General features: G+C 34.7%; 2 protein-coding genes and 1 long non-coding RNA gene across 5 annotated transcripts; 1 reads left to right on the top strand and 2 right to left on the bottom strand.

The window, feature by feature from the left end:
* The first annotated feature begins 24,295 nt into the window (after nt 1-24,295).
* On the top strand, nt 24,296-39,421 carry LOC107850760 (co-chaperone protein p23-1). 2 transcript variants are annotated; one of them, XM_047401872.1, is made up of 6 exons: nt 24,296-24,434; nt 32,916-33,102; nt 33,192-33,351; nt 38,903-38,940; nt 39,032-39,083; nt 39,194-39,421. In XM_047401872.1, exons 1-6 carry the CDS (start codon nt 24,403-24,405, stop codon nt 39,298-39,300), a joined length of 576 nt encoding a protein of 191 aa, XP_047257828.1. In that variant the 5' UTR covers nt 24,296-24,402; the 3' UTR covers nt 39,301-39,421. The 2 variants fall into 2 exon arrangements, with proteins under 2 accessions (XP_047257828.1, XP_016550989.1); XM_016695503.2 differs by having other exon boundaries at nt 24,297-24,434; nt 38,900-38,940.
* LOC107850761 lies at nt 32,802-46,142 on the bottom strand. 2 transcript variants are annotated; one of them, XR_007048702.1, is made up of 2 exons: nt 44,900-45,866; nt 32,802-33,145 (listed from the first exon to the last, which is right to left on the bottom strand). It is a non-coding gene; the product is annotated as an uncharacterized LOC107850761 (long non-coding RNA). The 2 variants fall into 2 exon arrangements; XR_001668708.2 differs by lacking the exon at nt 32,802-33,145 and adding an exon at nt 37,032-38,031 and having other exon boundaries at nt 44,900-46,142.
* A 710-nt stretch (nt 46,143-46,852) lies between these two features.
* On the bottom strand, nt 46,853-56,455 carry LOC107851428 (probable F-actin-capping protein subunit beta). Its single transcript, XM_016696430.2, has 8 exons — nt 56,118-56,455; nt 52,557-52,627; nt 51,290-51,403; nt 49,607-49,689; nt 49,451-49,524; nt 49,227-49,346; nt 47,674-47,769; nt 46,853-47,180 (listed from the first exon to the last, which is right to left on the bottom strand). The coding sequence occupies exons 1-8, from the start codon at nt 56,244-56,246 to the stop codon at nt 47,097-47,099; spliced, it is 771 nt and encodes a 256-aa protein (XP_016551916.1). The 5' UTR covers nt 56,247-56,455; the 3' UTR covers nt 46,853-47,096.
* Between the last annotated feature and the right edge of the window lie 15,634 nt (nt 56,456-72,089).

Here is a 72,089-nt window from a genome sequence, read left to right as displayed (position 1 = left end):
TTATCTGTATCCTTAATCAAACTAATATATGTCAAATGGGTCACCTCAATCCAATGATCTACCTTTAGAATAAGCAGCACTCTGGATGCATCACACAACTGCTGTATTAAAGAAAAAAAAGATAAGGTGGTGTCTTACTAAATTCTCTGATATAGATTCAATCCGAATCCATCTAGCAAAATTAAAGTTCTTCCCAAAAACCAAGTTGGTAATCAAAGATGCTTTGTCCCAAGTAAGTATATTTTCCATAGATTTCAAACTCAACCTATTTCATACCACAAACCACCCAAATATCTCTACAAAGTGTAGTGATACTTTCTTTATCTCACCTTTTCACTCAACCCATGGGGAACCCTAGAAATTTTTGAGTTTCTACACTCACTGCCTAGACTATGACTCTCCTAATGAGTTGTAAGGTATCTATACCGATCATAGGACCCTAGCCGTAGGGTGACCATTGAAGATTCTCTTTGTTTCTATCTTGGCTATGAGTTGTGCCTAACGAGTTGTATGGAATCTCTATGAGTCGTAGTGTGCTTTTCATAACAAAACCAATGTGATGGCCCAAGTTTCTACTCAGGGTACGATTAGGTCCCTATGAGTAGTATGGTTTGTACATGAGTCATAGTGTATGACTCGTAAGGTAACCAGTAAAGGGTCCCTGAGCTACTGCCTTGACTATAACTCATGGTGACGATTCGTGTTGTGTCTATACGAGTCGTATAGTGACCCGTAATCACTGGTGACAATTTTTTAGCTTTTAATTAAGGGCACTTTGTATATTTCCCCTCTTTCCCAATCATGACCCATGACTTAAATACTACTTTCGGGTATCATTATTACTCCAAAATAAATTAAAATAACTTCTTAAACTCTCTCAAATCCCCAAGGTCAAGAATACTTAGGGTTTCCAAAAGTTGGTCAATTAGGATTCTGAAGGGTGATTTCTCTCTATAGTTGTGATACTTTCAGGCATTTTACTCTTTCCCAAATCTTATTTATGAAAGTCATATGTTTTAAATGGTTTATTTGTATGGATTTGAATGTGTGTTTTGATATGTGCTAAGGATTTTGGAATGGTTGATTGTTGAATTGTTTTTCCATGGTTTTATGAGTTTTTCATGCTTTGAATTAAATGGTTTGAACTAATGGGGGTGTGGGTGTGGGAATTGGAATGGGGGTCGAGGTATTCCCCAAAACTGATGTTTTGGACTTGGAAATTGGTTTTGAATAATTGTGTTCCCTCAACCCACTTGTGTAAATGGCTTTGAATTATGGAATTATCACTTGGTTTGACTTACTCACTTGTATTATTACATTGCATAAATGGTTAAATATTGAACATAGATTTCAAAAGCCTTGTTGGCTATGTTTTGATTTAATGAACAAAGGGGGTTGAGGCATTCCCCCAATTTGATTTGATAAACTAAGGTAGGTTGAGGCATTCCTCCAATTTGAGTTATTGAACAAAAGGGAGTCAAGGCCCCAAAGTTAATGGAAATGTAATGGCATAATTATGAGCTTGCAAGCTAAATGGTATGATGCATGGTAAACAACTCAGCTTTAAAGTAAGGTGTGTTTTTAGGTTGCTTATCAAGTGTAAAATAAAGAATATAGGATTCTTGTTCCTCATCTTCACAGTCTTCCACTATTTTAGATGATTCCACAGACAAGATATCATCTAAACATAATGTAGAAAAGTGTTTTGGATGACTGACCTCGATATCCATCTTTTCTATCCTTTCTCTTCCCTCGTTAAGTGCCCTAATGTCTTAACCTATGTCACATATGGTATCATTCATTGTATCTATTTTATCCAACATTAGTTCAACCATAGCTTCAATGTCACTCTTTCCAGTACTGCGTTCTTCCTTTTCTTGACCATAAGACTTGTCATACTCATAAGAACAACTAGAACTTAGGTTAGTGCAATAGGGGGCGGGGAAATTTAAGAAATCACTCCAATGTCTATCTTGACCACCACATAAAGAACAATTATAATCCCGGTAAGATGGAGATAGTGCACCCATCTCTCTCCGAGGATCATATCTACAATTATGCCAAAAGTGGGGTCCATCACAATATGGACATGGATCATCCAAATAAGATTTCCAACCATCAAACTCACATTCATTCCATGATGACATAGTAAGAAATAAGCAAAAATAAATAGAATCTACCTAACACACAAAACAAAGTAAATCACAAACAAATATTTACAAGTTTGAATTCAAGCAAGTAATCTAAAATTCCAAACTAACTCAATACACCAAATTGTTCCCCGGCAACGGCGCCAGTTTTGACTACGCTCAAATGACACTCTTGAATGGGTGTAAGCGATCATCGTCAATATATTTACCCAACTTCGGAGTCGGGGTCGAATCCACAGAGAACAATGTGAGTGGCGATTAAACTAGTTCGAAACTATAGCTACAAGTTAAATTCAAATGCATAATAAGAAAAGGACAAAATAAGGGTTTTTATCAATCAAACAAATTTTAACGTTTCAACTTATTTTAGAACTCAAAACTTAGATTTCAATATTTCGAATCAATGATATAGAGAAACTAGGGTTGTGATCACTATGACTATTAATCTCCATTGAATAATAACTGTTCATGATTCTCGTGATAGGTGGGAACAATAGATTATCCATGCCGATGATACTATCTAACTTATGTCTCAACCTCACCAGACAATTTATTATCTAATTCTCTCAAACTTAGATAACATATCTATTTCCAACCAGATGTTATCTCAGGTAGATTGATCCAGTTACGGCATCAATCATTAAATAGAACGTTGGTAGCTTTCGAGCCCCTGTTGATAATTCACGACCTCTAGTCTATTTCTCCATTAGAATCAAATAAAACCTAAGGCATAACCTAATGTTTGCTACCAATAGATTCAAGTTAAAACAACAGAATTTCAAGACGTTCCCACAATCACTCAAACCCTAATCCAACTATTAAATCAATGAAATAATAATCATAGATCCCACAATCCTAGTTATGGGTTTTAGTTGCTCATAAGATAGAAAGAGATAACAAAGATTAAATTCATAACTTAAAGCAAGTGAACTTACAAAAGATGAAATTCATAACACATGAGAGTTCTTATTTCAAAAACAGATGACACTTATGCAAACACACTCTCTTTTCAAGATTTTAACACGTAGTGGTCACTTCTTTCATTAATCATATGCAGTTTTTTCATTAGGACACAAGAGGTAAGAAATACCACTTTCAAAAGTACAAAACACCAATGCATAATAGTTAAAGGGGAATTAAAAACCCAATAATTTATCATCATTCATAAATTAGTCCAAAACATTAGTCACACATAAATCTCATGATAAAAAAGGGGACTTATAATTCGTGCTCTTAAACCCAATTCACAATTCATAACATGTTAAGACCATAAATTTCATCATGGGGAAAGGGCATTTCACAAATCGCACTCATAAAATACTTCTCAAAACTCATGACATATATGCACATGATTACAACTCAAGTTTATGGAAAAAATCCATGATAAATGAACACTTTCATCAAAATGGGTAACGATGCATGTTCTTTAATCGATTTCCAAAAACCTTTACATGTACATAATTATATATTTTTAAAACTTATTAAGACGCTAAACTTACACCCATGATATTTAGGATAGTCCCACATACATTGATAACAATGAAAACATAGAGTAATTTGACCCATGGAGATTAAAATCCTCATACCCTAGGTAGTTTCTCCCTTTTTCCTTAAGGAATGATGTTTAAGGATTTAGAGAGGTGAAATATTGATGTTATGTTGTGAAAATGGATGGAAATAGATTAATATAGTGTTTAGGGGCCATTTACAAGAAAAAGAACTTTAATACCCCTCCTCCCAAGTAAACAAAACCATAACTTGCCCGAGTTTAAAGCATCGGCGCATCGCAGAGGGAAATTTCCTCAAAAAGCTCCGCGCCGCACCATACTGCTATCGTGGACCCTCACTGGTTCCTCACGAAAATGCTCATAACTTTTTGCTTGGTATCATATTAAGGAGAAATTGGCGGTGTTGGAAAGAGGACGCGTTTATATACAATTTGATAGGTCTTGAGCTCTAAAATTATACCTATATCAAAAGTTATACACATTAAAATTTGATCCTTGTAGAATGAAATTTCATGAATTTGGTCGATAATGAAAGTTCTTAACTCCACTCCACTATAAGCGTTTACTACGAACACTATTCCCTTAAAGAGAACTCTTCATGCTAGAAAAATAATCATGACACTTATTATTATATAGCTATGATTAGATTCAAGACAGTTTGAATTCTAGCCCAAAAAAATACGGGGTGTTACATTATCTCCCCCCTTGAAATCATTCGTCCTCGAATAATGGATAGGAATATTTTGAAGCTTTAGAAGTTGGAACAAAGTATGTAACTTTCCATTAAGAACTCACTCTCAACAAAACACATATAGGAATCAAAAGAAAAAAGGATTAATGGCATCACCAAGTAAATTATGTAAGCACGAATCATGTGACAACGAGACCAAGGTCGTACAATAGGTAAAAAACCCAAAACCCCTCACCCCAAGTCAGAAAATAAAATCAATCAAAATTTTACCTAGGTTCACATCATCGCAGTGACTACCTTCCACGTCATAGGGCTATTGCAGATGCTTACTACCCCCGTGACCCAAAACTACCCCAAACCCCGTCAGAAAATTTCAAAACTCTTCTGGGTTACCCTTTTTACATCCCCAAACATAGTTTGAGTCAAATATCAATGGTTCAAGCACGAAAAGGTCAAAAATAAAATTATGGTAACTTTGAGGGTCTTATACTAATAGCCCTTAAATATCATAATGCTTCTCTATTATGACGTCAGCTATAATACCACACTTCACCATTTCAAACTTACAATTTCTCAATAAAACACATTGCTACAGGAGTCGAAGTCTAGCTATACCTTGCTTCCATGTTTAAGCGTAACCCAAAGTTAAAAGACACTAACTTAAGCTACGGGGCTCTATACCTTACATCCATCCATAAATACTACTCCATCCTATCATTGTCGTCAAACAACATCATGCCTTAACCAAGTTTAACCCTATCTTTACTACATCTACTCTATGGATCTCCCTACTAAACTAGTGATTTCAATCCCTCTCACAAAGAATTTCACCACGTATCCCCCTTCCTAAATATTTTACATAACGAAAGTTCATCTTTCTCTTCCCTCTTCACCTATAATCTTAGCTCGAGTAACCACACCAAAACTTTCACAATCAAGAACATTTATTCCCTTATCTAAAGCATTACTAAGCTTCTATAACCACTATCATACTATCATAAGGAGGTTCATTAAGGGACTAGAGCACAAGCACCAAGAATAGAAGTAACACTATTTAATTATAACTTATATATATCGGTTTACTTAAGATGGGGCATGAGATTCTAGATATGATGCAATAGGCACGAAGTACTTCATTTATCAAATGTCTAGATCATAAATAGAGAGTCGTTCGAGCATAAACATTTATCGCGTGAGTTCTTAGGACTGGGCACCATGAGAAACATGTGAGCATATATCATGAGTTGTATTGCATAAAGGCAGAATTTATGTAGTCAACAATTGAGACAAGGATTTCACTTGAAGCTATTGTTTTTCGTGTAAAGAACTGAAAAAGGCCATAAGTTTGCATAAAGTTTATCACTTTGGCTGATCTTGACATAAAATAAATTGGTAATATATAGAAAGCATAGTTCCTTGAACTAAGCATGATATGAGACATGGATCTGTGGGTCATGGGAATTATAATATAGAGCTTGAATACTTAAAAGCTTAGATTTCTGAGGGGCATTACCTCTTCTAGTTTGGAGGTTGAAACATAGACATGAATTTCATATATAATTAGGACCTTAGGCATAGGCATGACTTAAATACATAAGACATTATTTGAATGACCTTTTAAATTGAAGTAGGAGGAGCTTTCCTGAATAGGAATAGATTTATCATGACCTTTCCCTGGAAATTGACACCACGAGAAAATTTGGGAGCTACCTTAATCCATATCTCCCCTTAGATCAAAGTCACAATCCTAGACTTGAGGACATATCCTCTCATTAAATCTACAAGCACAACACTCAACACAATAGGGGTATCACCATACACATAAATGATAAACATTCCCTGATAAACTATACTCTGAAGGCATTGCTTTAAGGAATGTTACTCTTAACTTTCGCTAGCCTCTATAGCCATCACCCCACCACTCACACTCTCATGAGCATACACGTCCACACTGTTTATCACATAACAATCCATTCTCCACTACTTAACATACTAGTATTAAACCTTTAATCACATACCCTTACAACTTAACAAAGTTTTATGAGAAAAAACTAGACCAAGAGCTCATATCATCTCATCTATCTATATTTCCCCCAATACAGCTCTAAAGAACACCATATAGTAGCTCTCTAGGCTTCTCCATACTAAGAAATTCAAGAACATGGACTAGGTAAATATAACACTTATACACATGAAACCTTATCTAACCACATGCTACCTGGGGTTCAACTTATTCTTATAAACCTAACGATCTAATCCACCTAATGACTCAGCCGTAATTCATCATTTTAACTCTAGTCCTCATGTATTTATATCACAATTATCCACTCACAATTTTTGCCATAAGTTATCAACTTAGGTCTTTTTCACACACTATATCAAGCCTACTAATTTATTCCTACAAAACATGCATTATTAATCTTAAGCTACTATTTTTACCACCTCAATCCACATTTAAAGTTCAAACCTATAGTCTAGCACCAATCATGTACCACCAATGAAGCATCCAACATAATATACTAATCCTTCAAATAGAAGAAATCAAACTAATTCTCTTATTACACTTGACTACGGCCTACATGGTCATCCTCTCCATAACATTACTGTCACGCCTTAGAATCTACTACACACCTCCTCATATGTTGTACTAGTTTACCATCACTACCAGAAAAAAAGAGTTACGGGAGATTTCATCATATAATAAGGGTAATCGATCTTAATCTTATAACATAACCCATTATGATCTTATTAGCATATTCTAGCTTCTCACATCATACCTACTTACCTATGCATACATCAAAACTACCTTCAAACTTCCATAAACACCAATGAGTCTACTCATAACTTATTGGCTAATCTACCCATTTCCGTTCACAGGCTATAAATGATTTCTGTAACCACCATAACTATACATTTTAAGCTCCTCCCCTATTTTAAATAAATAATAATCATAGCCAACCACTCTCTCTATAGACTACCACACCATCTACAAATCTTGCTACAATATTGGTCGATCAACATAAAAGGGCATATCACCCTTCAATCAAAGGTTATGTAACTAAAACTAACTTCTTTATGCAAAAGCTACCCTCACTCTAACTTCTAAACTTATGGCTTTATGTCACTAAATTCTGGACCATCCTACTACCAATAGGTTATGACACCTTAACATACACCACTACTCGAGTGGAAATACTATTCTAACATTCTACTATACATCTCTACTCTTAAGCAAGACATCTGCAATAAGGATTTTAAAATAGATTGAATACATTTCATACCTCAGGCTCAAATTCATGATGGATATAGATAGGGGTATAAACATGAATCAACACACTTTGAAGCACTAACAGACTTCTCTCAAGTCCTTGTACTATTTCATAACATTATAGATAGCTCGATCAAAAAGGACCACGTCATTAGAAATATAAACTCTTGAACTTGTATCACCTCGACAATGAGGCATGAACCATAAAATTAGAGAAAGGAAGAAATTTGTATAACTTTTGTATGGACAAAACTATAGCATGAACTACAGTATGAAAGAATGGGAAAACATCTCCTAAATGCCCGGTAGCCTCTTGATCATAAGTATGGTGCACAATACAACCATAAGCAAGAATCTACTAGAAACAATTTTATAGATATCCTGGGACCATGAACTATGCTCTGATACCAAGCTTGTCATAACCCGAGCCAAATCCCTGGCAGCGATGGGCACCCCGAAACATAAAGTCCTGAGAGACCCCTTAGCATACTATCATAAGCGTAATCCATACATAAATCAAAGTGTGAAAGATATAATAAAATTCAGGGATACTTATAATACAATCTGTGTCAACAAAATATGATAATACAATACTTAAGTTCCATCTACAAAGCCTCTACTGAATACTAACTATCTAGGCTGATACAAGGCATGCAGTTGGACCATGAACTGAATTAGATAAACATATGAACAACATGCCTTCCAAAAAATGATTGGCTCACCAACTCTATCATTATCCCAAAACCTATACTATGAGGGGGTCAATACTTGAAGAGTATTGATATGCAAAACAACCCAAAAAATAACGTGTATTTCATGTAACATAATTGAGAGCAATGTAAAAATAATTTACCATAATGTATTGTCATGGCCCGAGACTACCCCTAGTCGTAACACAGTGCTTGGAACCACAAGTGATCTTAAGCTAACCCATGAACTGGCTTGATACTTGAGCAACTTACTTAGAATATTTTAAAAAAATGAATTTGTTGTGCGGAAACATAATCATAAGGAAATCTGAATAAGCATAATACTAATAGAGTTTACAATCTGATAAAACTGAAGAAAAAATTGAAATTTACATTTCATGACTCTGTTTGACTATCTATGAAGCCTCTACTATACTGACTATAGGTAGCTGAGATATGCCTCCAACTACCACTAATCAATACACATGAATAATTAAAATAAGGTACATGAACTACAACTAACTGCTGTCCCCAAAATAGGAGAACGCATCACCTGCTGGCTAGAAGCTGCAACAGGTCTGAAACTGTTTGATGGAAACTATCACAAAATCATGCACATCTGAATTAAAATATAAATCGACATAACTCGAAGATCAGAATATACAACTATACTGAGCATGAATGCATGAACATATAATATCTGAGAATGCAAGACCAAGCATAAACCTATTTTTTAGATAATCTATAATTTGAAAAAGTAAAAGCTGTAAAATTGATTAACAGAAAATCTGTACACTTGGTCAAGAAAACCTAAACTCAAATATACTAATTACAATACTGAGACTATGGGAGGTATATGTAACTGTCATGTCCTAATCTGAGCTAATTGGGGTCCAACCTGTAATCCCAGTTGGAAGGTTGTTTGTACCTTGCCACGGGTACTAACACTAGATGTGTGGATCCACTAATCTGATGTCACGAAGGACAAGGGAGTCAGTCCTAAACTGGCGAGTGACTCCTACGAGAGTGTCAGTCTTAAATTAGAAGTTGACATCTCATAATCATATGCTGGGTACATAGTTCTAGAACTTAGGGATTGCTACTAAGGACCCAATCCTAATTGGAGGGTGAGCCCCCATACCTAGGTTCGCTCGTGCTAAATCCTACTCCCAACTAAACTAACACTGAAATCATGAACCGGTGCATGCACTGAAGACTGATATACTCAAACATGGTGTTTTAAAAATTGACAGTGTATACATAATCTGAATTAACCATGAACTTGTAAACTAAGGTATTTAACTTGAAATAACACTGGTGGGTTTGTTATAAAAATGATAATCTGAGTATGGGGATAAAATCATGGTCCGATTGACTTGTTACCTGAAAATCTGAAATCGTGTAAATCACATAGTTATCGAGTGTTCATAACCCACTAGCATTGAATGATCATAAAATACAATATTAAAGCTTAAATCTTTAGGATTGAATCATAGTACAAATACTCAAAAAGTAGACATTTCATCAAACATGTGAGAATCATGAACTTGAACATGGGAATGTCTTAAAACATGGGAAAACGGCATGGTTACATGACTAAGTTCATAATTTGACATTATAACATGAAATGCACATGAATATGACATGGATATTGAATCTTGAAACATGAGATAACCTAAATTTTTATGGAATCATACGTGAACATAAATTGAGTTCAAAATACTAAGGAAGAACATGAATTTAACTCATCTTGAACATAATAAACTTCACAATAGAGGAAAAACTCATACTTTATTCAAAAAGGGGTTTTTGGGCTCAATGGGTGAAAGGACCCATTGATGAACATCCACATACCTCAATAGATGGTTTCTTGAAGATTTCTTGAGGGTTTCTTGAACTTGGAAGCTTGAATTCTTGATTTCTTGAGAAAGAGGCTTGGATTTTGTTCTTGGGAGAGAAAGAGGGTTTTTGAATCGTGACTTGAATGCTTGGGGTTAAGGGAGTGGAATTTACGTGTTTAAATACCCCTTATATCGATTGATTAAGAATGGTTTAGGGGTGTGAAAAAACTTCAACACCCTTGATTTAAGTCAAAACGAAGCACTTTTGGCATTATGCAATCACCATGCGACTCACAAAAATAGCCTAAGACAAGGTGGGCGACCCATGGCCATTGCACAACCCCAAGTGGGCGACGCATAGCCATCACACACCCTTTCCAGTGGCCTTTTACAATTGACATGCGACACACAACCTTTTCAGGGCCATAGCTTTTCACTCGGGTATCTGATTAAGGCAAAATTGGTGTCATTAGAAATATAATTCAATTATCTAACACTTGGTTGGTCTTGAGATGCAAAATTCCACATATGTAAAAAGTTAAACACGTTCAAAGATGACCCTTGTAGAACCAAATACCAAGATTTGGCTAAATCAAAGGCTCTTAGTTCAACTTTGCTCTAAGTGATTCAAATAAATATTTTTCTCCTCGATAGAACTTTACACACTAGGATAATGATCATGGCATATATATTCAACTATAAATCATGGGATTAGAGTTTACACACGTAGGAACGACGGTTTGATTTCTAGCTCATAAATGTGGGGTGTAACATTATCTTTCCCTTGGAATCATTCGTCCTCGAATGATGGGTAGTAACTTATTGAGGTTTTATAAGTAGGGAATGATGAAAACATAAAATGTCTGGTAATGAAGGATATAGCTGAGCTAAAACTTTATAACTTTATCATGAAACTGATTTCTGAGCTGACTTGACTATATTGACCGTAAGGAGCTGACTAATGCTGAGAGTTTAGAACTCACTTGAAATGTTCATGATACAATCATACATATAGAACTACGATGTGATAAATAATGCAATGTAATAATGAATAATGAGATAACGAGACCAAGGTCGTACAAGGGATATTACATTGTCTGAGCTGGAATACTTTGAAAACTGAGATCATTCACTAAACACTTATAAACTGTCATGACTAAATAGCTGAATCTGAAACATAATGCTTGGACTGAACTAAATTCACAACTTGAATGGATGTGAATGAATTACCTCATGGACTAGCCATATTCATGAAACATTGGATAGTAAAACTAGGTGGGAGGATGGAAAACCATACGAACTTGTCTGTCTGGTTGCTAAGCTAAGTTGCTGGCTATACGGACTAAATTATACTAGAAGCTTATACTCAACTGGAATATTCTAAAAAGATATCTGAGTAAGGATTCTTAATGTGGTTATAATCCTGTAACATAGGATATAGGCCTATGAACATAATCTAGGATAGAATTGCTATGCCTAAGACAATGCAACTGCTACTTTCAATCTTAGACATGCTCCCCAAATACTCCCTCATTTATACGTTCCCCTTCAATAATGCACTTTACTTGAGGTTACTTATAATCTTCACATGGTACTGAAAACTCTATCTACTAAAGTCTGAGCTGAAGTAAATTATCTTGCTATGTTCAAGCCTACTCGAATCTACAAAGTGCACACATAACACTGTAATACAAGTCTGAATCATGAATTCAATATCCCATGTGCTTTCACAATGTCACATCTCAGGAATAATTCTTATTACTACATCAACAACTACACTCAACCTTTTACTAGGAATTTACTAATGCACAATACACCCATCTACTTATATACCAACATGACATTTAAGCCTATCATGATGACCACATACGAACTTCTAGGCAAACAACCCATAAAAAAATCTTTCTCATATTCTCTAAACCTCTATCAATAACAACTTTCTTGCACTTTTCTTAAGAAAACACACACAAAATTTCAACTAACCATGACAAATATCAAAACTCTGCCTCAATCATCCTTCACACTTATAACCTGAGATACAACCAGCATGCAACAATCTTTCCCCAATATGAGACATGTTCTCTCTCCCATCCAAACAATTACTCATCGCGAATATCAATTCACAAGGAGAGGTCACTGAAAGATTAGAATATGAAAACCTGAAGCATGAAAGAATACCATACGTAACTTGGAAACTTAATTGAGGCCTAAGGAATAGAGTATCAAAAGCATGAATTTATTAAAGAGATCAAAACTGAGGACATACATGATATGATCTGAATTTTACTGATCATTAAGTGTATAGCATGAGTACCTGGAACTGAACATACTGTAAAGCATAGGTACATGAGTCATGAGCTGTATGACCTTAGTTCGGAGTTCATAATGGAATATGATTCGCACTACTGAGTGAACTGGGAACTCCTCATACTAGGAACTGAAAGCATACATGATTCTATAGAAAGTGCATAAATATAAGCTATGATCATGGAGCTGACATATAAGGCATGAGTAGAAGTAGTGATAACAGAAGTAAAAATACTGAAATAAAAATGGGACGGGTATCTTCCTCTCTTACTGATGTTCTATAATACACTGACATCACTACTAGAATCTGAGAGCCTGAAATTGGTTACTTGTTCTATCATCTCCCAATTAGCTTTAAGCTATCATTCTAAGTCTATAGACCCCTTTAATAAAATCTAAACTGAACTGCAACTACTTTACTCTAGAGTCTAAGATATAACAATACACATAAAGAAGAAACTCATCTTGAAAGACTATACCTGAAAATGTAAAACTCGTTGCTAGTACTTCCTTCAGTGATAGAACTCTCAACTTTCTATAGACTCAATAGTCATCATACAATAACTTAAACACTTACTACTTAGAATCTTTAGTAGTATCACCATACCCTGAGTTCACACCATCTAGAATTTCAACTTTTCTTTCTATTATATCAATCATCCAAAATTCAAACTTAGATTCTAACACTTAACATGGATATTCCCAAACTTCTAATGAACCATAATAACTTCCTTCACAGCCTACTAATATCACATCTCTAAAATTATGTTTTTCCCTAAACCATGAGAATTACTATTACACTAAATATCCGACATCAACAACCTATAGCCCATAACTTAACTGGTAAGAACATCATATACTACACTACTAGCCTCATTCACTTTTATCAATTCAAGGGTACTATTTAAACACACACACTTTAAACTTAGAAATAATACAATCCCATATCGCCTTGGGTACACCTTTAGATCATACCTTCATAATCATACTTAATTTTGAATCAATAAACTTAAATCCTTGCATACACTATTTCAAGCCTACTGATTCACCTTTCATGCAACTAGCCCCATTGATACATAATCTACTAAATCCAAATAAACACTATCCCCAATTTACTACTGTTAAATATCTAGGTTCATGTTTCTAACTCTAGATCATAGGATTCTAAGAAGGGATCTGAGGGCACATATGACCTTGGCTCAATGCACGATTTTTTATGTCATGAATGAAAGCTTTCATACTATGGAAAATAAAGGCACCGATGGGATACTTTTTGAGACAACATGTAATTCCATAACTCATTATGAAGACTATCTGAGAAAAACTCTATCTGTGAGGGTTTAAGCTTTGCTATTTCTGTTACCTCAAAGATAAGGCAGAGTTGACATAAATTTAGTAACGTAAGAATCTATGTAAGTTTCTTAGAGAATACTTCTACGGCACGATCTAAGATATGAAAGAAGGGAAGTATTTCTTAAATGCCCTGTAGCCTCTCAAAGAAAAGTACAGACGTCTTCGTACCATTTCACAAGACTACTAGACACAGCTTCATAGACACCCTAGTACACTTAAACCTTGTGCTCTAATACCAAGTTTGTCATGACCTGAGACTACCACCTATTTGTAATGCGGTGCTTGGAACCACAAGTGATCCCAAGCTAACCCATGAACTGGCTTGATATTTGAGCAACTAATTTAGAATATTTTAAATAGCTAAATTTGTTGTGCAGAAACATAATCATAAGAAAATCTGAATAAGCATAATACTAATAGAGTTTACAATCTGATAAACTGAAGAGAGAACTGAAATTTACATTTCATGACTCTGACTGACTATCTATGAAGCCTCTATGACTATAGATAGCTGGGATATACCTCCAACTACCACTAATCAATACATATGAATAATTAAAATAAGGTACATGAACTACAACTGACTGGTGTCCCCAAAATAGGAAAACTAATCACCTGCTGGCTGGAAACTACAAGAGTCAGATAATGATGTGTAGGCTACAACCGGTACCTATATTACAGGACAATTTAGCATATAGAAATATATGTGGATCAGTACTTTGGAATGTATTGAGTACCTGGAGGTGAATACAATATGTAAAACTGAATATATACATAATCTTAAAACATATATGCTAAGTGTAAGTAGACTCACCAAGAGGTTGAAATCAACTGAAAGCTTAAGTATCTTAAAATATGCATAACAAATATAATCTGATAAGTTGGTGAATCACTACACTTAGTTACTTAAATCTTTACTTTTGTAGAATAAGTAGAACTGAAACTGAGAAGCGAAAAACATGAATACTATATGTAAATCTCATGTAAAGATAAATATATTGTAGAACAGAAGTGATGATCATGTATGGATACTAGGTCTAAAACTATTTGATGGAAACTAACACAAAATCATGCACATCTAAGTTGAAATATAAACCAATATAACTCGAGGATCAGAATATACAGCTATACTGAGCATGAACTGAGAATGCAAGACCAAGCATAAACATGTTTTTGAGATAATCTATAATCTGAAAGACTGAAAGTTGTATAACTGAATAACTGAAAATCTGTACACTTGGTCAAGCAAACCTGAACTTAAATACATTGATTACTGTACCGATACTATAGGAGGTATCATGTTACCAACATGCCCCAATCTAAGCTAATTAGGGTCCAACCTGTAACCCTAGTTGGAAGGGTGTTTGTACCTTACCACAGGTTCTAACATTGGTTGTGTGGATCGACTAATCTGATGTCCCAAAGGACTAGAAAGTAAGTTCTAAACTGGCGAGTAGCCCCTAAGAGAGTGTCAATCCTAAACTGGCGGGTGATATCTCATAATCCTATGTTAGCTACGTAGTTTTGGAACTTAGGGACTGCTAGTAAAGACCCAGTCTTAACTGGTGGTTGAGCCCCTATCCCTAGGTTTGCTAGGTGCTAAATCCTACTCCCAACTGAACTAACTCTGAAATCATAAACCAGTGCATGCAGAGAAGACTGATATACTTAAACATGGTGTTCTGAAAACTGACAGTGCATGCATAATCTGAAGTAACCATGAACTTGTAAATTGAGGTATTTAACATAAAATAACACTGGTGGGTTCATTATAAAAATGATAATCTGAGTATGGGGATAAAATCATGGTTTTGATTGGCCTGTTACTTGAAAATCTAAAATCATGTAAATCATATAGATATCGGGTGTTCATAACCCACCAGCACTGAATGATCATAAAATACAATATTAAGGCTTAAAACTTTAAGATTGAATCATGGTTCAAAGACCTAAAAAGTAGACATTTGATCAAACATGTAAGAATCATAAACTTGAATATGGGAATGTTTTAAAACATGCGAAAACAGCATAGTTACATGACTAAGATCATAACTTGACATTATAACATGAAATCCACTTGAATATGACATGGGAGATTAAATCTTGAAACATGAGATACCCTAACTTTTCATGGAATCATACTTGAACATGAATTGAGTTCAAAATACCAAGGAAGGGCATGACTTTGACTCATCTTGGACATAATAAACTTCATAATAAAGGAAAAACTCATACTTTACTCAAAAAGGGGTTTTGGGGATCAATGGATGAAAGGACCCACTGATGAACATCCACATGCCTCAATAGATGGTTTCTTGAAGATTTCTTGAGGGTTTCTTAAACTTGGAATCTTGAATTCTTAATTTCTTAAGAAAGAGGCTTAGATTTTATTCTTGGGAGAGGAAGAGGATTTTTGAATCATAACTTAAATGTTTGGGGTTAAAGAAGTGGAATTTACATGTTTAAAGACCCCTTATATCGATTAGGAGTGAATAGGGATAATTTAGGGGTGTGAAAAGACTTCAACGCCCTTGATTTAAGTCAAAACGAAGCACTTTTGGCACTATGCAATCACCATGCGACGCACAATAATCGCCCAAGCCAAGGTGGGAGATGGATCGCCATCACACAACCCCAAGTAGGCAATGCATGGACATAACACACCCTTTCCAGTGGCCTTTTGCGATTGGCATGCGATGCACGACCTTTGCATGGCCATAACTTTTCTCTCGGGTATCTGATTAAGGCGAAGTTGGTATCGTTGGAAAGTTAATACAATTATATATAACTTAGTAGGTCTTGAGATGCAAAATTCAACATATGTAAAAAGTTATACATGTTCAAAGATGACCCTTGTAGAACCGAATACCAACATTTGGCCGAATCAAAAGCTCTTAGTTCAACTTTGCTCTAAGAGATTTCGATGAACATCTTTTACCTCGATAGAACTTTACACACTAGGATAATGATCATAAAAGATATATTCAATATAAATCATGGAATTAGAGTTTACACACATAGGAATGACGATTCGATTTCTAGATTAAAAATTGGGGTGTTACATATATATAAAAACACATGGTCATAATATAAAGGCTTCAAAACATTCTTGTAAACCATGGACTCAACTCTTGGATATAATTCTAAGATAGATGGTACACTCTATGAGATCCTCCCTTGACTCGATAACCAAGCCCTCAATCCGAGTAAGTCATAATGATTGGAGTATTAGTAATGAGAACACGCAAGATCACAAAGCAGGGTGCCATAATCCCCAATCAAGTCAACATGTCATGGTAGTGCACAGGATCACAAAGCAGGGATTCCTAACCATAGTCCAAATTGGGACTACATGAATCAAAAGTACACAAGGTCATAAAGTAGGGTACCATATCCCATGTCGGCAAATCACGATTTCTAGCGATGTATCCTTCAATTCGTGCTTTATTCGGGTAACCATCTAACTCACTTTAAGCCCAATTTTAACCTCTTAAAACATACTTCATTCTCAAAACATTCATTTCTTTCATCTTAAGGGCATTTCATAATAGGTACCGCCATACCTGTACTTGCAAGTCGTTTCATATCCATAGCCCATCTCATTTAAAATATATTAATAACCATCAAAAGATTTATCATAACACATGAGAGTTCTTATTTCAAAAGCAAATGACACTTATGCAAACACACTCTTTTTTTAAGATTTTAACACATAGTGGTCACTTCTTTAATTAATCACATGTAATTTCTTCATTAGGACACAAGATCCTTTAGCGTAAGAAATACCCCTTTCAAAAGTGCAAAACATTAATGTGTAATAGTTAAATGGGCATTTAAAACCCAATAATCTATCATCATTCCTAAATCAGTCCCAAACATTAGTCACACGTAAATCTCATGATAAAAAAAGGGACTTATAATTCATGCTCGCAAACCCAATTCACAATTCATAACATGTTAAGACCATAAATTTCATCATGGGAAAAAGGCATTTCACAAATCATACTCATAAAACACTTTTCAAAACTCATACCATATATACACATGATTACAACTCAAGTTTATGGGGAAACCCCATGATAAATGCACACTTCATCAAAATGGGTTCACGATACATGTTCTTCAATCGATTTACAAAACCCTTTACATGTACATAATTATATATTTTTAAAACTTGTTAAAACGCTAAAGTTATGCCTATGAGATTTAGGATAGTCTCACATACATTGATAACGATGAAAACGTAGAGTAATTTGACCCTTGGTGATTAAAATCCTCAAAACCTAGGTAGTTTCTCCCTTCTTGCGTAAGGAATGATGTTTAGGGATTTAGAGAGGTGAAATAATCAATGTTAAGTCCTGAAAACGGATGGAAATAGGTTAATATAGTATTTAGGGATTGTTTACAAGTGAAAGGACTTTAATACCCCTCTTCCCAAGTAAACAAAATCATAACTTGCCCGAGTTTAAAGCATCGGCGTCTCACAGAGGGAAATCTCTATGATAAGCTCCACGTTGTGCTGCTATCATGGATCCTCACTGGTTCCTCACAAAAATGCTCATAACATTTTGGTCGGGTATCGGATTAAGGCAAAATGGCGGCGTTAGAAAGAGGACACATTGATCTACAATTGGATGGGTATTGAACTCCAAAATTTCATATAGAACAAAAGTTATACACGTTCAAAATTCACCCTTGTAGAATTAAATTTTAAGAATTTGATCGATAACGAAAGTTCTTAACCCCACTCCACTCTAAGTATTTACTACAAACATTCTTCCCCTCAAGAGCATGCTAGAAAAATGATCGTGACACTTATTATTATATAGAAATGGTTGGATTCAAGTTTATACACGTAGGAATAATGGTTCGAATTCTAGCCCAAAAAAATGTGGGGTGTTACACTTTATAGTTGTGTTTTGTTGTTTGTTGTTTGTGGTTATGAGAGTAAATGACATGGCTCTAAAGGTAGTTGGTTATGTTTTGGGTGATTTTCTTATTTTGAAAAGTTTTGAATTTGATGGGGTTGACTTTGGTTAGTATTTGGTGATTTTGACATCGTATGAAAATTTTGACAGTTTCTTTGTCTCTAAAATGTCATTATTGTATTAGTAGCAAAAGTGGTTTGGATCCTAAGGCTTTAAGATGCATTTTGAGTAATTGGTTGGAAATTGGAAGCTTATGACTTAAGAGTTGATTTTGGTAAGCATATGTTGATAATGACCTCCATTCGCAATTCTGATGATTTCATTGAATCCAACTGTCAATTCTTATCTAATAGCAAAGGCGATTTGTGTTTATGAGATTTTCAAGAAGATTCTAAGGGTCTGATCGAGGATTTTAGAGTGAGTATTTTACACATTTCATAAAGATTATTTCATTATTTCATCTTCAAATCTTGGTTTTTTATTTTGCAACTTTGAGGTTTTCCCGGTAAAGTAAAAGAATGATAAATTGATAATTTCAAACTAGATTTTCACTCAGTTTTCAATGAAATTTTAAATTTAAACTCTTGTAGTGAAGTACAAATTGATTTTCTAACAAATTTTTAGTTTTGATCGTGGAGGCTCGGAGTTGATTTTTTGGGTTGACCTTTTGGATCCGAAATAAAAGTATAGTAACATGGGAATTCTTGGACTTGTATTAATGTGTAGAACTTGTTCTTGATAGATTCGGACCATTTGGAGGCCATCCGGAAGGGAAAGGTGAGTTTGTGATCGTTATAAACTTGTGGTTTAGCTTTAAGGTAGTTTGAATTAACTTTTCTTAGACTTTGATTGAGTGGAGACTTATCTTGTAAATCATGTTATGGATTTAGTGAATTAATAGCTTGTAATGAATTTGAGATGAAATATTATTGTGATGCCCTTAGTATGGGCTTGCTCGATTTTAGTAGTATGAAAATTAAAATTTGTCTTGATATTGAGGCTTGTAGCCTAAGCTCATAAGGTGGTTATTATTTTGAAACTTTTGGATATAACTATTGCAACTAGCTTCATTTGATCTTCATGCTCATTCATATTCATGCATCCCATGGATTATGGAAATGGTTGAATAAAATAAAAGGATTTTAGTCCTAATTTAAGTTTGGGTAATTGTAGTGATTCTAGCCTCGGTTCAAGTTCTAACCATTGATATATACATATGAAACTCTCAGTTTGAGTCTAGGCTAATATATGTATTCACAAATCACCTACGAATTTCATCTTGTAGCACACGACTGAAGCGGATGTATATCAGTAGGTATTGGTGAATTGCATTTCATTTCCTACCATTGTGTAACATCATTCATTATTATTATTGTGTATAGTGGTGATTTTAGTGATTGTTAAAATTGAACTCCTGTGACTTTTCTGTGTGCAAGGTTATTTTAGTATTCTTTACTCGATATAATTTTCTCTTAAGCTCAGTTGACCTATGATGTTTACTGAGTATTAGTGATTTCACTCACTCATGCCTTCTACATCCTTATGATGCAGATTTTATTAAAAACTACAATAGTATTGGGCAGAAGTCACCACACGACTATATTTGGAAAGAATGTCAGTTGTACGAGTGGTATGAGTGGCTAGAGATCATGCTGTGTTGATGTATCAAAGCTATGGTAAGCGCCTATGTTTGAAGATTGTCCCAGTTTCTTCTATCATTATTTTCGATCTTGTTTAGTTTCTTAGACAACCTTGTATTTCAATTTGACATTCTAAATTAGATATCGCTCTTGTACTTATGACAGTTGAGTCTTGGGGTTTTGGATTCTCTTGTAATTAGTTTTGTTTTAGTATATCTTGAGTTATTATTAACATTATTATCATCGTGTATGAATTCTCTTATTGTTTCCATCACTTTGAGTTTTTTGAGTTGTAAAATCATGCTTACCCATCATGGTTGGGTAGGGATAGATGCTATCACAATCCTTCATATTTCGCGTCGTGATAATTTTTCATATAATATAGTCAGACCTTTATAACGTCACTTGTTATAACGACATTTCACAATAGCAGCGTAATTTTCTCTGTAACTGATTTTTCATGTTATATTTTACTTCTGTATTAACATCATTCTACCTTTAACAACAATGACATTTATTATAGTGGTACATTCTTTATAAAATTACCTCTCTATAATAACATAATCAACTATTATATAATAATATTTTGTAAGAAATATATTATGTCCAAAATAAATTACCAAAACATTTATGAGAATAATTATTAATGTCATACATACAGTAAATTTCAAGTACGAATATCTAATTTAAAGAAAAAATATATATTTAAATGGTGCATATCAATTATTATATAAATTCATGAGGAAATGCTACAAATGTTTGGCCTTTATATTCATGCTCTTTCTAATTTTGTATACTTTTATTTATTACAGTTAAATGAGATTTGAACGCCAAATGTCAGTATACATATATAATAACATCTCTCTTTAGCAGCCATAAAATTTTCTAACAAACATTCTCACTATTACGGGTGTGCAAAAAGTGAACCGACCAATAAACCAAACTGATAAAATGTTATTGATTTATTGTTATTAGGTTATTGGGTTAATGATTTTTAAATAATTTTACAAATTCTTTTTATTGGTTTATTGGTTCGATTTCAGTTTTTTCTTATTGAGTTATTGGTTAAATCGATAATACAATAAGAATATATTAAATTACTAGCTATATATATATATATATATATATATATATATATATATATATATATATATATATATATATAACAACATACCCAATATATTCCCACCAAGTGGGGTCTGGGGAGGGTAAGTATACGCAATCCATACACTACCTCAGAGGTGAGATAGAGAAGTTGTTTTCGATAGACCCTCCGCTTAAGATAAAACAATCTAGACAGGGAATAGTAAAAGGATGAGATACAATAGAACTCACCACACCTAATAATATCATACACAAGATTCACCAAGTAATACAACATCCTGAAATAATACTAACTTTCTACCTTAATCTGCCCTCTCCACAACTTTCTATCTAGGATCATGTCCTCGATAAGTTGGAGATGCTCCATATCCTGTCTAATCACCACCCTCCAATATTTTTTCGATCTCCTTTACCTCGCTTAAAACAATCCCTAGCCATCCTCTCACACCTCCGACCTCTTCTTAGCCTCCACTTTCCCCTTCACCTCTTCGTTCCACCATCAGTCCCCTTGGTGCTTGCCCGATCGATCTATCAAAACACCCAACACCTTTCTAGTTGTCTCCCTGATGCAACTGACAGTCTTATCTCACATACTATTAGCATCTCCTCCACTCTCCCAAGCCTTCCTCGCCATCAAATATATAATTTCTGTAAACCTATTCAATTTCCTGAAAACTATTCAAGCTTGAAGATTTTTGTAAATTAAAAACATCATGTAGGATTTGGCTGCAATTAAGATTTCGTTTCTTTTCAAGTTAGTTGCTACTATTTCTACTTTATGAGTAATTTCTTATCGGTTAAACAGAAAATCGACTGTTAAGGACTAAAACTCGATAAATTAAAAACCGATAAAAAATATCTTATTGATTTAGCATATCTAAAAATCAAGAACGGATAATATATAAAATCAAACTGATCGATGTACACCCCTGTTCTGTATAAGGAGGGACAAATTTAAACAATTTCTAGTAGGTTAATGACATTTTTTATCCAATAATTATAAATGGACAATTTTACCACCATTTCTAATACTTCTGAGGGCATTTTTGGACCTCTCCCCTTATTACAATTTGCTACAGTAGAAGTATTTAGAGAAAATTAGGTGGGAGATGACAAAAAAAGTCTTTAAATTAAAAATGGTGACAACTTTGACCAGCTAAGGTCAAAACTTCATTTAAATTTCAGTTAAGTTAATTAAGGTGTAAAGTGTAATTTTTTTAAAAAAAAAGTCCTCCAACTCCAAATTTCAAATTTTAGAATTTTTCCCCCCTTTTCTTATCTTTCAATAATTCTTCTTTTTTCTCTCTCTCTCTCCAAATTTCTTTCTCCCTATCTTCTTCTTATTTTTTTCTCTCTAGATTTTCCTCTTCTTCCTTCTTCTCTTCTCTTTTTTCTTTCTCTTTTTATTTCGTTCTTCTTCCTTTTTTAATCTTCATAGACTATTTTAAAAAAAAAAAAAAAAAGAAATTTTTTGATTTCTTTTAAAAATGAATGAAGAAATAATTCAGCAAATTCAATAACTACGAGAGTTACTTCAACAACTACGAGAATTGCTTCAGCAATTACCATAGTTGCTACAACAGTTACGTAATTGCTGCAACAACTACTATTAGTTGTTGTGTTATAGCAATTATCGAAGTTGGAAGTTGTTGCAGCAACTTCGATAGTTGTTGTATTTCTTTTAAAAATGAATGAAGAAATAATTCAGCAAATTCAGCAATTACGAGAGTTGCTTCAGCAACTACCATAGTTGCTACAACAGTTACGGTAATTGCTGCAACAACTACTATTAGTTGTTGTGTTACAACAATTATCGAAGTTGCAAGTTGCTGCAGCAACTTTGATAGTTGTTGTATTTCTTTTAAAAATGAATGAAGAAATAATTTAGCAAATTCAGCAGCTACGAGAGTTGCTTCAGCAACTACCATAGTTGCTACAACAGTTACGGTAATTGTTGTAACAACTACTATTAGTTGTTGTATTACAGCAATTATCGAAGTTGCTGCAGCAACTTCGACTGTTGCTGCAGCAACTTCGATACTTACTTAATTTCTAAAAAAAGACGTGGTTGGAGAATGATCCCATGAAAAAGTGATATTTATGATTAAAAGGGAGGTGGTGGTGCTGGTGGTGACGCCGAATGAGAAGATGACATTTGTTGCGGTGTTGATAGCGACGGTGATGGAAGAGAAAGAAGAAAAATAGGCGATAGTTATGTAGAGGGAGAAAATAATGATGAATCTGAAAGGGGTGTCAATGGTAGTGATAGTGATAGTGGAGGAAGAGGAGGTGGCGGCGGCGACGGCAATAAAAAGGGTATGGAGGAGGAGTGGTAGTAATGGTGTAGGAATCTTTGGGTAAATATGGTGTAGAGATCTTTGTGTAAATAATAAAACTTGAGGGTTTTAAAATTAGTGTCATTAATACTAATCTTAAAATTATCACATCTTCTCAATATTTTAGACTTTGTCACTCATTTTTAGTTTTAAAATTTTTTTGTCACCCTTAATTAGGCCTTGTTTGACCATAAAAATTAGTACTTTTTTCAGAGTTAGAGTTGGAGATAAAGATGGAGTTGGAGTTGGAGTTGTGTTTGGCCATGAATATAAATTAAAGTTGTTTTTGAAATTTTATGAGAGAAGTATGAGTGAAAATAAGTAAAACTTATTTTTATTTTTTCAAATAATTTTTCGAAGTTGGAGTTGGAAAATTCATGACCAAACGAAACATGTTTTTATTTTTTTTAACTAAAGTAAAATAATTTTCCGAGAAAAAAAAAAACATTTCTATGGCCAAACGCAACATAATTTGCCCAAGTATTTTGACATTGCCATCAAATTTCAAAATTCAAAACATCCCTTGATATAATCAACCTACCACCACACTTTCAGCAATATAATTTCAAAACGGCACAATCATCTATATGCTCTCTCCCTTTTCCAAACCAAAAATGAGGTAATTTCTTCAATCTCTCTCCATAAGTACTATTCGTTTTTCAAGTTTTCAACTTTATCACACTTCAATTAACCCCTATCGTTTTAAAGTCGGATGGAATAAGCAAAAGGATATTGGAATTATTTTATCCGATCCTTCACGTTGGAATCTGTTCTTGATTTCCGTGTTTTCTGGTTACAGCCTTATAGGACATACTTTTGTTAGCTTCACAGAGTTGTTTCATTAATTTTAACCCTTATTTTGAACTCAGAGATGATTTTCTCTACTTTTTTTATGGACATTTACTTGGTTTACTGAACTCTGTCTATCTGCATTAGTGGAACTTGGAAGACTCTGTTATATTTAGTTTGCTTGATTTAGGTGTGTCCTTTTTTGAGGTGGGTTGTGGGTGGATGGGGGTGACTTACGACGAATCAGAACTTCCATTGGAAAGCTCTATGGTCTGTTCCAACATTTTTGTAGTACAAGATCAACTAAACTTGAATGTATTGATTGATAAGAAGGTTGCTTTGCAAAATGATTGGTGGTCGTTTGGTTAACGTACTACTTATGTAGGATTAATATGGGATTGTTATGTGGTTTCGGTTAATGTGACACATGGATTATTATTTAGTGAATAACGTTATATAAACTGTTATTCAATAAATTACTCCTTAGTGGCAAAGAAAAGTAGAAAAAGCAAAAACTACTGAAATAGTAGAATCTAATTTGGTGTGTACGGAATGATAAAATAGGAGTGTTTGGAAATATAAAAAATACTATAAAGAGTATTTTTGAAAAAAAAAATTCACCTGCAATTTTTCATGTAAAGACGGAAGGTTGTGCTATATAGATAGTTAAATAAAATTGATAGATTACTATGGATGACAGAGATAGAATCTTATAGACAAACTTGCACATACTTTTGACCCTGACTTGGTGTTTCTTACAGTTACTTTTTACTTTCTAAGAAGCTATTTATAATGGAGTTTTCTCTGAGTGTACTCTTGCCTCTTATGTTTTGAGACCAGATTGTAGAGCTAGATTGTAGCGTCTAAATCTGATATCCTTGACCTTGAATTGTTTGAGCTACTAAGGGAATAAGAACTTCATCTTACACTCATGGTTAGAAAAGGAAAAAAAAATGAAGAGGACGTAAAGGTGGTGATTGCTTCGATTGTGATACTCAATTTGTCAGATCTCCTTTGAATAGATATATGAACCAAAAGGACATTTTCTTTGTATTTTGCAGTTCATGGTATTTGGTAACATGTTAGTGGTTAGGAGTACTTTGGGGTAGTGTGGTTAGTATGGGGAAATGATTGATTGTGTAATAAATTGTGTAGATTTCTCTCCCTAATTTATGCTCTATAAATGTAAATAATATTCTAGATGATTTCTAGTAATTTAGATATCTGGTTACCTTAGTTAGCTCTTCCTTTACTTGTATATATATCTATGTAAACTTTGGATAATTAACAAGACTAATATACTGCTACTTCTTCATCTCTTGAACCATTAGAGTATCCGAGCCTTTCTAAACTCCAACGAGTCTTCTCATCTCTTTCAAGTTTTTTTTTTGGTTCTATGGCATCCACGGTGAATCCAAGTGATTCTACAATCCCTGCTAATAACACCAGCCATCTGGTGCAATTTAATCCCAGTTCTCAGCTTCCCCTCAAATTACTGGTCCAATGAACTTTGTCATTTGGAAAGCGCAGGTCGAATCTCTCATGTTCGGTCATGATCTCTACTGTTATCTCGATGGAACCTTGACAACACCATCAAAAACGGTAACCCTCAACAACTAAGAGGTACCCAATCCCAAGTACAAACTCTAGTTTCACCAAGACCAGTTGATACGCAATGCCTTAATGGCATTTGTTGATCCTACAATCACCTCTGCAATCGCCAAAACTTTCACCTCAAAGCAAACGTGGGACACACTACATAACCTGTATGCTAACAAATCACATACAAGGGTTTTTAGTCTCCGAAACTCTCTGGCTACCATCACAAAAAAACTCTCACAGCATGACAGAGTACTTGTGTGAGATTAGGAATGTTGCTGATGAACTTGCAATGGCTGGAACTCCTATTCCAGATGACGAACTTGCGGTCAAAATTCTCAGTGGTCTAGGACCTGAGTATGATTCAATTTCAGCGGTTATCCAAGCCCGAGATACACCTATCTAGTATGAGGAACTATACAACAAGCTTCTAAACAGAGAGCTTCTCCTCAAACATAATGAGCCTAATCAGGCCTCAATTATAGCTGCAGTGGCACAAAAACTATCACCACATAACTTTACACCCCGCAATAATAAGAGAGGACAACCATGGCGTCCATAACATCTCAATCAGCAAAATGCGCAGAACTCATTACCAAATTGGCGTCCAACGAATGCACCAGCCACATCACCAAATTGGCGTCCAACAGCCCCTCGACAAAATCATCCAGTTTGTTAGTTATGTGGTCGCACTGGACATACTGCCAATGTGTGTCGTTCATGCTCCCACAATCACTTTGAAGCCAGAGCAAACTTTGCTTCCATGTCTTGGGTTGTTGATTCAGGAGCATCGCATCATGTGACTGCTAATTCTTAAAATCTTCAACGTCCGGATGACTACACTGGTAATGACGATATTACCATGGGCAACGATAACAAAATCCCTATTACTCACATTGGTCATGTTCAAATAAAAGCTTCAAATAAAAAGTTTCATCTTTCGAATACTTTGTGTGCACCAGAGATTAAATGTAACCTTATATTTGTGTCTTCATTTTACAAAGATAATCTGACATCCATAGAATTTTTTCCTTTTGATTTTATTGTGAAGGATCTGAGTACGGGGGCACCGTTGGCACGAGGCCAGAATAAAGAAGGACTTTATGAGTGGCCTGTTGGAGGATCCCAATACAATCTGAGCTACCAATCCTATATGGAAAAATCTCAACAATCTTGGCATAGAAAATTAGGACACCCAAATAAAAGAGTGCTTAAAACATTCTCACATAAGTTTTCAATTTCAATTTCAAATTCTGAAATATTTGATCATTGTAATTCCTGCTCTTCTAATAAAAGCCTTCGGCACCCCTTTTTCGAGAATACTCTAGTGAGCAAAAAGCCTTTACAAATTATTTTCAGTGATGCATGGGGGCCATCACCTGTTTTGTCAATTGACAAAAAATTATATTATGTAATTTTTGTTGATCAATTTACAAAATACATTTGGTTGTACACACTTAAAAATAAAAGTGAGGTCAAAACAGTTTTCTCTAAATTTAAACCCCTTGTTGAAAATTATTTCATACAAAAATACTCTCAGTTTATATTGATGGTGGTGCTGAGTTTGAAGGTCTTAAGTCATTTCTTCACACTACTGGCATTGAGCACCTTATATCGCCACCATACACACCACAACGGGTAACGGGTAGCTATGGCTGAACGTAGACATCGGCACATCATTGAAACAACAAAAATCATTTTACACCAAGCCTCCAATATTTTGGTCATTTGCCTGTCAGCAAGCCACATTATTGATTAACAGGCTTCCCACCCGCACACTTCATTATGATTCTTCATACCAACGATTATTTGGAGAAATTCCAAATTATCAATCCATTCATACTTTTGGTTGCCTATGTTATCCATGGCTTAAACCATATGCCAAACACAAACTAGAACCCAAGTCCACCCCTTGTGTTTACTTAGGCTATTCTAATGCCCATCACAGCCATCAGTGTTATGATCCTATTTCACAAAGGATATATATTTCACGAGATGTTATTTTTTATGAAAATAAATTTTCTTTTTCTGATATATTTTCATCTTTGAAAGACAAAGGAATTTTAAAATTAGAGTGGGATATCTTGTACAAAGAGTCAAATGACCTTAGTGTCAAGTCTATGCCTCCAGTGGATTATGAGATTCTCTAGCCAATCAAGGTTGCTCCAAAATTGCCGGCGACACCTCCTAAAGGTTCTTCTTCAGGTCCATCTTTGGCAGCAACGTCAACTCCTGCCGCCAGCTCAGATTGCTCCACATAGCCTATTGTTGTCCCACTTACCACACAACCACTAATCCAGTATCAACGCCGAAATCGTCACACCCCAACAAACCCTTTACCTACACCAACTCCAGACCCTTCACCGTCCATTCCATCTCAAAATCATCGCCAATCCTCCACCACAGCTTCCGCACATTCCCAACAACGATCCATTCACCGATCTGTTACTCGTTCACAAAATAATATCACCAAACCCAAGCAAGCATTTGATTATCTTACAGTTGCATTAACTGAACCACTTCCCACCACTTATAACCAAGCCCAAAGGAGTGCACACTGGAAAGAAGCGATGAAACTTGAGTTTGAAGCATTGATGAACAACAAGACGTGAGAGCTTGTACCACCATCCTCTTCTCAAAATATTGTTGATTGTAAATGGCTCTATCGTATCAAAATCAAATCAGGTGGAAGTGTTGATAGGTATAAAGCTCGACTAGTTGCAAAGGGCTTCACTCAACAACCGAGTGTGGATTATAACTCTACATTCAGTCCATTGGTAAAACCTGTTACTGTTAGGCTCATTTTGTCGCTTGCAGTTCAACATAATTGGCATTTACACCAACTGGATGTGAATAACGCATTTCTTCAAGGACACCTTGAAGAGGATATTTATATGCGTCAACCTCGTGGGTATGCTCATCCTGATTTTCATCATTATGTGTGCAAATTAAAGAAAGCAATTTATGGACTTAAGCAGGCCCCTCGAGCCTGGTACTCTGAGTTAAAGCAATTCTTACTTCAAATTGGCTTTCAAAAGTCTAACTCTGACTCTTCTCTATTTATTTGTCATCAAAATGAAGCATTGGTCTACATTCTTGTATATGTTGATGACATAATTATCACTGGATCGAACTCTGAGGTTATCAAGAAAACTATCCAGCTTCTTTCAGCCAGATTCTCTCTCAAAGACCTCAGACATCTCCACTACTTTTTGGGTATTGAACTCTCCGCACTAAAGAAGGGATCATCCTTTCTCAGGCCAAGTATGTTTCTGATCTTCTTGCTGCCTATAAAATGTCTGAATGTAAGCCTGTTACAACTCTCATGAGTTCCACGGCCTCACTATCCTTAAAGGATGACACACCTCCGGCAGATGCCACTTTGTATCGTCAAGTTCTTGGTAAGCTTCAATATCTGTCATTCACCAGACCAGATATAAGCTTTGCAGTTAATAAATTATCTCAATTCATGTATGCTCTTACATAAACACACTGGTCTTTTGTTAAGCGACTTTTGCGGTACCTCCAGTACACCAAAAATCATGGCTTACAGATAACGAGCAAGACACATCCTAGGTTGTTTATGTATTCAGATGTTGATTGGGCTGGTGACATTAATGACAGGAACTCTACTTCTGGATATATCCTGTACCTTGGTGCAAATCCTATTAGTTAGTCATCCAAGAAATAACGCACTGTTGCGCGCTCCTCCACTGAAGCAGAGTATCGCGTAGTAGCTTTTGCACTTACTGAGGTCAATTGGGTTCAAAAACTTCTTGTAGAACTACATGTGCAGCTGCCTGATCCACCCATAATCTATTGTGATAATGTCGGTGCTACCTATCTTTGTCAAAATCCGATACTACACAGTAGGATGAAACACATAGAAGTTGATTTTCACTTTGTTAGAGATCAGGTACAGCAAAAACAGGTGCTCGTTCAGCACTTACATGCTGTTGATCAGCTCCCGGACACGCTTACAAAGCCTCTGCCTCGTCTACTGTTTCATCAACATCTGTCCAAGTTAAAGGTTATTAATGCCACCTTCAACTTGCGGGGGCATATTGGGACATGATTGATTATGTAATAAATTGTGTAGATTTCTCTCCCTAATTTGTGCTATATAAATGTTAAATAATATTCTAGCTGATTTTTAGTAATTTAGATATCTAATTACCTTAGTTAGCTCTTCCTTTACTTGTATATATATCTATGTAAACTTTGGATAATAAACAAGACTAATATACTGCTACTTCTTCATCTCTTGAACCTTTAGTTAGTAGTCGTAGGGCTTTGTACATAAGTTGGAGTTTCTAGTTAGGTGGGTTGGAGGGAGGTGTATGCTTTTGGTTTGTTCGTATCTAGTATTTCTTTGTGGGTGTTGTATCCCTGTTATTATATCTTGTTGCTTGTTATATGACGATTTTATTTACTGTCATTGTGTCCTGAGCGGGGGTCTATCGGAAACAGCCTCTCTACTTCTTCAGAGGTAGTGGTATGAATTGCGTACATTCTACCCTCCCTAGACCCCACTATGTGGGAATATACTGCGTTTGTTGTTGTTGTTGTTTGCCTTCTAGGATTCTTGCTAGTGTAGCACCCCTTGATATTTTTCAGTGAGGGTGAGCAAAAAGCCTTTCAGTGGATCTTAGTATGAGCTCAAAAAAGCAATTTGATAGTGTTGTTTAAGCATGGATGTGTATGTAAATTGGTCTAGAGCAATTTGCTAAGGGAAAATGGTGAAGGGCAAAGAGAAATGGTTTGCTTTATTTTGCCCTGAATGGTCTTCAATTTTGTTCTCTTGAGAAATAGTCTAAGTGGGAGGTGGTAATGGTCTAATAGCGAGGTGGGAGTTTAGAACATGTTTTCCTAATGAAGAGTTCTCATTCAATCAAATAAGTTATTTTTCCCAGTTGGCCCTCCAAATTGTTGTCTTTTACTTGATTTTATCACTGATACCGATGTTAGTCTTAGTGATAAGAAGTGGACCTTATGCCTAATTTAACTCCAAAGACTAGCTCTTGAGGTGAGAATTGCTTATGAACATATCATAAGACTAATGAAGCTTTAGAGAACTATGATGTCTTAGGTTTATATTCAGTAGGGGCAACAATACTCTGTAATTTCTTTTCATTTGCCCGAATCTTAATGGATAGAATCATTTGGTGCTTATGCTAGTAGGAGATAGTAGATACTTCATGGATTTAGTCGAGATGCACGCTAGGTGGTTCGGGCACCATGATAAGAGAAAGATCATATAATGAGATCAAGTCCTCCCGCCACTATTGATGTGTTAATCTAGCATCCCCGCACCCCACCCCACACACACAAAAGCCTGCCAATTGGAATGTAAATAATTTAATATGGGTGGCCAATATCAGGTAAACCAAGAACTGGGATGAGTTTTGCTATGATACCATGATAAGAAAATTGGCATACTCAACCTCAATTGCTAGCTCATGAGGTGAGGATTGCTCAAAATCATACAAGGAGAACAAATATTCCACATCCCAGTAATGTAGGACTACTAAACACTCCTCGCACACTCGGATTAGACATCTGAAGTGTGGATCATATAATATAGGGCCCAATATTAGGTAAAACAAAGAATTGAGATGGGTTTACATTTGATATCATGATAAGAAAGTGAACCTTCAAAAGTCAATTCCATAAGCTAGTGTGGGTTTAATTCAATTTCAAAAGCTAGTTTATGTTCTTCAATGAAGTATAGACTCATCCAAAATTTTTGGTTTACCTGCTTTGAGCCCCTATTATATGTTGTTTACGCTTCCAATGTCCAGTCTTATATGTGTAGGGATGGTGTTAAGAGTCTTGTAGCGATGTGGGATAGGGTTGTTTTCTTTCTCATGGTCTTAGATAATCTACACCTCGTGAGTTAGCCTTTAGACTTGAGCTTAGCCAAATGTTTATTTTCTTCAACGTGGTACAGAGCAGGCAAATGTCTTGGATTCATGTCTCATCGTCATCCATTATTTAACAGAATTTCCACGTGTTTGGCCATGAATAAAATCAAGCCAGCACTTGAGGGGACGACGGACATGTGGAAAATACAATTATGTAAAGTAGAAGTTGTGTTTTCTCTAACCATTAAAGTTTTAAGATGAGATGATCACACACTTATATCATATTGGACCAATGTGATAATTAGTGATTTACAAAGCTGTTAGATAATTAGTGATTTACAAAGCTGTTAATACACAAAATTAAGCTAATTGACTGGTTTATAACCTCATAGCTTTGCACCATTATTTGTGGAAGTTCACTTGCTGAAATTGCTGCACCATTCTTTCTTCCTATCTACTGTTTACTAAGTGCTTCTTGCTCCAGAAGCAAGAAATTCACACTTTCAGCAATTATCTGGTCTTGCATAGTCCTGGAATCAGCCTCTCTGATTCCTTATCTTGGATCGTTTAAATTATCTGGACTGTTTCTAATGATGGATTCAGTTCAATTAGGAGCACAATATTGTTATTATGGTGGTGCCGATAGCCTTCTCAGCTATCTTTGTCAAGTTAGTTACTTTATGTGATATTTATATTGAAATGTTGCTTAATTGTAAATGATCAGAAGGAAAACATGCAACTAGTCTCTCTTTATGGTTTATTTAGAATTGAAAGTTCAGGTCAATGAATGTTTCCCAACTACAGTATTGTCTTATTGAAAATATTTGCTCTCTCCTATTTTATTTCAGCCGACATCCTATTGTCAAGTGGGCCCAGAGGTCTGACAAGTTGTTTATCACAGTTGAGTTACCTGATGCCAAGAATGTAAAGCAGAAACTAGAACCAGAAGGAAAATTCTTCTTTTCTGCAACTGCTGGAGCTGATAATGTACCATTTGAAGCGGATCTTCACCTCTTTGACAAAATAGATGTTGATGTGAGTGAAAAACTCCTCCACTTATTTGTTCATGCTGAGATTTCTGTATGTTGAACCAAAATTTACTCTCTTGTTAAATGTTATTTCAGGAGAGCAAATCTAGTGTTACATCTAGAAGTATCTGCTATCTTGTAAAGAAGGCAGAAGACAAGTGGTGGGCCAGACTTGTAAAGCAGGAAGGTAAACCTCCAACATTTTTGAAAGCTGACTGGGACAAATGGGTTGATGAAGATGAACAAGACGGTGCACGTAAGTAAATTTCAACACAGTTCCGCGTTATTGATGATCTATAACACCATCTGTGGTAATCTTTGTTGGGAACAATAATAATAACAGTTAATAATATTGAATATTAAATAAATATTACTACGATATTATTTTAAGTGGTATATTAATTATAGTTGAATCATGCTAGGCACTGTCCTAAGAAACTATTTCAGCAGTGTGAAATGTTTCTCCAAGATTAAATAAGCACTTCTCTAATTAATTAGAGGATACAGGAATAACCAAAATTATTAGTACAAATACCAGCAAGTTAAACTATTATAATTAAATCATTAAGCAGGATTATAAGAGAGAAACTAAAGAGGAAATTTAGAATGTTAATAATTGTTGTAAGGATTGAAAGAGTATTTATAGTAAAGACTTAGCTTCTCAAGTACACCTCTTGATGACTTCCAAAGTAAGCCTTCTCAATTATATCTCCTGATGGCTTTTAAAGTAAGCCTTCTCAAGTATCAACTAATGACTTTCAAAGTAAGTCTTCTCAAGTATATCACATTTAAAGATATAGCTTTTTCAATATACTTCAAATTATTTTGAAATAACTAAATAATTTTCTTACAATCCCCACATTATTTCAAAATGATTTATAGAAAAAATTTTAATTTGCTGGATTTGCATGGACAAAATGCAGTAGGTTTGGTGTCTTCAGTGAAATATAATATTTCTATGAACCGAATAATTCTTGTTGTAAGCCAGAGATTTTATCAATCACATTTTAACCGTAATTTTGTTGTTCAATGCGATTTTGCGCAAATAGGTCATGCGTGTGCCTGGTATTCATGAGAGCTCTAGAGACTAAGGCCAAAAGTCTCATAGGAACGGTCTCATTCCACTTCTCATATAGGTGAATTCATCAAGTGTACACTGCTTTAAATACACCATCCATAAGGACTATGAATTCATTAAGAGTTAATAACTCATCCTTCCATTTTAGTAGCAATTCAAGCACTCTCATTAAGTGTGCAGAGTCAATATCGACCTATTATTACCCATATGAACCTACTTCATGGGATTTCCAATCACATAGGTTGGGTTACCATCTCTATTGACAATCATATTGGCCTTAACCCCATCTCTTTTGATGTTTGAAGAATTAAATTTTTTCCTACGGGTTTAGTCAGTGAATCGGCCGAATTCAGTTCTGACTTCATATAATTAATTGAAATTATTCCATCTCTCAGCAATTGCTTAATAACATCATGCCTCAATTTCATATGTCTACTCTTACAACTGTAAGATTTATTCTTCGCAATAGCAATTGCGGCTTGACAATCACAATGTATAAATATAGGAGGTATCAGATCATCCTTTTTAAAGAGATATTAGACAACAGATCATCCTTTTTCAAAGAGCTATGAGGCAACAGATCATCCTTTTTAAAAGGGATATTTGTTAAGAAAATTCTTAGCCATTCAGCCTGATACCAGCTAACTTCAGAGCCACAAACTCTGATTACATAGTTGATCTAGCAATGATCGTCTGCTTAGCTGATCTTCATGATACTGCACCACTACTAAGAGTGTACACATAACCACTAGATTGTCTCATCTGAATCAGAGATCCAATTTGCATCACAATACCCTTCTAAAATTGAAGAAAATCCACTATACGAGATACCAAAATTCACAGTTCCTCTCAAATATTTCATCAGTCGTGATAAGACCAATGCTCATTATTGAAATTATGAGTATATCTACTCAGTCTTCACACAGCATAGGCTACATCAAGCCTAGTAAAATTCATTAAATGCATCAGACTCTCAATAATCTGTGCATACTTAAACTAAGCAACTGGGTCACCATTATTCTTTTTTAATTTAGAATTAGCATCATAAGGAGTGGCTACAGGAGTTACCTCCCAACATTCAAACTTTTTAAGAAGTCTTTCAACATAATGTTCTTGTGACAATATTATACCATCTTCACTCCTTATAACTTTAATTTTCAATATCAGATTCACTTCAATCAGATCTTTCATATCAAAGTTAGTAGACAAAAATAATTTGGTATGTTCCACAATATTTAAACATGTACCAAATATAAGCATGTCATCAATGTATAAGCAAATTATCACATAATCATTGTCTACCACTTTTGTATAAACACATTTATCCGCCTCAATAGAAGAAAAGTCATCTTTTATTAAGACTTGATCAAATTTCTTACGTCACTGTTTAAGAGCTTGTTTAAGGCCATAAAGAAATTTAATTTATTTACAAACTTTATTTCCTTGTCCAGAAATTACACATCCTTCAAGTTCAACCATATATATTTCTTCTTTTAAATCGCCATTTAAGAAAGTTGTTTTTACATCCATTTAATGGATAAAAAGTTTATGAATTGATACCAAAGCGATTAATATTCGAATAGAAGAAATTCTTGTTATTGGTGCAAATATATCAAAAATAATCAACATTTTGCTTTTGAGAAAATCCTTAGCTACTAACCGAGCTTTATATTTATCTAAAGATCCATCCGAATTAAGTTTCTTTTTGAAAATCCATTTACAACCAATCGATTTTGCACCAGGAGGTAAATCAGTTAAAACCCATGTATTATTTTTCATAATTGAATCAAGTTCAATTTTTATTGCCTCTTTCCAAAATTTAGCATCGAAAGAAGATACAGCTTCAAATTAATTTGATGGTTCATTATCAGCAAGAAAAGTTTGAAAATCATTTCCATAAGAAAAATATTCTTTTCTAGGCCTTTTACTCCTTCTCAGTTCCTCAATATTAGAGGTAGATTCATTTTCTCTTTCAACAGGTGCATGAGAGATTTTATCACATAGTGAAAAAATATGTTAAAAAAATTCAGCATTCTTTGTCTCAATTATAGTATTACTATCAAGTACATCACATTTCAAGACAAGAAATATGTATGTAGCATTATGTTCAGCATATCCAATAAGCATGCAATCACCAGTTTTAGAACCTATTTTTCTCTTTTTAGGTTCAAGAAGTAGAACTTTACCAAGGCAACCCCACACTTTTAAATATTTCAAATTAGGTTTATAACCTTTCCACAATTCATAAGGAGTTATGTCAGTTCTTTTATGAGGAATTCTATTCTGTAAATGACATGCAGATAAAATAGTTTCACCTCACAAATTATCAGGTGTATTAGAGCTAATTAGCATAGAGTTCATCATTTCTTTCAGTGTCCTATTTTTTCTCTCAGCTACATCATTAGACTCAAGTGAATAAGGCGAAGTTATTTCATGAATGATACCTTTTTTTCACAAAAAGCATTTAAAGATACATATTCTCCACCTCTATTAGATCTCTCTTGATTTTTCTACTAAGTTGATTTTCAACTTTAGATTTATAAAATACAAAAGCATCAAATGCATCATCTTTATTTCTAAGCAAATACAATTTAGTAAATCTGGAGAAATCATCAATAAAAGTCACATAATATCTTTTACCACCTCTAGTCATAGTTTGTTTTAAATCACCCAAATCAGTGTGAATCAAAAATGAAAAATATGACTTTTTAGTAATTTTAGCTTCAGCACATATTTCACATTTATCGAAATTACTTGAATCCAAACCAAATATTAAACCAAGTAATTGCATATTCTTTATATATTTGATATTAACATGTTGTAATCTAGCATGCCATAAAGAAATAGACTCAATCATATAAGCAGAAGCTGATGCATTATTATTGATAATATTAAGTACATAAAGTCCATGGTTACAATAGCCTTTTCCTACAAATACATTATTTTTTGTCAAAATAATCTTATTAGATTCAACATACTTTTATTCCAGCTTTATCCAGTAAAGCCACAGAAATCAGGTTTGCTTGCATTGTAGGAACATGTAGCACATCCATTAGGGCTAAAGTTTTTCGCGAAGTGTGTTTTAGGAGTCCTTTACCCTTGCCTAGACTTTAGCAGTTCTTGAGTCTCCAAGGTAGACTACTTCACTGTCATCTCCTATTGATGTATAGGAGGAAAATGCTTCTCGATTTGTACAAATATGTCGAGTAGCCCCAGAGTCTACCGTCTATTCTTTTACATGTGCCACCATATTCACTGAAGAAATAACAATTGCAATTATTTCATCTCCTTAAGCTAGATTAGCTTTGGGAGGATTTCTCATTTCTTTGTTGTTTCTTATTCTGTGTCTATATTGAGCGGTATAATGACCTGGTTTTCCACAAGTAAAACAAGTGTCTTTTCTTTTCTTAAAATTGGGATTATTAGGTTTGTAACTTTGAGACTTATTACCATACCTTCTGTTATGGCTGTGTTGACCTTGTACTAAATGTGTGTTGAGCGCAGCCTACTTAGCTCTGAATGACTCCTTTCTGTTGGTATCTTCAATTAGAATATGAGTTATTACTTCCTCAATAGTAAAATTTGTCTACTTATGTTTTAAGTTATTTTTATAGTCATTCCATGATTCAGGCAATTTTTCAATTAATACTCCAGCAACATATTTTCCTGGTAAAGCGATGTCCTCAGCCTTCAAATCTTCTAACAGTTTTTTATATTCATTTATTTGAATTTTTATTTCTTTCACATAACTCATTTGTCAATTGTAAAAATTTTTCAACCACAAACTTTTGTTTGGTTACATCTTCAGCTGTAAACTTCTTGATTAAAGCTTCCCAAATGACTTTTGCTTCTTTGCAACTGCAATATACATCAAATAGTTCATTAGAAATTGTTTGTAAAGTAGTATGGCGACATACCTTATTGGCATATTGCCATGATTCCAAAATTTTGCTATCAACGTCTGCACCAGGTTGTGACAAAGCATATGCAACACCATGAACATCAAGTAGTGAAAAAATTCGTTCTTGCCACCTTTTAAAGTTTTCATTAGCAAATATTTCAATATTTGAAACATCAGGAAATGGTTTTGCATATGGTAGAACAACCGGAACAGGAGTATTAGGAGCTACTTCTGTAGCAGAAGTACCGGGAGTAGAATTATTTGTCATAATTTCTTAGATTGTTGGGGAATAATAATAATAACAGTTAATAATACTGAATATTAAATAAATATTACTACGATATTATTTTAAGTGGTATATTAATTATACTTGAGTCGTGCTAAGCACGGTCCTAAGAAACTATTTCAGCAGTGTGAAATATTTTCCCAGGATTAAACAAACATTTTCCTAATTAATTAAAGGATACAGGAATCAACAAAATTATTAGTACAAATACCAGCAAGTTAAACTATTATAACTAAATCATTAAGCAGGATTATAAGAGAGAAACTAAAGAGGAAATTAAGAATGTTAATAATTGTTGTAAGGATTGAAGGAGTATTTATAGGTAAGACGTAGCTTCTCAAGTACACCTCTTGATGACTTCTAGAGTAAGCCTTCTCCAGTATATCTCCTGATGGCTTCCAAAGTAAGCCTTCTCAAGTATATCTCTTGATGGCTTCTAAAATACATTTAAAGATATAGCTTTTTCAATATACTTCAAATTATTTTGAAATAACTAAATAATTTTCCTACAATATTTACCATGATTTAAAATTTTGCAGCAGCTGGACCAGATATGGATTTTGGCGACATCGACTTTTCGGTAAGCATGATCATGAAATAAGTATACTGTAGTTATTGCTGTTGATATGTGCTGATCTTGGGCTTACATTACCTTTCTCTTGATATTTCAGCAACTCAACATGGGCGGTGGTTCGGGGGATTTTGATGCCGATGTGCCTGAAGGTAAACCTGTTTTTTTGTTATGCAGCTAGAATTGATATCCAAGGGTCACGTGTTGGGATTGGATCTTGTTTCATCCCCATTTTGGATATATTATGATGTGATTTTTGCAGGAGAAGATGATAGCGACACTGAAGAAGAAATTGAGGAAGGAAATCATGGCCATAGTGAACCTCAAGCAGCAGCTACTGCAAGCACTGAACTTGAGACAAAAGCTTGAGAGATCCCACTTTTTTATGCTTTAGTCAACTGATATTTTATTGCTATATACTGCTGATTAGGGGCATATGCAGAAATTGTTAATTGCTGGTACTTGGTATAACATATGTAGTTTGAAGTAATGTGTCTGCCTGTTGGTTGTGGAGCTTAGGTTTGGGCTTTGCATTCAGTGCCCATGCATTTGGGATTATGTGGGAAACTGACCAGATAAAGTAGAACAATGGTATCATTCTTGGTTGGGAGAAGAAAGTCGTGGCTTGTGTCTTTATGTGGCTTTGAAGGTTGCGAGTTTACCAATCGTTAGCACCTCAAGGGTGGTAAATTGGGTGGTGAGGCAAGTTATGTTTCATTCGCAAAATCTTAACCTTCCCTACCTCACTTTGCGTATCATTTTTTTTTCCCGGTTTTTTCACATGGGGCACCTCACACACTGCAGAGACCTGATATACTTCGATTTAACTTTTTTCAAAAATCTTCTTTTGTTCCACTGTTTAGTCAAACATAGCAAGTTTGGAACAGTAAAACTCTGTTAATTTTCATTTAAATTTGTCATCTAACCTGAATTTGCCGTACCCTGTCTTGTCCCAATTTCTCTTTGTAGCCATCTTTGACTGATAACGTAATATGATATGATTACGTATGAGATCTTATTTTCTTTATTATTGCTACTTAAAGTCAACAATAAAGCCAATTCAGTTGGATCCTTAGGTAATGTGCATTAGGGTCAGCGTAATTTCCATATATTTATTTATTTCTCAAACGCGCAATACTCCACGACAGCATTAAACACCAACACAACGAATGCTAGAGATGTATTTCGAGTTTCTGTTTGCCAGTTATCCCCTACCTCGAAATCAGTCCATCAACAGCTATCTTATCGTTCTTACGTTTAGATGATTCACACAAGATAACAATGTCATCCTCTCTTTCTCAAAACAGTTGGAAAATACTAAGGGAAGAAAAATGAGCTGAAAGTCCCTCTAAGTCTTTAATTAAATAAAGGTGACAAGTAGGGTTGTTCAAAATCGACCCGTAACTGATAAGCCAATCACAAAATTGACTTATTGGCTTATTGGTATTGGGTTATTAGATTAACGGTTGGAAAACAGATTAAAATTTTATAGTTAACGATTTATCGGTGCGGGACTGGATTACTCAATTTTCTTATTGGGTAAATCGTTAACCCGTTAAGAACTATTATAATTAACTTTTACCATTAGCTATATACTTTAAAGTACCTATTATTAGCCCTAAAGCTCCATTTAATATTCTACCGTTTCTTAAAATTGATCAAATCAAAACGTCATTTCTTAAAGATCAAACCAAAACAAGTTATTTTACTCTCTATTTTGGACTTCCGATTATGGCAAGAGAGCTACATGTTGTATTAGCTAGCTCACATGCATCATAGTTATATATGATTTGATACGATTTTCGAGTTGAATTTCTTATTGATTTGCTAGCTCATTAGTACGGAGTTTGGACCATATTAGACTAGTTTTGACTTCTAATATATAAATATATTTACTTAAGTATATTTTGATTAATATTTGTTAAATGGTTGAACCAATATACCGCTCGTTAACCATCCAATAATTACTAATCAGAATCGAACCAACCGATATCTTATTCGTTGGCTAGTGAATTAGTATATTTAAAAGCCGATATCCGATAAGCCAAACCGTTAAGCATATTTATCCGTCTGATCCGCCCGATAAGCAGCCCTAATGACAAGTGAGTTCCACAATATTATCTATCTATAATATAATCTATATCTATAATCTATAATATATTAAAAGTGTGAAGGGACCTTAGAAATATTGTTTGAAGTTTTTGCCCTTTTATTAAAAATCTTTGTTTTAGACAAAATCATTTTTTCACTATTTTTTTCTAATATTTAAGAGTTAAAAATTAATTAAATATACAACAACAACATACCCAGTATATTCCCACCTAGTGGGTCTGGAGAGGGTAGAGTGTACGCAGTCCATAACACTACCTCAGGTGAAGTAGAGAGGTTGTTTCCGATAGACCCCCGGCTTAGAATCAATAACAATATAACAAACACAATACCATAAATGCATATAAACTTGTACAGTATGCAAAATAAACTAACAACGTTAGCCACAAGATAATACTAAAATTATCAATTCGAAATCATAGACAACACTTAACACCTACGAACAAGAAACTTCAGACACAAATACAGAACACTCCCCTGTTGTTACCGACTCTCCCACCCTCTAATCCTCTACCATAATCCGTATCCTCCACACCTTCTTATTAAGGGTCATGTCCTCCGTAAGCTGTAACTGTTCCATATCATTCCTAATCACCTCCCTTCAATATTTCTTCGACCTACCTCTCCTCCGTCTAAAATCATCCATATCCAGTGTCTCACACCTCCGCACTGGTGCATCAGCACCCATCCTCATTACGTGTCCGAACCAACATAACCTCATTTCGCGCATCTTGTCCTCCACCAAAGCCACTCCCACCTTTTCCTGAATAATCTCATTCCTCACCCCATCCTTCCTGGTTTGACCACGCATCCATCGCAACATCCTCATCTCCGCCACTTTAACTTTTGGATGTGGGATTTCTTAACTGGCCATACAACATAACCGATCGGACTGCCACTCTGTAGAACTTACCTTTAAGCTTCGGGGGCACCTTCTTATCACATAAAACTCCCGAAGCAAGCCTCCATTTCAACCACACTAACCAATATGATACATGAAATCCTCATCAATCTCACCATCGCCCTGAATCATAGACCCCAAATACTTGAAACTCTCTCTTCTGAATGGCCTGAGAATTCAGCTTCACAAATATGTCAATCTCCTGCGACTCATCACTAAACTTACATGAAACTCTCTCTTCTGAATGGCTTGAGAATTCAGCTTCACAAACATGTCAATCTCCTGCGACTCATCACTAAACTTACACTCCAAGTACTTCGTCTTGGTCCTGCTCAACCGAAATCCTATAGACTCAAGGGTCTGTCTCCAGATCTTCAACTTATCATTAACTCTTCCTCGAGTCTCGTTAATCAATACCACATCATCTGCAAATAACATACACCAAGGCACCCCTCCTTGAATATGCCGCGTCAACACATCCATCACCAAAGAAAATAATAAAAGGGCTAAGAGTCGATCCTTGGTGCAACCCTATCAAAATCAGAAAGTGCTCCGAATCTCCACCTACCATCCTCACACGAGTCTTTGCGCCATCATACATGTCCTGAATTGACCTAATGTACGCCACAGGAACCCTTTTATCCTCCAAACACCTCCACAGAATCTCCCTAGGCACTCTGTCATATGTCTTCTCGAGATCAATAAACGCCATATGCAAGTTTTTTTTCCTCTCCCAAAATTGCTCTACTAATCTCCTCACAGGGTAAATGGCCTTAGTAGTCAAGCGGTCTGGCATGAAACCAAACTGATTCTCAAAGATAGTCACAATCTTTCTCAGTCTCAACTCCACCACCCGTTCCCAAACCTTCATAGTATGACTCAACAACTTAATACCTCTATAGTTGTTACAACTCTGGATGTATCCCTTGTTCTTATATAAAGAAATCATCGTACTCCACCTCCACGCTTCAGGCATCTTTGCCGCCTTAAAAATGATGTTAAACAACCTTGTCAACCACTCCAAACCTGCCCCGCTAGTGCTCTTCCAAAAATCTACTGAAATCTCGTCTGACCCCGTCGTCCTACCCCGATGCATCCTCCGAACTCCTCAACCTCAATATGCCTACAATGACCATAATCGTAAACTCCTCAGACTTCTCCCAATCCCCCAACACGAAACCTTCCCTCTCATCGTTCAAGAGTTTATGAAAATAGGACTGTCGTCTCTTTCTTATAAGCGCATCCTCAACCAACACTATACCACCCTCTACCTTGATGCACTTCACTTGGTCCAGATCATGAGCCCTCCGTTCCCTAGCCTTAGCAAGCCTATACAACTTCTTATCCTCATCTTTCTCCTCTAAAGCAACATATACGCTCTCAAAAGTTGTTGTCTTAGCTGTCGTAACCACTAGCTTAGTCTCTCATCTAGCTACCTTATACTCCTTCTTATTCTTCTGTCTTCTCCCCATCATCCTTGCTCTCAACCAACTTGGCATAAGCCACTTTCTTATACTCCACCTTTCTTTTAACCTCTTTATTCCACCACCAATCCCCTTAATGCTTACCAAATCGACCTCTCGGGACACCCAACATCTCTCTAACGGTCTCCTTAATGCAACTAGCAGTCGTCTCCCACATACTACCCACGTCCCCTCTACTCTCCCAACACTCCCTCCTCTTCAACTTCTCCCTCATCTCCAAAGCACCAACCAATGTCAAGCTACCCCACTTAATCCTGGACCAAGCCTCCACGCTCCTCTTCTTTCTGCCCTTGTTAATTACTAAGTCCATCACCAACAACCTATGTTAAGTCGAAAGACTCTCGCTAGGTATGACTTTACAGTCTTTAAATAGCGCTCTATCACCCTTTCTAAGGAGCAAAATATCAATCTAAATCTTGGCCACTGAACTGCAAAAAGTAATAAGGTGCTCCTCCTTCTTCGAAAAGATCAAATTCGCTATCCATAACCCAAAAGTTCTAGAAAAATCCAAAAGAGAAGCTCCACCTTCATTCCTCTGTCCAAAACCGAAACCGCCATGCACATCATCATACCCTCTCGACAAAGACCCAATATACCCATTGAAATCTCCTCCCACGAAAAGCTTCTAAGTGCTCGGAACGCCCCTCACCACCTCATCCAAAACCTCTCAAAAGCTCTTCTTCTCCTCCTTGTCCAAACCTACTTGCGGAGCATAAACACTAATAACGTTCAGTGAAGATCCTCTAATGACCAACTTAACAGACATCAACCTATCACTGACTCTCTTAACCTACACCACCTGCTCCCTGCTCCCTGAGATCCTCATCTACTAAGATACCTACCCGTTTCTCTGTCTCACGCTACCCGAGTACCATAACTTATATCCATCCACATCTCTAGCCTTAGTGTCTACCCATTTAGTTTCCTGGACACACGCTATATTAACCCTCCTCTTTCTAAAAATCTTCACCAGCTCTATAGACTTACCTTAAAGCGTCCCTATGTTCCAGGATCCAACTCTCAACCTAGAAGCGCCCTTATCTCACCTATCCCTACTCCCCTTGCCTCTAATCCCGAACTCGCACCTAGAACCGATGCCCGACCCGACCTCTGACATGACCCTAGTCCATCATCTATTGCCCCAACTACCACTCAAAAGAATACACTAGAAAAAAAGTGAAGAATACAAGAGACAAAGTTACGACGAGCAAAAAGGGTACGGCTAAAAACAGCTAAATAATCCAATAAAAAAACAACAAACGAGGTTGCACTCACAAGCAACAACAAGCACTATAATACCCACCCAAGTATGCTAATAAAGAACACCTACTAAGTTACGGAGAAATGGAAATCAGTAATCCCACAGGAACAAATCAAGAAAAGCAGACAGGATATCAAGATAGACAAAGAGATAGAAAGCCTACACCAAATAAACTAGAAAGAAATAAACTAGAAAAGAATTAAATGAGTGCACCTGACTTGGAGAAGACACAGTGATGAATGTTTTCTTGATTGTTTTGTTGAATTCCGGCAAATTGGTGCAGAAATTGGTCGCCAAAATTTGTTGCCGCTGCCTTTACCCTACTGTTGAGCCGCGTCCCTGTAATTGGTCGCTAGAATAATATCGTCGGAGTGTCGCCTAAATATCGCCGGAGCATCGCCTGGGTGTTGCCGAAATCAGATCTGGTCGAGCACCACCTATTAATCTGGACACAGGCTGCCGTCGCTAGGGTCGAGCCGACGAAAAGCCTGTCCCGCCGGCGATAACAGAGCAAAGAGCGAAAAGTGGAAGAAAGAGAAAGGGGGGAGAGAAAGAGATAGGCGTACACTTACCTGTCGGCGGCGCATCTACGCCGACGCCGGCATCGGAGTCAAAGTAGTGGGATACGGCCAACGGCTACAACTGCTCCGGCGATTGTAGTTGGTCGGCGGTGGTTGCATCATTGTAGATGCAATTCCCATCTTCCTTAAAAGGACTTCACTAAAATTAGATCAACTTAACACAAATACACTGTCACAACTGAAATTAGATCAACTTAACACAAATACACTGTCACATTTCCTCAAGTAAGAGAGGTAAGTTTTAATGAGCCTAATGATTTCTTTTTGAGTCCTCTAATCATGTTACGACTACAGACATACAGAAACACTAGTACAGGACTTCAGCCACTTTTCCACAGAATAAAGTTCATTTGACTTCCGCTTCTGGTTCTTGAGATCTAAATAAAGTTCATTTGACTTCCGCTTGTAGTTCTTGAGATCCCAAGTCACTTCTGCAGAGCGCACGACTCTGAACGCTCTAGAATTAATAGTATAACTCAGCCAATTTTAGGAGCAAGATAAACTTTGGATCCCGGAAAAACCTCGTGATTGTCTAAGCTGTTGTGGGTGAAAGGTCATCGAATTTATGGTAAAATATTTTCTAGTCATTCGAATTTCACTTATTTTTTTTAATTTAAGAATTAAAATTAATTAAATATATTTATAAAAAAATCTTTTCTTATTAAAAGTTATAATAGTTAATACTTTTTTTCATTAGTTTAAGAATTCTAAATCAACTAAATATAATTTTAAAAAGATTTCAAAAATCTAGAAATAAATATAAAATCATTAGAATAAAAAAAATTAAGAAGTATCAGATTTTTAAAAAAATTAAGTATGTAATAAAAATGTAATCAATGATTTTATAAAAATTTGACTTTAAAAATAAAAAAAGACTATATATATATATATATATATATATATATATCATAACACAAATACAATTCAAATTGATGTATCTATCATAGCCTGTGGCAACAACGAAAAGCGGAACTATATGATAAATACAAAAGTGATAATCCATCAACCACTTGAAACTTCTGGTGGTAAAATATATGTGCATATGTTTATCTTTACATTATTATATTAAAGTTCGAAAGATTTTTGAAAACTAATTTGAATTTTTATATTTTATTAAAAATCTCTGCAATAGACAAAATTATTTAGTTTTAGATAATCAAATATTACACGTGAAAGATAAAGTCGTGTAAACAACTGAGACAATTGTTCAACAGCTGCATTAGTTGTCCCAACAATTATCAAGTTGTCCAACTTTGCACAGTTGTCGAACAACTTTGATAGTTGTGACAACTTTTATAGTTGTTGAGACAACCTTTTTAGTTGTTGGAACGAAAATGTTAAAAAAAAAATTGAAAAAAAAAAAAATTATCACCTTTACCTAATTTTTTACTTAAATACTCTAGAATAAATGGAGACAACTGAAAGAGGCAAACGATTTTACTGGTATACCAGAAAAACAAGGTTTCGGTTTCAACCAATTTTGCTTTGATGAATCAGTATACACAAAATGCAGACTATGCAGTCAACCCGAAATACTGAGCCATACTAACTATCGGGGTTTCCACAAAGCGGTTTCAGGGTATCATAATATAATCAGGTATTTCATTTAGATCCAAAATATGTCCTTGAAGAAATAGATTTGAATGTTAAAGAAAGTGAGAAAACAGTTTCAGACGGTCTAGAACTAGGACATTCAGGCGCCCTGTAAAGACTCAAATGTGATATGATACAATCAGTTATCAATTTAATGAATACTGTTCAACCACAACCACTACCCTTTGACATGAAGCAAACCAAGGTTTACAAAAACACCCAACAGTAAAAGAATCTCAGGAGTCAGGCAATTTCATTTGCACCAGTTCAGTGGGGGGCCTCAGAGTACAAACCATTTCATTTGTCTTCCCAAAATATACCTGCAGATTTAAGCAGATCTTGAATTCAATTTCATGGTCTGTTATAACATACAAAAGAACAAAGGGAAAGAGGTCTCTTGTTAACAAAGCAATGCCCTTTGAGACTGACAATTTGCTAAATTCAAAGCTAATCATAAGATCTTTCAATGTGAACCACGACAAACCTAAACTATATTCACTACCAGATAACACCCTTTGTTCCACCTTTCTGCTTCCAACTAAGTATTCTCTGGTACAGAAAAAAGTAGAATGTTTTGCAGAAAGAAAAGCTAGAACCAGATAACACCCTTTCCTGTACCTTTCAGCAGCCAACTAAGCATTTTCCATTGAAAATGTGCCTCACATCAAGGGAGAATAACAAAGAGGTGTGAGTCACTGATTTCAATAATACTAGTCTTAAGATGAACTAATCAGTGCCACATCAAAGGAAAACAAACCACCAAATACGTCAAACAAAAAGGTAAAAGGAAAAGAACTAATAGAAGACATTTACCTGATCCAAGGAGTTTCTCAGCTTACCCTCCATCTCTTCAATCATCTTGCCCATGTTACACAGATGACCCTCTGAGACAGAGAGCTTCATGCTCATCTATTCATGCAACGGAAGATCAATTAGGAAAACACACTAAGATTTCCAGCTAAGACTCTTAATTATCATCCATGGAATGAACAAGGACTTGCAGAGATCAGTTTAATGGAGGAACCCGTTCAAGGGCTGAGCTAAGTTGTGGTAGGGAGTTCAATTGAATCCCCTTCACCACAAAATCATATTGTCTAAATAGGGTAAAAGAAATATTGTTATATATAAACACTATTGCATCCCTTGATGTAAGGGAAGACTCTCCAGTACAGTGGCAAAGGGGATTCAAACATTGATTAGTTATAAGTTCAAACCTTACGTATTACTTCCTGAGCCTCATTTTATGTGGCATACTTTCCTTTTTAGTCCATCCCAAAAAGAATGTCACCTTACTATAATTTGAAACAATTTAACTTTAAAATTCCTCTTTTACCCTTAATGAAATGATTTATAGACACAAAAATGTGTAAGTATTGTTTTAGACCACAAGTTTCAAAGGCTTCATTTTTTCTTTTAAAACATCATGCCAAGTCAAAAGGTGCCACATAAAATGGGAAGAAGGGAGTATATTTTAGTATTCTCTTGAATCCTTTGTATTTCTGACTCCACAACTGAATCCGTCAATCACATCAAACTATAAGAAGCAAAAAACAAATGCACTAACACCCCCCCCCCCCCCCCCCCCCCCCAATTAAAGAGGAAGAGATTGAGCGGAGTCTTAGTCAAGGAAGAGATGCGACGGAAATTATATTCGGGCTATCCATGCAAGTCAACCTAGATTCATGTTCAAAAATAGGTGAAATCTCAAATAAATTTGAAAAAAATGTAAGAGATAACTAGGACCATCAATGGTTCTTTGAAAACTTCATGAACGCACCAAACCGAACCTTACCTAGCCGATTATTAAGTTATCTTATTAATACCTTGGGTTTCGATATACTTTTATAACTATACCAAATAATGAAGGTAGGTTTTTATTTTTCTAAAATAAATCGAAGAAATACCGAATTGAAGCGGTTATATTTATAAAATATAACGTTGTAAACAATAAATGTAAAAATAACGAAGCATTAACATTTATGACCTAAGACCTCGGGATGGATACAGATGGAAGTGGCTATAAGTAACACTCAATCCTTCTATATTTTTTTTGTTTTGAGAAGGTAACATTTTTTGTATAACTATTTGCTGCATAAAAACTGCAGTCGTTCATACTTACAATGGAATAAGTTTATTCACCAATTTCAGCAGCAAACTACCAAGGTATAACTTTTTTCCTTTCCCTTAATGTCATAGTGACATTTTCTTTCAAAAAAATTGTAGTGATACTGTCATAGAGTACCAAAAACTTAATACAGTATAAATTTCTTGAAGTGTGGTTGGACAAGAGTAGTATTAGAGTAAGTGACTTTGTACATCTTTAACAAGCAAAGCATTATATAACTGCGACAACATCCATTAAATACCTGTCTTCTAATTGAACCAGACAAATTGAACGAGCCTGACGACTCATTGTCTGTAGTCAAGGTCAGCATCACTGTACTAGTCAGGCAGTAGTGGACAATACCTTCCTCTTCCGGTCCCACCTGAATGATTTGGTAACAATTTTAAGCCGTGCTCATCAGATGAATAAACAAGAGAAGGAAGAGATGACCACAGAAGTTCTCTTTCTTCGCGTTGGTGCTAATACCTCAATAACATGTATGGCATCCCAGGCTCCTTCCTGGAGATACCCCCTTCTACCATGTCCAGTCCTGGAGCCATCTACATCCTCCAAAAAGAAATTGCAGATTAGAGGCAGAAAAATAATAATCGTACTTGTTTCGGCAATCCAAACAGAATTTACCTTTCTTTATTAAAAAGCAAGCAATAAAACCTTCATTTTCATCTTCCCACATATAAACTGATGAGATGCCACCTTCGTAGTACCTAACAGTGTTTTGGTCAGTGAAACTGCAGAAAATGTTGTGACTAACCAAGAAATGAAACTAGAATGGATAATATCTTATTAAGCTAGTTCAATCAGAAGTTAACATGAAACCAGGACTAAGAAAAATCTAGATGTCCCAGCTTTATCTGGAGTTAAAGCCAAAAGGAACAAAATATTTGCAAATTAGAATTAAATTGGCACGTGGGAATGCGCAAAAAGAGGTTTTGCATTATGTAGTTAATGTTGTATTTGTGAGAGAGATGAAGAGACCAACAACAACAACATACAGTGAAATCCCACAAGTGAGGTCTGAGGACGTAGAGTGTGCGCAGACCATACCACTACCTCGTGGAGGTAGAGAGGTTGTTTCCGAAAGACCCTCGGCTCATGTGTAGCAACAATTCCAGGTACAAAGTAGAAGGAAACAGTGACAAAAAATTATAGCAACTAACAAGGGAAACAATGCAAAATCTACAAGAACGAAACAAGAACAACAAAATAGTGTGATAATCCAAACACAATAGACAACAGACTATACTAGATATCACAAGCAAGGATTACAATACTATAGCTAGTACAACGGCAAACATCAAAAATCCTAAGCCCTCGAAATGCGCACCAACACTCTTATCCTACTAACCGTCTACCCTAAAACACGTCATCCACACCCTCCTATCCGACTTCATGTCCTCTGTAACTTAAAGTTGCACCATGTCTGGTCTAATCACCTCTCCCCACTACTTCTTCAGCCTACCTCTACCCTTCCTCGTACCTACTATATCCAACCCCTTGCACCTCCTCAGTGAGGCGTCTGTGCCACGCCTCTTCACATGTCCAAACCATTGCAATCTCGAATATCCTCATTCCTAATCTTATTGCATCTAGTACAACCGCACATCTACCTCAACATTCTCATCTCCGCAACATGCATCTTTTGAACATGGAAGTGTTTGACTAGCCAACACTCCGCCCCATACAACATCGATCTAACCACCACTCTATAGAACTTACCTTTAAGCTTCGGTGGAATCCTTTTATAACACAAGACCCGGAGGTGAGCCTCCACTTCATCCACGCCGCTCCAATAGGATGTGTGGCATCGTTGTATATGTCCCCATTTCCCTGGATTACAAATCCAAGAGAGACAAAGAGACCATCTGTCATATTTTTGCACTGCCAAATCGCTACTCAACTGTGGTAGCTTTGCTTGAACATCACCAGTACGCAGTGGATTATGCCAGAAACAACAACCAGCTTGTTAAGATGCTGGACCAGAAAAGGAAATAAGAAGAAGAAGCTACTATGATGGACTGTTTCAACTGGGAGAAATAGGAGGTGTTTTGAAGATAGTGCCAACTCCATTCACGAGATAAAGCCTAATCGGATATATTTGTCTTGTTTTTGGTTTAGTTAGAAACATGTAAATGAGGCTGATTTTACAGATGTTACAGTCATTACAAGATTAGCTGGGCATACTTCTGAGTCTTGTTTTCTGCAATTTTGTACAGTTTGAACAGCACATCTTCATGCTGGCTCATCTATAAAACATGGTACAATTGCATAGCAAGAAGAAAAGACGAGGTAAATAAGGGACCTCACTGGTCACGATAGATAGCAAAGACTTCATTTGCTTCAACCTCAAGTTTCCTCAACTCTGGAGAAGGTTGAGGCGCATCTTCTAATGGTGGATGATACTTGTTTGACCAAGGAGACCTACAAGTGAAAATACCAAAGTTATAGATAGAACATATATCAAATGTAGCGCAGGCATTGTGTCATTTTATGTCTTGAAACTTGGTTAATCTTGAAAAGCAGTACAAAACAACTACAACTGGCCAAACATGTACTCCAACAATGTTGAGCTTATTTAAACCACCTGATATACATATGTTGGTTGTACTAGCATGCTATATTGCTCGGAATCGTCAAAAATGTCAATGGGTGCATGTCGGATTCACCAAAAGTAGTGTATTTTTGAAGAATCCGACATGGGTGCGGCATTGAGAGTGAAGAATCCGGGTAACTTAGCTAGCATGTCAATATGTTGGTAGCCAACTCTATAACAATCAAAAGTTCTGTTACAAAGAGGGTGTTCTTGTGGTCCAACATATGGAGAGTCCAGCATCCCAGAAGATCAGATAAAGAGAGTAAGACTTGTAAGGCCAAAAGGCTTGGCCCACATACATGTCATCAGGCTCATTCTTTGGGAAATTTTCATCCTAACAAAGCAAACAAAATTATTTATAAAAAGCTGAGAAAATTACAACTACAAAATCCTAATCAGAGACAATTATAACAAGTCCTGCCTCTATAAGAGATACTAAGAAGAGTTCTAAATGTTTGATGATGGAACAGTTAAGAAAGTGATATAGCCTAGCAGTAGTATTTTGTTAGATTGTCCCACAGGCTTTGACTACTTAGTGATAGAGGATCATCTGAGGTACAATGCATGGTGAGATGCTCCATGATGTGAACATCCGGCAAAAAGTTCCCAGATATAAGGCTTCTGAAAAGTCAGAGACGTCATTTAAGCAGAGTGAGGGGTACAGGCAAGTTTCAAATATTTAGAAATTATTATGGTCAAATATGAAAATAATACCCTATGTGGAACATGACAAGAAATAAACATGGATGAAACCAACATTTAAGGGGCTGCTGCCAAAAATAAATAAAAATAAATAAGACTGTACAGGGAAAATGGAATTCCTGCCAAGCAATTCAAATTCGTGAAAATATTATAATCATCTGTGCGAGCAGAGAAATCTTAATAAGTCATACCAAAAAGACAGCATGGGCAGAATCCTCTATGGGCTTTGATACCATACAATATCTCCAAAACCATTTAGATACAAGCAATTAATTTTACCTATATGAGTCGGCATCTCTATTATACTCACAGAGGATGAACTCTTTGCCCGACTCCATATCGCTTAAGACCTGAAAATCCAATTTCAAAACATTAGTGTTAAATAAGATGAACGAAAGTTGAGACTTGATGAGCTCAAATATTTTTGTGAATAGTGTATAGTAACAACTGACCAACATTTGCTCTAATTTAAAGCTACTAATAAAAAAATATATCACATGCATATGCCATGGCCAATTGGCCATTATCCATAAAAAAAATTCTAATCCAAATAACCAACAAGAAATGCAATTTGCAGTGGATATTTATCTTCTCATAAAAATGTTAGCAATCCTCAATTCAAAAGGCCAGCATCAATAAATGCACAACTGTGAAAGATAATAATACAAAGTTTGGTTCATAATCAAGATAAAAAGAGGTTGCTCCGTAAAAAATGATTAACCCCTCCAGAAAGCATTTTAGTACTGTATCCCAAGAAACGTAAGGTCTCGGTATAAGAAAGTATCATCAACATTTTTTGCAAGAAAAAGAAATAAATTATCTGAAAATGAAAATACAACAGTAGGTTAAACCTCTGACATCTGAAGGTAAGATATGATGCAACCACTTATTGGCATTAATATCACATACATCCCATTTCCCCAATTTACACAGAGGGGTATAAACAATGCATTAAAATCATTGTCCCAACCACTGTAACGGTCAAACAGGAAACGCTTCTTCGATTTCATACAATTTCAAATGACAATTTTTTCTTTCCTTGAAGTGATCCGACATTTTCAATAGAAAGATAGATTTCATGCTTTCACTTATCTTTCTTTTTTCATTTATCAAAAAAATTGTTCTCTTATCTTTTTGTTTACCTTCTGAGGTGGTTGGTGATGATTCTAAACCAGAGTGATGATTGCAATTGGCTATTTTATTTGACTTGGTTAAGTGGATAAAAAGAAACTCGACTTAATTTGGTATATGTCTCAAACATATATTATGTCCAAGTTGAGAAGAATCGCTTATCCAAAACATGATAAAAAGTGCACTATCGTGCAGAAGCCCAAACTATATTAAATCAGTGAAGGAAGACAGGCCATCAGACTAGATAAGCTGTACTACTGTTAATCCCACTACCAATAGCATAAGAGAAGAGGTGAATGTTCAGCTTCAGCTGAAAGTCAATCATTCAAATCAATTGAGATTCGAGAATCAAACTGGATAGGGTTGGCTAAAATAGATTCTTCATTGGTTACATCTTGTTGACTTCATTCCAGGGTACTCAATGATACGATCCAAATGGTCAACATACCTTTTGATGAAATCATTAGAGGCCAATACATGAAGGCTCAAGCTTTGGTCACATTGAAGACACAAGAACATGCATGGAGGACCCGTTTTGAGCTTACCATAAAGCAATTCCGTGTGTGGAAGATTGCTTGGGGGCTTGCCTTTGATGCCTAACCGAGAATACAAGTGTTGAAGTGTGAAGAGGAGCTTCAAACACTCCAAGGCCGCCCCTCCATTACACTCCAAGGCCGCCCCTTGTCATTAAGGGTATTTTGGTCATTTTATTATGTAATAAGCTAGACTATAAATAGACTCTTATTAGGCTTATTTTCCTTAGTTTTTGGATGATATTTGACAAGAGATATTCTTGAACTCCGTTGGGAGTGTTTTTAGTGTAGGGCTTTTAAAGTCAATTAGAGTTGGGACTTGGAAAAGTCAATATTGAATTTTGCTTAGAAACGATGGTTGTAAGGCGGATCTAACCCCCTTTGTGGTCACCGTAAAAAGTTGGTGTTGTTTATACGAGTTATAGGGGTCTTAGCGTTTGATACATGTTTTGGTTCTTATTTCTTGTATTCTCTTATGTCAACTTATCTATCTTTACTTTATTACATTTGTTTGTTATCTTGTTTCTCTTAGTCTTCATCTCTTTAGGCCAATTCTTGTATCACTCAATAATTTGTATTTTTAAATTATCAAAGATTCTCTTATACGAGGTCTCCAAATATCATACTTATCCATACATTGCCGTAGTAATTGCTAATTAAATTTAAGAAACTCCAGCCAAACAAAGGACCTAAAGGAAAACATAATAATACCAACTAAACCACAATCTCAACTAATAGGTATCACCTATGTAGATACTAGATCCTTTGCTTCCATTGTGTTTTGTTACTAACTAAATTCTCACGGATTCTAAAAGATTGGAGGTCTTTTGAGACAACTCCCCTCCATGTGATGTCATACGCGCACACTCAAAAGAGCCGGAGCAAAGTCAAGACTCAGGAAAAAAGGTATATTAACTTTCCCCTTTGCAGTTTGCAATGACATTTTTCAGTAGTCCGAGGAAGAGTAAAGTGACTACAAGGAAAAAAATTATGTGAGTGGCACTGCAAAACTAAAACCTAAACATTTGATGTTCAGCACTTCGTAAGAAACTGAATTACAAATCCAGAATACTGAAGCAGTTGCAATTAAGTCAAACTGTTTTGCACGGTGCCACAACCTTAGCACATCGAGAACTTAAATCATTGACTCTCTTGAATACACTGTCACCATCTAAGTTGTTCGGACTCTCCAAGAACGTTATTGCACCCGTGTCGGATCCTCTGAAAATGCACTACTTTTGAAGGATCTGACACGCACCCAATGACATTTTCGAAGAGTACGACCAACATAGGTCACCATAAATCCTTACACAAAGCTAATCCATTCAATATGCATGCAGAGTCAACTAACTCAAAGGTGCATAACTAGACATCACTATGTAGAAACTAAACTAAATCAATTTGCACATCCATGCAACAACAACAGCTACACCCCGTGAACTAATTCAGATCGGATATGAGAATCATCTGTATCAATTCCAATCTATTTGGATCAATTTCATTCCGATGCTCATTAATACTCTGCCTCTCCCAATTTATGTGACACCCTTTCCTTTTTAGTCTGTCCTAAAAAGAATGTAACCTTTCTATAATTAAAAATACTTCAGCTTCAAAATTTCTCTTTTACCCTTACATAAATGATTTATATCCACACAAATATCTAAGATTTGTTTTAGGTGGCATTTGGCCATGAAAATTTTTTCTGGAATTGAACTCCAAGAACATGTTTGGGCATGATATTTGGAAAATTCCGTGATTTCCAGAATTTTCTAATATTCCAAAAACAACAAAAAGTCGTTTTCACTCCAAATTACTCACAAAAATTCAAAAAAAAAAAAACCCTAATTTGTTTCAAGGCCAAACACAGCTCCAATTTCCAAATATCATTTTTAACTTAAAAACAACTACTTTAAACACCACCTTAGACCACAAATTTCAAAAATCTTCATTTTTTTCTCAAAACTATGTAACTCTGTGCTAAGTCAAACAGTGCCACGTAAATTGGCACGAAGGGAGAATTCTATTAAGACAAATTTAGGGTTATCCAAAACCAAAAATTCTCTAAATTGAACACGCAGAAATTTCTACAAAATACAAAATGAACATATTCAATAATGCATTTATTTATAAGTTAAATTGAATAATAATGAGGAATTTTTTTTTATTCTTGTTTGACCTGAAGAGGCTGATCAACTTGAGAAAGGAGATCTGAAGAGTGTTGAGGCAATAGAGTAAGGAGTGCGGATAGAGCAGTTTCTGTATGCTTTGGAGGTATTCTTCTCATCAATCCCATTGCTGCTTCCATTGACACACAAGTTTTAGAGAGACTGGGGGGTGAGAGAGAGAAGTTCACACAAATGATTTTGGGGGAAGTTGCGGGGAGAGAAAAAGAAAGCGCCTTGTTTTGATCCGAGCTTCCCTCGCGGGAAATTTCTATTAAAAATTGAATAATTTAGTTGTTGTCATCCAAATTATAGCTTGAGATTATAATTTTTCTCTTTTAAGAGATGAGATAAATAATTAGAATAATATTTTAAAATTAAACTTAAGATAAAATTTATATTATATTTAATTTGACAATATTAATTTATCGTCTTATGAAATAACTAACTATATGACATAAAAAACATAAGGTTCTAACTATTGACTAAATTTTAATTAATTATAATTTATAACCTCTTTTTACAATTAAATATTATTCATAGTCTTTCTTTTTTAATTTCTTTCTTGATTTTTCTTTCTTTTGCAGTTTTTTTTCTTCTTTTGATTTTTTCTTTTTCATTTTTTTTTTTTTTCCTTTTTTTCCTGTTTTTCTTTTTATATTTTTATATTTTTTCTCTTTCTTTTTCATTTTTTTTAATTTTTTTCCATTGCAGCCTTTTTAAAAAAAAAAATTGTTTTCATTCTTGTTTCGTTTTTATAGTCATTTTTCTCCTTTTAAAAAAAAAGTTTTTTTTATTTTCTCTCATTTCAATTGTTGTTGTTGTATTTTATATTCTATATTTATTTGTATCATATTATATATTTCAAATAAATTTATTATCTGGATATGAATAGTTTAGTTGTGAATGTAATTTATCATTTATATTTGTATACAAATAAATATATGGATTAATTATATTTACTTGAGTCTCAAATATATATATGCAGTATGTCATTCAATGCAATATATCGTTAGTATTTGAATATCAAATTTATCATTTGTATTTATATATAAACAGGTATCATTTATATGCGTATGATTCAAGTTATATAAATATGTATCATTTGATACAAATGTAACATCTGTATTTGTATATAAACAAGTATTATTTGTATGTGTATGGTTCAAGTTATATAAACATGTATCATTTGATACAAATGTAATATCTGGATTTGTATTTTTATAATTTATCATTTATATTTGTATTGTTCAACTTGAATTAATAAAATATAATTTATTTCAATGATATAAATACAAGTATTCATAGAAATAAAAATAACAATTCTTTTTCAATTGTTCAAAAATACAAATGATGTTATCAATTACAAATTCAAATACAACAAATGAAACCAGGGAAATTACAAATACAAATATAATATATGGTCAATTTATAAATATAAATACAAAATAGTTCTTTTAAATATACAGTGCATTGACGAAAATAGAATACAAATATAAATACAAACTAAACGAAACTACAAAAAATACAAATACAATATGTAATTAACTATAAAAGAATACAAATATAAAATAGTTCTTTAAAATACAAGTGCAAATTGTATAAAATATAAATAATGGTGAAAACTATAAAATACAAATACAAATGTAAATGCAAATTATAAAATACAAATACATATACGAACTATAAAATATAAATACAAATACAAATACAACCGCGAACTATAAAATATAAATACAATTGTGTCAACAAATACAAGAATATAAATGATAGTGTGAACTATAAAATACAAATACAAATACAAATGAGAACTACAAAATATAAATACAAATGTGAATTATAAAATGCAAACACAAATGCAAACACGAGCTATAAAATATAATATAATTATACCAATGAATACAAAAATATAAATGATAGTATGAATACAAATAAAAAAAGCGATTGGGTTATTTTCGTTATCACCCATGACTTGTGTTAGACATAATCAAAAATATAAAATAGAATTTAAAAAAAGAGAGAGAAAAAAATACAAAAAAAAAAAGAAAAAAAAAAGCAACAAAAAAAACAGAGAAGAAAAAAAAGCAAAAAAAAATAAAAAGAAAAAAAAAAGGACAAAAAGTAAAATAAGAAAAAAGCTTTAAAAACAAAAAAGAATGAAAAAGAAAATAAAAAAGAGAAAAATTAAAATAAGAAAAAAAAATAGTAGTTAGAAATAGAAGAGAGAACAAAAATGAAATGAAAGAATCGGAAAAAGAAAAAAGAAAATGAAAATTGTAAAAAAAAATGAAAAAGTAAAAAAATGATCAAAAAAAAAGAAAAGGAAAAAGAAAAAATTGAAGGTGAATACAAACACAATGAGCGATTATGATGTATTTGTCATTATCCATGACTTATACTCACTGTAATCATATTTTTTAGATATACAACAAAATTAAAAAGGAAAAAAAAAAGAGAAGTAGAGACTACAGGTAGAAGAAAAGGAAAAAAATTGAAAAAATAAAAGAGAAAGAAAAGCTATAAATTCTAAGTTTGAAAGTTAAGACAGGATAACACTCATTTTGCTAAAACTCTCATTTTGAAAGTCTCTGTTGTCTTATTGACTAGATATTGGAACCGTACCAATACGGGCCTAATATATTATTTTTTGGATATTATATATTTTTTTATTCTAATTTATGTGATACTGATGAAATATTTGATAAAGTCAATCAAATTTGTTATATATATTTTTAGATATTTTAAGTTGTTAATTATATTATAATTTATACGACTCTATACATAATTTTCAAGTAATATTTCTCTATCCCAATTAATATGACATCGACAAAATTTAAAAAGTTAAGCATATTTTTTATACATCCTTCAAATGTTTTACATGATAATTATTGTGATTTATATTATTTTTCATGAAATTTTCAAATAATGTATCCCAATTAATGTTGCATTGTTGTGAGTTATATTACTTTTCACAAAATTTTTAAATCATATATCTCAATTTGTGTTGCATTAATAAAATTTCAAGTCAATCATAACTTTGTATGTGTCTCCAAATAATTTAAATTAATCATTATTATAATTTATAATATTTTTATACTTTTTCAAATATATAACAAGTTAAAAGTAAAAATAAAATAATTACATTAAAACTTGGTTGATCAATTATATTTTTAATATATTTTTAAATATTTTAAATTGTTAGCTATTGCAATTTATAATACTTTTTTAGCATTGTAATTTAATATTTTAAGATTTTAGCTATCATAATTTATAATACTCTCCTTGTTCAAACTTTTGTGGCATCGATAGTTAATTATATTTTAAAAATAATTTAAGTTTTTAATTGTTATAATTTATAATATTTTTTCTTCTATTCTAATTTAAACGACACATATATAATTTCGAAAGTAGATATATATTAAATAACTCATAATAACTAATTAGAAGTGATATAATAAAATTCTATAAAAATACTTATAAAATTTAAGTGAGTAAATTAAATTAATTAGGATTCATGTATATATTGAAAAACAAATACTTACTTGAAGAAATTATTTGTTCTACAAATCTAATAAATAGGTCCCATTATACTATTATTGCCAGTGGAATGAGTGGTTTGATTGGTGATGACTTGTGAACTGTGCAAGTTGTACAGATGAAACATATTGGGTCTTTTTTTTCATAGTTACATCATTGGCCCAAGTGTTTGATTAGATTTGAAGGCACGCTTGATTGCCTGTTAAGCTATAATTCTTACTTCCGTCTTTTCTTTTTTTTTTTCTTCTAAAAATTACATAAATACACAACTTATGCTTCTAATATTACAAAAAATTTTAACTTTCTAAATATATTATAAAAATTTCAATATATACACAGAATATTATGTATATATCGACTATGTTATATATATAAATAGAGAGAGAGTAAAATAATTAAAAAATGGAAGAGAGTGTAATTACTCCCCCAAAAATTGATATTTATGTTATTTATACTTTTCCTTAAGAAAAATACAAAAGTAATAAACTTAAATTCATAATTAGCTAAATAGTAATATTTTAAAAAAATTATGTTGAATAGTAATAATAACAACATTTTAGTGCTCTTCATCCTATCTGATTTTTTTCTCTTTCTCTCTCTGTATCTCTAACCTTTTGTCTCTTTTTTTTCTTATTAACTTTTTTCATATTCTTTTTTAAATGGTTTTGGAATTTTTCTATTTTTATTTTTTTTCTTTCACTTTTTCTCTCTCTCTTCTATTTCTCTTTTTTTTTGTCTTCTTTTTCATTTTTTTCTTTCTCATATTTTTATTTTTATTTTTCTATTTTTATTTTATTCTTCTTTTTTTCTATTTTTATATTTTGTTCCTTTCTTTTCGCTTTTATTTTTATTCTTTTATTCCTAGCTTCAATTTCTCTTTCTTCTTTTCCTCCGCTTTTTCACTTTTTTTTCATTTGTTTTGTCACGACCCAAAAACGAGGGTCGTGATGACACTTGTCGCGGCGTACCTTGACAAGTAAGCATATCATCCAAACTTATACGAATAGAGAAAAAGACAGAAGTACCCCAAGGTAAGGCTTCTAGAATGAAGCCGAACCATATAAATAATCATAACAATACGGAAAGAACTTATCCAAAATATCAATTATGCCTAAAATTAGGTGTCAATAGTGTAAGAACTACTAATACAAGCCAAGAGTCAAATACATCGAAAAAATAATCACAAAGGAATAATAACTGTCTCTGAATACTAATAAAGACATAAGTAGTATAGAAAGATAAAGGTGAACTTCGGACGCATGAATGCCCAACCGCTACCTTGGAAGCTCTAACAATCGCCCGAATCAAGTAAGCTAAGGCGCACTCGAGCTAGAACCTGCACCAAAAGGGTGCAGTAGGCATGAGTGCGGTTCACTTGTACTCAGTAGGTATCATAGGCCGATTAAGCAAAGTGGTAAATAAAGCATACAAAATATACACTAAGGGCACATCACCTCCAATCAGAAAATGTCCCACAACGGTAGCCCACACCGCTTGCACTAACAGTTCTAGTATATCTCATATATATTACAAAAACACACCAAGATACGAAACACATGTATACATTATGTCACAAATAATAGAACAAGAGAGAACATGTAGATACAAGATCATCAAATACAAGTAAAGGAAAGTAAGACAAACACATAGAAGACAAGTCAATAAGGCAATAAAACACAATAAAAACACAATAAAGTAAGTGCAATGTGTATGATAATGATGATGATGATGATGACGATGATGATGATGTATGAGGTTGTTGCACAACCTCTGGGATAGTCGCACAATCCCCGTATACACGTACGTAGCTAAAGCTTCCTGACGTAGGACCCATGGGGGGTTCGTCAACCCATATACAATCCACATTTCTCAGATCTCTTTTTCGGTATATCTTTCAGAAAGGATTTTATAAGGAGTTACAATATTTTTAAAAAGGTGTTGTCAGTGTTTCTCACATGTTGCCATGGTGGTACCAATGTTTCATGAATGAGTATGATATGAAGATGTAATGCTCACAACCCATTACAATAAGTATTTCCATAATCAACCACAATGATACATTTCCACAGCCACATGAGTCAATATCCACTCGTTATTTTCATTTCATCCATGATTTTTCATATTCTTATGTGTCAATAAAGTATGAATATAATCACAATACACCAATGGTACCACATTAAACAATACAATAAAATTGTTTGCATGTATTCAAGGCTATCAATATCACATAAGACCCCACACGGTTAAACATATCACATAATATTTTAATTTCGGCAATTATATCACATATAGGCTCCCACATGGGCACAACACGTAGATAGCCATTTTTCATGATTGGTTCTCACCCTTAACATGTATTTTGCACCATCATTTACTACCCAACCCAGTATGAAAAGTTAAGCTGTAACCTACCTCGAAAGCCGAAGTCGGTCCGCTACACTTAAACCCGCAACCTTACCTTTTACGAACAATCACGAACTTCACTAGAAAAATCAAATATGAAATTTACGCGTCAAAACAAAACCAAAGACACCCATATTGACTACTTTTGGTTCGGGGTCAAAACGGACCCCCAAAATGAGTTTTCAAAAAAGAAGGGCAAAATCGAAACTTTACTTCAAAAACATGTCCCCCATATTTTTAGGAACGTACAGATGAAAATTCAAGTTAAATTGATTAAAAAACGAGGTTCAAATTGAAGAAAAACCATTTTTGAGCCTTACCGGGTAGAATATTTGAAATCAGGTTTAAAATCCAGAATCGGAGTTGTTTTGAAAGTTAAATTGATGAAAAACTAGTAATTATAAGATAAAAATATTATTCAAGTGAAAATGAGTGAAATTTGAGTTTAAAATCATGCACTAAGATTTGTGGGGTTTTAAGAAATTAATGAAGAAATTACTAAGAAAATGATGAATTTTTACCTTAAATTCGTAATATAATCAAGAAATAGGTGTTAATTTAGCTTTCCCAGCTCCCACAAACTTCACTTTTAAGCTCTCAAAATATTTAGGGTTTAACTCTCAAGTGACAAGATGAAAAATGAGCAAAATAGGCCAAAAAGGGTGAAAAATCTGCTATATATTGCAGATTTTTCTAAAATAACTGGTGTTGCTTGTTTTCTAAGTCGAAATGGACTTCGATGGGGTGCCCGAAATTCGTTCGGAGTCCGATTTATGCAAACGAACTATACAACCACACTAAATTCGACGTTTCGGAAGCGATGGCGCTACCAGATTTTTCAGAAAAATTCGTTTTCACAAAATTGACCCCCGAAACCTGAAATCATAATTTTTCCAAATCGAGGGTCGAAATGCTATTTAAAAGCCGTAAAATCATACCAAATATGCTAACACAATAAAATTGACATTCCATATCTGTTGGCGAAGTCGTATTTTCCATACGAGGTTGTTTCGACCAAAAGTGGGTCCCATACTCAACTTTCCAATTTTTGCAACTTTCCGACCAATAGGTCGAAATGAGCTTGGGTGCACCAGGAACCGAACCCAAGGTCTACCTAGCCTAAAATTGATATTATGGAGCTTCTAGCGCAGTCCGTTCGGCCATCCGTCGCACAGATCAAAAGATATACACATAAGTCCAAAATAAGATTCTTAAAGCAATCAAAAACCACAATATTGCATAAATGATACTAAAATGCATCAAAAATCACGCCAATCACTCCCACACCTAAGAAATACCATAATACAACTACGGGGAGGGGTAAAATAGTTAAATTACACAAAATCACAAATTTCACATATTTCATCAAATTTTCATGTCGTTACATTATCCGCTACTAAAAATCTAGTTCGTCCTCGAACTAAGGCAAAGAAATACCTGAGTCAATGAAAATCTGGGGATAGGAACTACGCATATCAGACTCAACCTCCCAAGTAGCCTCGTCTATAGGTCGATGTCGTCACTGGACCTTAACCACAGGGATCACTCTAGAGTGCAATCGCCTAACATCCCTAGCCAAAATGAAAACTGGCTTCTCAACAAAGGACAACAACTGATCTAGATAAACTGACTCCTAACGAATAATATGAGACTCATTAGGAATATAGCGACGAAGCATAGAAACATGAAAAACTTGGATGAACAACTGATAGATCGGGGAGTAAAGCCAACTCATAAGCCACATCACCAACAGTCCGAAGAATCTCAAATGGACCAATATACCTGGGGCTAAGCTTGCCCCTCTTCCCAAACCTTATCACACCCTTCATAGGTGAAACTCAAAGAAAAGCACGATCACCAACACAAAATATCAAGGCACGAAGTCTACGATCAACATAATACTTTTACCTAGTCTAAGCCGCTTTAAGTCTATTCTGAATGACTCGAACTCTATCCAACTACTCACGAAGAAAGTCCGTACCTCAAGGTCTCACCTCTGAACCATCGAACCAACCTAATGGAGAGCGACAACGCCAATCATACAACACCTCAAAAGGAGCCATATCAACACTGGAATGGTAACTATTACTATATGCAAACTCTGATAAAGCTAAATGCTGCTCCCACTGGCCACCAAAATCCATCGCGCATGCGTGAAGTATATCCTCCCAAAACCTAGATAATCCGCTCTGACTGGCCATCAGTCTGGGTGAAACACTATGCTAAGATCAACCCGAGTACCCAACTCATCCTGAAAAGTCTTCCAACAGTGAAATGTGAACACAAAACCTCGATCTAAAATAATGGACACCGGCACACCATGAAGACGCACAATCTCACGAATGACAATAGGGGTTAATCTCTCAGCACCAAATGAGACCCAAACTAGAATAAAATGAGCTGACTTGGTCAATAGATCCACGATAACCCAAGCACTATCAGAACCATGAAATGTACGAGGTAAACCAGTCACAAAGTCCATAGTGATGCATTCCCACTTCCACTCAGGAACGGGTAACCTCTGGAGCAAACTACCAGGTCTCAAATGCTCGGCCTTCACCTGTTGACAACATAGGCAACGAGCCACAAAATCTACTATATCTCGCCTCATACTACCCCACTAGTAGTGCTGCCACAAATCACAATACATTTTAGTCACACCTAGATAGATAGAATATCTAAAACAATGGGCCTCCCCCAAGATCAACCTAATCCGATCACCACTCTCGGTACACAACTCATCCTCGAATCCTCAAAACTCTATTCGAATAAAGTGAGGCTTCCTTAGCCTCCCCATTCTATACCTTATCTTGAATCAACCTTAATCCAACATCGTCAAACTGATGAGCTCGAATCTACTCTATCAAAGATGGTCTAGCCTCCATAAATGCCAAAACACGCCCTGGTGTCAAAGTATCAAGCCTAAATATCTGGTTAGCCAAAGACTGAACCTCTAAGGCCAATGACCTCTTCTGAATCAAAAGATGCACCAAGCTACCCATGCTAGTCGACTTTTGGCTCAAGTCATCCGCCACTACATTAGCCTTGCCCTGATAGAAGAGAATAGTCAAGTCATAATCCTTAAGCAACTCAAGACAACGGCACTACCTCCTAAGAAGATCTCCCTGATAAAGAAGTATCGAAGGCTACGATGATTTGAGAGGATCTCATAATGGAATCCATACACGTAGTGCCCCCAAAAATTTAAGGCAAACACAATTGCGCACAACTCCAAATCATGGGTAAGATAAATCCTCTCATGAGGCTTTAATCTAGACGAGATGCGTACACGATTACCTTGTCCTCTTACATCAACACAACACTTAACCCAACACCTAAAGCATCATAAAAGACAATAACGCCAATGCTCTTCTTGGGCAATGCCAAAATAAGAGCTGAAGTCAATAATCCTTGAGTTTTTGAAAGCCCGCCTCCTTACAAACATCAGACCAATGAAAAGGAATCTTCTTCTGGGTCTACTTGGTCAATGGAGCTGTAATGGAAGAGAAACCCTCAACAAAACACTAATAATACCCAGCCAAACCTATAAAACTCAGAATCTCAGTGGCCGAAATAGGTCTAGCCCAATCACAAACCGCTGCAACCTTAGTTGGATCAACCATAATACCTTCCTTAGTCACCACATGACGGAAGAAAAAAATAGACTCCAACCAAAACTCGAATTTAGAGAACTTAGCGTACAACTTCTCATCCCCAATCTCTAAAACACAATCCACAAATGCTCCTACTGCTCAGCCTTACTCTTAGGATAACCCAAGATATCATCTATAAATACGATCACCAAGGAGTCGAGATACAGTCGAAACACCCAATTCATCAACTCCACAAACACAACAACGGAATTGATCAACCCGAAAGACATGACCAAGAACTCATAATAACCATATCGAGTCTGAAAAGCTATTTTCAGAATATCCAAAGCCCTAATCCTTAACTGGTGATAACCGAACTGCAAATCAATCTTTGAAAACACCGCAACACCCTAAAACTAATCAAACAAATCATCAATGCGAGAAAGAGGATACTTATTCTTAACCGTTACCTTATTCAACTGTTGATAATCAATACACATCCGCATAGACCCATTCTCTTTCTTTACAAACAAGACAGACGCACCCCAAGGTGAAATACTAGGTCGAATAAATCCATTATCCAATAACTCCTACAACTGATCCTTCAGTTCCTTCAACTCTACTGGGGCCATCTTATGAGAAGGAATAAAAATGGGCTTGGTGCCCGACTCAACATCAATAATAAAATCAATATCTCAATCCGAAGGAATACTAGGCAAGTTCATAGGGAACACCTCCATAAACTCATGGACAATAAGGTCAGAATCTAAGGAAGGAGGTGAAACAACACTGGTGTGACGAATATAAGCCAACTAAGATAAACATCCCTTTTAAACCAATTTACGAGCCTGAACATAAGATATAATCCTTTTAGGACTCGAATAGAGTGTACCCTCCCAAGCCATTCTTGGCACACCCGCTAAAGCTAAAGTCACAGTCTTAGGAAAACAATCTAAGACAACATGATAAGGAGCCAACCAATCCATACCCAAAATAACACCAAAATTGACCATTTCTAACACAAGCGAGTCTACCAAAGTCTCACGCCCGGCAAAAGTTATTATAAAAGATCAACACATCTGATTCACCATTAAAGATTCACCTACCGGGGTAGATACACAAATAGGTATGGTAGAAGACTCGCTAACAGAATCAAAACCCAAAACAAAATACACAGACATATAAGAGAAAGTCAATTTAGGATCAAATAATACAGATGTAGGTCTGAAACAAATGAGGAAGTTACCAGTAATCACAACATCAGAAGCCTCTGCCCCAAGTCTGGATGGTATAGCATAACACAGCCCATGACTATAAACTGGTTGAGTAGCCCCACAACCACCACCACAGCCTCCACTATTTCTACATCTCGCACCTCCGGTGAAACCCCTACCTTCCACTACTGCAAAAGGAGTAGCTCTAAACATATGACGAGAATAGTCCTTGGCCACATGGCCAATCTCATCACACACATAGCAGCCTCTACGACCAGTCTCAACAAGAGAAAGTACAATTGAGCTCGAACAACTATCCTGAATAGCTAAACAATAAGATCCACCAGCTGAACTCTATAAGATCACCTGCACTCTATAAAATCACCTCCACTGGCCTACCATGGTATCCACAAAAACCTTTAAAATTTCTAGCTCAATAGGCTGACTCCTAAACTTATCAAAATATCGCGCCTCCCTGAGAAGCACTAAGAATATCCTTTGTCACCTTAAAATGATCCACAATACTCTGAAAAGAACCATCAAACACAACCATCTGAGATGTAGCCAACTAAAGGGAGACAACCAAACCTTTCACAAACTTTTGAATCTTCTCAAACTCATATCTGGATAGGGCATGGAAACATGTCTTATACTCAACAATTGTCATGAAGCCCTGAACCATATGATCAAACTCGTCCCACATACGATCTCTCAAATAAAAAAGGCACAAATCTCTCCAAAAAAGCATCAACAGACTGATCCCATGACAACTCAGGAGTATTGATAAGCCTATAACTAACAAATGATATCCAATAATCTCTCGCTGCATCTCTCAACTGATAAGAGATATAAGCAACTCCATTCGCATAGAAAGAGTGAAACACAACTCAGAATACAGGGTATGAAAGAATTAGCACGATAAGGAATAAAATGAGGTAAGTTTCCTAAAGACGTCCTATAGCTTCTCGAAGATAGATACAGACGTCTACGTATCAATCTGCGAGACTCTATTAGACATCTCATTCTTATACCATTGAAACCAATGAAACCTAGCTGCTTTGATACCAATTTGTCATGACCTAAAAACGAGGGTCATAATGGCATTTGTCGCGGCGTACCTTGACAAGTAAGCCTATCACCCAAACTAATACGAATAGAGAAAAAGACAGAAATACCCCAAGGTAAGGCTTCTAGAATGAAGCCAAACCATATAAATAATCATAACAATGCGGAAAGAACTTATCCAAAATACCAATCATGCCCAAAACCAGGTGTCAATAGTGTAAGAACTACTAATACAATCCAAGAGTCAAATACATCAAAAAAATAACCACAAAGAATAATAACTGTCTCCGAATACTAATAAAAACATAACTAGTATAGAAAGATAGAGGTGAACTTCGGATGCATGAATGTCCAACCACTACCTTGGAAGCTTCAACAATCGCCCGAATCAAGTAAGCTGAGGTGCACTCCAGCTAGGACCTGTACCGAAAGGGCGCAGTAGGCATGAGTACGGTCCACTTGTACTCAATAGTTATCATAGGACGACCAAGCAAAGTGGTAAATAAAGCATACAAAATATACACTAAGGACACGTCACCTGCAATAAAAAAATATTCCACAACGGTAGCCCACACTGCTTACACTAACAGTTCTAGTATATCTCACATATATTATAAAAACACACCTAGATACGAAACACAAGTATACAGTATGTCACATATAATAGAATAAGAGAGAACATGTAGCTACAAGATCATCAAATACAAGTAAAGAAAAGTAAGACAAACACATAGATGATAAGTCAATAAGGCAATACAACACAACAAAAACACAATAAAGTAAGTGCAATGTATATGATAATGATGCACGAGGTTGTCGGACAACCTCCGGGATTGTCGCACAATCCCCGTATACACGTATGGAGCTAAAGCTTCCCGACGTAAGACCCATGGGGGGTTTGTCAACCCATATACAATCCATATTTCTCATATCTCCTTACTGGCATATCCCTCGAAAAAGGGTTTTTTAAGGTGTTACAATATTTTTAAAAAGGTGTTGCTAGTGTTTCTCAGATGTTACCACGGTGGTACCAATGTTTCATGAATGAGTATGATATGAAGATGTAATGATCACAACCCATCACAATAAGTATTTCCACAACCAACCGCAATGATACATTTTCACAACCACATGAGCCAATATCCACTCGTTATTTTCATTTCATCCCTGAATTTCCACATGTCTTATATGCCAATAAAGTATGAATATAATCACAATACACCAATGGTACCACATTAAATGATACAATACAATTGTTCGCATGTATTTAAGGCTATCAATATCACATAGGACCCCACACGATCAAACATATCACATAATATTTTAATTTAAGCAATTACATCACATATAGGCCCCACAAGGGTAAAACACGTAGATAGACATTTTTCATGATTAGTTCTCACCCTTAACATGCATTTTGCACCATCATTCACTACCCAGTCCAGTCTGAAAAGTTAAGCCATAACCTACCTCGAAAGCCGAAGCCGGTCCGCTACACTTGAACCCGCAACCTTACCTTTTACGAACAATCCTGAACTTCACTAGAAATATCAAATATGAAATCTACGCATCAAAATAAAACCAACGACATCCATATTGACTACTTTTAGTTCAGGGTCAAAACGGACCCCCAAAATAGATTTTTGAAAAAGAAGGGCAAAATTGGAACTTTACTTCAAAAACATGTTTCCATATTTTTAGAAACCTACAGCTGAAAATCCAAGTTAAATCGAGTAAAAAATGAGGTTCAAATAAAAAAAAACCATTTTTGAGCTTTACCGGGTAAAATATTTGAAATCATGGTTAAAATCCAGAATCGGAGTTGTTTTGAAGGTTAAATAGATGAAAAACTAGTAATTATATGATAAAAACATTATTCAAGTGAAAATGAGTGAAATTTGGGTTTAAAATCATGTCCTAAGATTTTCGGGGTTTTGAGAAATTAATGAAGAAATTATTAAAAAAATGGTGAATTCTTACCTAAAATCCATAATATAATCAAGAAATAGGTGTTAATCTAGCTTTCCCAGCTCCCACAAACTTCACTTTTAAGCTCCCAAAATATTTAGGGTTTAACTCTCAAGAGACAAGATGAAAATTGAGCAACATAAGCCAAAAAGGGTGAAAAATCTGCTATATATTGCAGATTTTTCTGCAATAACTGGTGCTTTTTTTTTTTTTAAGTCAAAATGGACTTCGACGGGGTGCCCAAAATTCGTTCGGAGTCTGATTTATGCAAACAAACTATACAACCACACTAAATTCGACGTTTCGGACGCGATGGCACTACCAGATTTTTCAGAAAAATTCGTTTTCATAAAATTGACCCCCGAAACTTGAAATCATAATTTTTCCAAATCAAGGGTCGAAATGATATTTAAAAGTCGTAAAATCATACCAAATATGCTAACACAATAAAATCGACATTCCAGATCTATTGGCAAAGTCGTATTTTCTATACGAGGTTGTTTCGACCAAAAGTGGGTCTCACACCCAACTTTTTCATTTTTGCAACTTTCCGACCAATAGGTCGAAATGAGCTCGGGTGCACCAGGACCCAAACCCAAGGTCTACCCAAACTAAAATCGATATTCCGAAGCTGTTGGCACAGTCCGTTCAGCCATCCGTCGCACAGATCAAAAGATATACACATAAGTCCAAAATAAGACTCTTAAAGCCATAAAAAATCACAATATTGCATAAATGATACTAAAATGTATCAAAAATCATGTCAATCACTCCCACACCCCATAAATACCATAATGCAACTACGGGGAGGGGTAAAATAGTCAAATCATACAAAATCACAAATTTCACCAAATTTCCAGGCCGTTACATGTTTTTTTTTTAATCTATTTTCTTTTTTTTTTACTCTTTATCTCTAGATTCTATTTTTCATTCCTTTTTTTTCCTTTTTGTACCTTTTTTTGTACTTTTTCTTTCTCATTTTCTTTTGGGTTCTATTTTATATTTTCTTTGAATTTTTTAAAAATAAGGCTACATCGAGCACAAGTTATAGATGATAATGAAAATACCACAGTCATTTATCGTATTTGTATTTATTTTATTATTTATATTTTATATTTGTTGATACAATTGTATTGTATTTTATAGTCTGCACTTGTATTTGTATGTATTTTATAGTTTGCACTTGTATTTGTATTTTATAATTCGCACTATTATTTATAATTTATATAATTCACACTTGTATTTTACAGAATTGTTTTGTATTTGTACTTTATTGTTAACTGCATATTGCATTTTTATCTTGTGATTTTATTTTATTGGTATTTATATTTTTATTTTTTCATTGATACACTTGTATTTTAAAAAAAATATTTTGTATTTATAGTTTTAAGTTAAATGTATATTTATTTATATTATAATTTCATTTATTCATATTTGAATTTGTAGTTGATTGCATCATTTGTATTTTTAAACAAGTGAAAAAAATTGTTATTTTTTTCTTTCTATGAATACTTGTGTTTATATTCATTGATATGGATTGTATTTTACTGTATTTTACTGATACAAATTGAACAGTACAAATACAAATGATAAATTATACAAATACAAATATTATATTTGTATCAAATGATACATGTTTATACAACTTGAACTGTACATATACAAATGATACATGTTTATGTATATAAATACAAATGATAAATTCGACATACAAATACTAACGCTACATTTGTATTAAATGGTACATTGCATATTTGTATATTTTAGATTTAAGCAAATGCAATTAATACATATACTTATTTGTACACAAATACAAATGATAAATTATGCATATTCATAGTTAAACTATTCAAATATAATCAATAAATTTATTTAAAATATATAGTTTGATACAAATAAATATAAAATGTAAAAAATATATAAATATAAAATATAACAACAAAAAAGAACAAAAACACTATAAAAAATAAAATAAAAACAAAAAAAATGAAATAATAAAGAAAAAAAGAAAATGCAAAAAAAAAAATACAAAGAAAAAAAGAAGATGTGAAAAAACGAAGGAAAAAATTTAAAAATAAAAAAATATAAAAAAATGCAAAGATAAAAAGAAATGGTAAAAAAATGAAAAATAAAAAATATGAAGGAAAAAACTAAAAAAGAAGAAAAGAATGAGAGAGAAAAATTTAAAAATACTTTTTAATCATTC

The sequence above is a fragment of the Capsicum annuum genome, chromosome 12 (genome assembly GCF_002878395.1).
Source record: "Capsicum annuum cultivar UCD-10X-F1 chromosome 12, UCD10Xv1.1, whole genome shotgun sequence".
NCBI lineage: Eukaryota > Viridiplantae > Streptophyta > Magnoliopsida > Solanales > Solanaceae > Capsicum > Capsicum annuum.
This window is presented reverse-complemented; position numbering and strand designations above follow the sequence as displayed.

Coding starts and splice junctions, on each gene's coding strand:
- LOC107850760 (XM_016695503.2), top strand. CDS start 24,403: ATGCTCTCTCCCTTTTCCAAACCAAAAATGAG. Junction 24,435..32,915: donor TTTTCCAAACCAAAAATGAG/GTAATTTCTTCA, acceptor ATTTTATTTCAG/CCGACATCCTATTGTCAAGT. Junction 33,103..33,191: donor TTGACAAAATAGATGTTGAT/GTGAGTGAAAAA, acceptor ATGTTATTTCAG/GAGAGCAAATCTAGTGTTAC.
- LOC107851428 (XM_016696430.2), bottom strand. CDS start 56,246: ATGGAAGCAGCAATGGGATTGATGAGAAGAATACCTCCAAAGCATACA. Junction 51,404..52,556: donor AGAGATGCCGACTCATATAG/GTAAAATTAATT, acceptor TTTCACTTGTAG/GTCTCCTTGGTCAAACAAGT. Junction 47,181..47,673: donor TGAGAAACTCCTTGGATCAG/GTAAATGTCTTC, acceptor TTAAATCTGCAG/GTATATTTTGGGAAGACAAA.